The following is a 64,659-nucleotide window of genomic DNA, read 5'->3' on the forward strand; positions in this document are numbered from 1 at the left end:
TACCAAAGGAGCTGTGGGGAGCAGAGAAAGGTCTTACTGCCCGGTCTGTGAGGGCTAATAATCTACTTTGCTACTAATCGCCAAGCGTGCATATTCAGCTGGCTGTATCTGTTTCAGAAAAACAGCCCTCCTGGGCCAATTTTTAGTGAGGGTGGACTCCCACGTGCCTCACCAGATCAATACACATCAATGGGGACAAAGAGCACCTTTTAGAACACAAAAATTCAGAGTAGGGGGAATCCGAAGTGAAACAGGGTTACTGCCGTGTTTGTTTTGGCTGGAGTTTCACTGTTACACTGCTGCCTCTGCAGCTGAACCTGCTGGCGGTGAAGGTGGTTGGTTTTTAAGATGGTCGAGGCCTACAAACACAAACACGCACACTCAGAGAACCAACACATTCAAATGCATTTTCTCTCTTTCTTTCTCTCGCACACATACACACACCAACACAAAGGAAGGCTTTCTTCACTTTGGTCTTTTGCTTTTTTAACTCTCACTCTCATTAAAGCCACAGCTCCGGCTGCAGCCCGCATCGCTGGCACATGAAGGAATCAGTTGAGCAGTGAGACTGGGCTGTATGCAGTCAGGCATGTGTTTGGCCCCAGAAGACCCTACATTCTCAGAGCTGGACATGTCCTTCTAGGGAGTTTGGAAGCAAGGTCGGGGGTTTTGGATCACTTCAGTATTAAATTTTGACATTTTACAATAGGATTATGCAGGATTATATTATTCTTCACTTTGCTGACATCTCTGTAAAATGATCATCTCTGTAATGTCTTGACATAAACAATCATATATATATATATATATATATATATATATATATATTTGATCAGCAAACAACTATCAATACTCTGCCAAATTTTTCTGATTATCCCATATAGACCACTGTTGTTACTGCTGGAACAACAGTTGTTTCCTGTGAGGATTTTTCTCCAGGAAGACCTACTGACAACAGCTTTTGGAACAACATTGTAAATGTTTTCATGAACTGAATAAAAGTGGAATTACAGCTGCTGTATAAAAATCACTTAGTGAGTAGAGAGAGTAGACAATAGGAAATTCACAGGTTATTATTATAAATATGCCATTGGACACTATTCCAGGACAGGTTGACTGAGGACTGAGGAACAATCACTGCGTCCCTCTCTCACCCACCACTAAAGCATGAATGCAAAACTGGGAGACAAGGAGACGAGAAGGCTTATCTCTTTTTCTTGTTCAATACGCAAACTTTTGACTTTCCATGTCCATTTATCAGCACAACACACACAGCACAAAAGTAGAGGAGAATATAAATGTCAGAAGAGGCTGTTACTGCGCCAAAATAGCAGTTGGACTGCGCTCAGACTAATGTTTTCCCAGGAGTACCACCCTCGGAATGAAAGTTCAAACAGTGGGTTGCTGTACTGAAAATGCACCTAAATGGACAAAAACAAGCTCAGCCCAGATAACAAAGGCTACTTACTTTCAAACATGAATAAGGCTTAAGGTTTTTTTTCCCATGGGAGAGCAACTCAACGAGAAAGCAGCTGCCGCATGGTGTTTGCAATTGCTGCAGACACATGGTAGACATTATGGAGCAAGTGGAACGCTCATAAATGGTAAAAAAAAAAAAAAAGTGCAAATATGTTGTTTTGATTCACATATTTGCACTGTGTGTGTTATAGCGTTGGGCTTTCTGGTTTAGTTTCAAGTTTAAAACTTGGCAGATGGCTACCGGACTAATGGAATTTGTGACTGATCTAGTGTCTGTCTGTCTGTCTGTTTGTCTGTCTGTCTCATGTAAAACCTCCTCATCTGGCCTCCCCCACAGACAGTGTGAGAAAATGGCCTTTATAGCTCACTAACAAAGCACAGCAAAAGTTATTAAGGTTGTTGTGCTGAGTATAAAAGTGGTGCTGCTGAAGTTGAGCAGTGTTTTTTTTTTTTTTTTCTTTTACTGGGCTTCTGCAGGGTTTACAGACCTCAAGAAGGTCTAATCGGTACAGTGCATGTATATGTGTGATGTGAATGGCAATGGTCCCGGTGCTTAAACTCCTGCGGTTCCTAATTCATTCTACCTCACATCCTCATAAACATCCTCCTGCAACTCCCTCGTGGTTTGTTTATGAGCTCTGCCTCTTCAAACAAAATCCCACACAGGAGGCCGGTTTCATCTTGTATGACGACAGGGAGTTCGCAGCATAAGGCATCACATCATTCACACAGTGTGCCATCACTAGCAGCTATTAAGTAGATTACAAAGTGCTCTAAAATAAAAGGAATAAAAAGACAACACCAATTAACTAATATAAAAGAAAGAAATAAAAAGGAGGAGCCTTTTTTGTAAAAATTGTCCAATTATTGCTTTAATAGAGGAATGTGGCACTTAGATTAAAATGGTATAAATCCTGAATATATTTTCCATTTGCACTGCATGATTTCATCAATAATCCCCTGCCTTTGCTTACAATCAATATAAGACAATTTGCATGATTTACAGGGTGGTGTGCTGCACATTGAAGGGCTCCCTTCTACTAAAACACCAATGAATGAACATGTAGTTCAGCTTACAAATCTTCTGAGACTAAACATTTCAAGACATCACCATCATCATCATGAGGGATACCATCCTCAACCTCACAAGGACTGTACTAATACAAGATTCCTTAGACAAACATCCGTGATGATAAGGGCCAGGGGTAATGACTACAATGATAGGAAATTGTTTCCTCTGCACTCCACCCTGCATCCCCGTGTCCCAACAGTGTTGAACAGATAGAAAGGGCTAAAACCCAGGTCTGGGTATTTATTTCTAGATGTGATAGTGATGAGACATTATCTTGGGCAAATAAACTGAAGCGTGCCTGTGTTAGTGTTGGAGAGAATCATTTTGTAAGCTTTTAAAGTGAAAATACAATAGTGAATCTCCATCTGAATTTGTGGGTGCGTGTGCTGTAAAATGTATTCACAATTTATTTAAAAGCTGCTCTGATCAACATTTTTCTATGTGTAATGTGGCAGTCGTTTACAGGGTTTTTTTTGTGTCTTTCAGCTTATTGGGGCTCATACAAGAACCACTTACAAAGCCGAATGGTTCACGTATGAGTGACGTAAGATATCAAAGGTATCAATTTTCTCATGCTTTCCTCTTTGGAACCGTATTCATGGGATCCTGACATATCGTACAAGTCATGAATGTACCCTGTTGATGATTCAGCCATGTGAAGAGTCATAATGCCTTCATTTGAATGAATTTTATTGCCATATTTTGGCACAGCAGCTACTGCTTCAGCAGTTGTTAGGAAAATTATCTCCCCCAACAGCTGCCTCAAACTTCTCAACGTCTGCAGATCACTGTCCAGTAACAACAGCAGCCACTGAGCTGGTGAACATTTATTCCATGTTTAAACTCTCATTATGAGAGAGTGAATACTGTTAACATTGGTCTCCTAGTTGTAATTCAGTCAGATATCTTCTGACAGCTACGATGTCGGTTGAAATGAAGTTCTGAAATGTGTACAATCATGTAGCTAAATGGCTAAAAAGCCACCATTGCTGGGAATTAGTCTACATGTAACAAAATTCCAAAAGCAACACTGATACATTTTTTTCCCACTTCATTTTAAAGGAGCCATAGACTGTTTGTGTCTGGTTTCACTTTGCTCCAAATACACAACTTGCCAAAAGCATCTAAATTCTTAAAAGGGTATTTAAATGATGAGGCTCACAGTGGGGTTCAGCATTGCTTTAATGAGGAATTAGCAGCCGAAGAGCCACATTTCCCTCAGGTGTTGGTGAAAATCAAAACAGACCTAAAATAAGATTGGGTAGTGGACTTCAGCTCACCTAAAACATAATTCTATGTGGAAGATAATGCTGCTCTATCTGGTCTGTGTGTAAATACTGTAGTCAGTTGTTCTCTGGCAGATTCATCAAAACTGAAAACATGATCACACGTCCATGTTGTCCCAGTAGCCAAACAGGCCAATAAATTTTAACATTTTGCTTTCTCTTTCATTCTCCTCTTTTTCTAAAGTCTCAAAGTGCTAAAGTAAGTGGTAGTAGTACCAGGAAAACTCTGTTTGTTTTATTGCTAAGTGTTACCAGAAAATGTCTGACCCACTGCAGCTGAATTCAGCAGGATTAAAGAATGAAACACAGCCTTCATCATCCTAACAATTCAGTAACACTTTGATCATGGTCCAAGAACACAGCTCAGGTTACGGATTATTACTGTGGGATATAAGTCATGCTCCCATTTCCCTTCATGTTTCTGCATCATAAAGAATTCCTGTCACGACACAGAGGAGAATAAGTGAAGTTTCTAATAAGGAAGGTTAATGAACTGGTGTTCCATGAGGGAGGGTCACTACAAGATTGAATGTATTTACATTAGGGTTTTTGGAATGTGAACACACCATTCCTAATTATTTCCCAATTATTTCTAATGAAACTGCAGTTTTTGACTCATGATAGTGAACTCTGATGCCTTCTAAGTAAAAAAAAAAAGACTCACCATAGTCACATCTAACTTTCCTTTTTGTTTTTCTTTGTCTGACAATATCTTCAAATTAAGAACCTTTTTTGTTGGAGGACTATAAGACAATCAAGATATGTTTCAGAAACTGTGGCTCCTGTTGTGTGTATAAAGTCTGGAGAAATATGAATGTGCATTGTGTGTAAAGACCCTGGGTTTACATAGGACTACTGTAAGTTTGCTGCACACATACACACACACACACACTGCAGTGTGACTTATAAATGTAGGCTGTCTCATAAGTGGATGTGGCAAGGGCACCTGAAGCCTCAGAAGAATAAACTCAGTCAGTGAGTCTGGAGCTTGAGCGTAGCCTGACAGAACTGCACTCTAAAGACACCTCCCCCGGGGCTCGAGTCTCCTCTGTGTAGCAGAGCATACCACCGCAGCAGAGGCATTTTAAAGGTTCCTCCAAAGTGCGAAATAACAACGGGGGTCTCCCATAATAGTTAAGGCAAACAAAACACCCTGACCTGCACAAATGCGAAATGCAGGCCAAGCCTCAAAGAATGTCAACATGGCAGCCACAAGGCTTCAGAAACATGTGCCGGTCAAACACCACACACACACAAAGTCTAGATAACGGCTGGAGGAAGCAGTGGGAGTAGATAGAAAAGGAATGGGGTACAATGGGAACAATGGTAAGGCATGGAATTTGAGATTTTCAAAGTACACACAATTCAGGCTTGTGCACTAACTGTTTAGATGTATGGTGCCCTCATCAATACATATTGTATGTTGCTACAACAGAAAGCCTTGTTGTTTGTTTTGTTGCATGGCTTAATCTTGCCTATTTATGATGGCAGAGAAACAGTTGTCCCCCCCTCCCCTCCCCAGGAATGTTAATCTTCCCAAGGACTTTGGTCAAGAGTCCAGCGGCCCAGCCAACGAACGCCACACAGCTGACAGGGTCGATCCAAGTACATCCCAGTGCAAGTCGTCTCTTTACGGAAGATGCAATTAATCGAAAGCCACAGGAAAGGAAAGAAATGCTGTCCAGTCGCATTTTTTGAAAGCAGCCTCACAGTTCCTCACAACCGCATAAACCGATGAAAGTGCCAGAGATTCCAGCGAATTGAGGCTGTGAGGAAGGAAAGCAGAAGAAACTCATCAGCAAGTTTCACCCTGCAGCATCCGCAGGAGAAAATAAAAGTTAACAGCACATAAACTGAAAGGAGTAGCCTGTCACACTGACAAATGGTATAGCTCTCAGTGGACAGGGACATAACATGAATGATAACATGAATGTTATCATGGAGTGAACTTGGAGTCATGCCAACATGCAAATGCTAGCAGAATAAGCTTACTTTTAGACTTAGTTTTTTGTGTTGTTTTTATTAGCCATACTAGCATCACAGCTCTGTGAATGGTAATGTCTGTCTGTCAGTTGGTCAATCAGTCAATACACTTTGGTCCAACTAAAATATTTAAAAAGCTATTAGATGGATCGTATTGCATGGTCTGGACACAGACATATCCACAGAGGTAAAAGCTGATGACAGACTTTGGTGATCCACCGACTTTTGACATTAGAAGCTTTGACCAAAGTCTCTGTAACTACTGGAAGCCTCGCGTTTAAATTTGGTTCAGACATTTATGACTCCCTCTGGATGAACAGTAATAACTTGATCCATAAACTTTTCACCTTCACCACAATCAGGTCAAATTTTGAATCTGTCAGCTAATTCAGTTTATGACTAAATCTATATATCTTTTTAGCTTTAGCAGCACGGATAATGACGTGACATTTAGAGGATTCAGAGAATTTTGTGTTACTGTACATTTATTTAGTCCTTTCAAGACAAAAAGAAGTGAAAATTATTAAGTGGAAAAATATGTTGTGACCAGCACAGCAGGCAGAAGGTGAATGAAAGTCAGTTTGTTTGAAATGTGCAGTAGATAAGCAAGCGACACCTTTTGATTTCCAAGTCTAACTAACTCATCTGATTCTGGAAATGTTACAAATTAATCTTGGCATGTTTTTGGTTCAAAGAAGGAAATATTATAGAGAAAGAATATGGCTGAAATTTTAAAGGGTGTGATTGTGCCTTGGTCTAGTCTATCTGTTAAGATTTAGAATTAACAAAGGAAGAGTGATAGCCTAATGAGTGACAATGTTCTTACAAGATGAATGTCACCTTTCTTCACAGGATTCACCCCTTCTTTCATTTGACCCCATTAGACTCCTTCTTATATCTGGACTGTGTCACACATCATGTGGTTTGTGAGGCCTCTCGCTTATTCTGAGCCTTATCACTTACACTGCAGCTTTGCCAGCTTTTCACACCAGCCACAGTTTATTTGAAAGGTGCGAGTTGCAGTCTGTAGCTGGCAGTTAATGAGTCATAAGCCTTTTGGACAAAGTACAGTGGGCCTCCCATCACCAAACTGTGTCACCACTTCCCAATCTGCTTAATACGCCCCAACTTCAGTTTGGCAAGTATTTTAATGCTTTGTTCTGCATGGACCCAAAAGCTTCAGAGGTCTGAGTGCTGGGAATCCACTTTACAAGAATCCTCGGGGGCCATGGATAGCTTTATGTGTGGGCCAGATGCTTTGATCTGTCAGCTAGATTAATACTGATGGCAGGTAACCAGCTAGACTGCATAAAGACCACAGACAAACACAGCAGTCATGGAACAAATGTGCCACAGTTTGACTTCTGTATCTGACATCTGTGTATTCAGCCAGCATACAGTTTAACTGATTAACATTTTGAGTTGGTGTAACCGATGAATGCTAGAATTAGATATCAGCATGAACGGATAGTGGCTCAATGTATCTGCAGTCGCTCTTCAGTATTGCTGGCTTCACTCTTAGTGGGGAGTCGCTGAGTCTGTGACAGAACAGCTGGGAAAGCTGCTCTCATTAGTGGGCTGATGGGAGAATTGCTGAGCTGGGCATTCCACTGTGGCAGCAGTGGAAGAGATGCACAGCTTTCAGGGAGTAAAAATGGAGAAATGTATTGGGGGGACAAGGCAATTCTAGGAAAGGAAAATAACCCCAGACAAAAGTTTACACAAAGGTTGGTCATGAGGAACAGGTTCAGGGCTCTACGAACATGAATAACCAAACAGAAAAAAGCGCATGCTAACTCAGTTTGTCTTTTCGTTTCATTTTGACACAGAGATCTCCAAAAACTACTTTCTCATCGAATTACGGAAAATGTGTCCAAATGTGATTTAATACACCGCTTTACTGAAAGTGAACTGGAGTGATAAGGAATTGAAACTGACTTTGGGTAGGCTACTGTATCTCTGAACAGAGAACTGCTGAGATTGCAGAAAACTATTTTTAACTTTTTGGCAAGTATGCTAAATTTGGACACAGATAATGACAGGAGGTGGAAGGGGAAATGAAGTGCAATGTAAATTATAGCATGAGTCAAACTGTCTCTTGGCTGCAGGACTACAACAGCATCAATCACACGTCGAGAACAGCCTCCTTATCCAGTAGATAAGGAGTTGCTACTACGTGATGCGTGTGTGTGTGTGTGTGTCTGTCTCATGAGCTTGGGCTGTTAGATGCCTTCAACTTCTCAGATTGAATCTGTCATATGATCAAAAGGGAAAACAGGGCAGACAGGCTGATTGTGTTAAAATCAACTGTGATTATGAAGAGGGAGGGAAGGGCACTATCGCATCACAACACACACATAGACACACACACACACACTTCTTTATTTGCCAAACACAAATAAGCTGCTGCCCAGCTCTTGTACTTGAAAGGGATTTTAATGTTCTCCTTGTTGAATTATTAACCAAACCAATTCTGGCCAGTTAAATAAATAAATATATGAATGTTTAAAATCACGACTGAATTATTGAGCTTGATCTCACCACATGGTCTCCTTGGCTGCTGTTCTGGATCTTGTTCATATCACAAAATCTTTCCCCACCAGATGAAGGGAAAGTAAATGTTAAAATTTCCATAACTTGATGCACTTCTCATTCATGATGACTTAAAAGCTGAGACTTAATCTTAGACACAGCAGTTGACAATACAATCATATTTGGCCTTGGAAGTTTGAAAAGAAAAAAAGAAGAAAAGGGGTGAAAATTTGAATTCGTAAGCAGTGAAAATGCACTGCTGTTTAGTGCAGTACACTCGGGGTTTGGCCCTGCAGCTTTACTTTATCTGCTGTGACCAGTAGCATTTGTTTGCTGACGTTAACTAGCTTTAGATAGATATTGCCCTGGGAATGACTGTTCACTGACTTTATGGTTCCTTGCCTATCTCTGCTACTGCTGCATTTAAGGTCAGCCGGGTTACCTAGGTTGATGGCATATTTAAATCAAGAATGTTAGGAAATGAAAGAAAATTTGACGAGTGTAGTTGTGTTATGGCCACTTGTGGACATAATTGCCACTGTTTGGCTAAAGATACACAATTTTTAAGGTAATAAGGATGAGAAGACCCTGAAATGCTCAGAAAAATGGAAATTCTACTATTCTGTTCATCTACAATTCTATGAGAAGTGGGCATAATCCATCTACTCAGGAGGATCATGCAATACAGTCAAAAGCTCCAGAACAGCTATAGAACATGTTGTTCTGTTAACAACAATGACATGTTTTCAGTTGTGCTAAAAGCAAACATAAACCTGCCATAATTTTACCACTTCATTTGTGGAGTTACTGTTTTGAAGCCTCTAGTTTGACTTTAAGGCTGCACCATGTTGGTTTTTTTGAAGCCAGAAGAGACCATATGAAAGGGGTGGAGCTGAGGAGGACACTGATTGGTTCTGACTGAGGACTGAGCCTGAGGACACGCACTGTGATAGCAACTTCACAAACAATCACAAGGTAGCCACACTCTAAAGTGTACCCTGTTTTTTTTCCCTGCTGAAGACTGAAGACCAAATACTTCTTTTTGAAACCAGTGCAGTCGCCCCCTGCTGGCAACTAGAAAGAATGCAGGATTAAGGTACTTCCACACTGGCTACATTCTTCAGATCAGGGACCTCTGTCCATTTTATTATCATTATTACTATTACTATTACTATTACTTGAACATTGATTCCCTGCATTAATATTAAAACTACATATGATTATCAAATCCAAGTCTGTTATGTTATCAGAAGTCCTAAGATATGAGAACCGAATTCTTTCCCAAAGGAAAACATTTACAATGATTTGAGAAGTCATAATGAAATAAGATTGCCACTAAGAAAAAAGCAAAAACGCTTTGCTCTGGCAGCAAAATATAAAGGCGTATCATCCCACTGTACAGCGAGAGAAAAAGACGCCTAATCCCTTAAATATGGAATATGTAGAGTGATTCTATAGTGAAAACTATTAATTAGAAGTTCCACCTGTTTTCTAACTTCAATGTTGGGGGCTTTTGGAGTTTCTTTCTTTTGGAAGAAATTACTTTGGCACGGATAAACTGCCTTGCAATCAATGACAAGGAAGTAGTTTCAGTTGAATGGTACTGAAATGAGCCGAACTGAATTGAGTCTTAAAGTGAGAGAGAGAGAGAAGGAGAGAGAGGGAGGGAGAGAGAGAGAGAGAGAGAGAGAGAGAGGGAGGGAGGGAGGGAGAGAGAGAGAGAGAGAGAGAGGGAGGGAGAGAGAGAGAGAGAGAGAGAGAGAGAGAGGGAGGGGGGGAGGGAGAGAGAGGGGGGGAGAGAGAGGGAGAGAGGGAGGGAGGGAGAGAGAGAGAGAGAGAGAGGGAGGGAGAGAGAGACCCTGAGCGGGCATGACCGCTCTTGGAGCTCTGACAGGAAACTTTCCCGTTGTTGCCCCGCTCCTCAGCTGCAGTCAGACCTCACAGCTCCAGCCGCAGTCTACCTTCTGAAATGCACTTGACTGGACTCGGCGGAGTTTCTCAGCCTGTCACCCAGCCATGGCTCCTCATCATCATTCACCGACAGCACGCCACTGAGGATAACAAATAGCAACCCGGAGACTTTTCAAGGCTAAACTTCTTGGAATTAAATGACATTTATTTGCTTTTAACGCACATTGGACGTGAGGATGGAGGCGGCGTTTTACCTGCTTATCTTCATGTTGGCCCGGGTTAGTTGGGGTCTTGGGTATGCGGAGTCCAGTGTCCAGACTGGACAGAGAGCGGCCAGCAGACACAGGTAAGCTCACGTGTAGAACTGTTACCTTACCTGTGGCTCGTTCAGTTTTAGTTGTCTTTGAACGAGAAAAAGAGAAGAATTGCACTTCAAAACTTTCATTGGAAATGAATGTTTAAGTTTTAAAATTGGTGGTGACAGTCCCCTTGAATGCTCCTGTCATTTGGTTCCCAAAGTGAGGTCCGAGGACCCTCAGGAGTTTTTTCGAGGCTTCCAGTGGGTCGCTCTTAACAAGATATGAAATAATGGAGAGATGACACAACTGGGGATTGATTTATTAATTTGTTATTCCAGCTTCATAAATGGGAAGATTGGTTTTCTCGTTTTTTTTAAACATAATATTAAATGGAATATTTTTGAGTTTTAGACAGTTAGTCTGACAGAAAATGGTTTTTGAAGCCTTGTTGGTTTCCGGAAATCTGGTGTTTGAAAACGATTAATGAACTAATAACGGTAATTTTAGTTTTGGCTCTTATGCGTTTCACTATAACTTTAATAACAAGAAGTCCTGTTTAGATACTCTAGATAATTATCCAAGGAGTGACAAGATCAGCAGCAACAAAATTGCTCCCATATGACCCAGAAAGGGACAAAATCTTACCAGTAGCAGTATCATTTCCTCAACGGACATGGTGTCAGTATTGTGAAAATATCATCTGAGTAGCCCTTGCAGAGGTAATACATTTTGTAAAGTTATTGGTGATTACATCTCTTATTCACTTACTGCGGGTGGTGGTGATGGGTGAGCTGGGGCATGAGATGATTCAAGGGGCCTAGAGCTACACGGGGCTTATAAGGATTATAGATATTTACTGTTTCAGGGCTTCGAGTGAATTCTAGCAGCACCCCCAGCCTCAGCCTTGTCAGAGGGGAATTTATCATTCTCAGAAACAGCATCTTCCAGTCAAGTAAAGGTGAATGTGCTCTACAGGGGAGTGACAAGTTGCAGAGATACTGAACTTATATATAACTGGACATCATTAATCCAAAAGACTGATTATGGAACTTGGATCTTGGATCTTGGAATTTGAAATTGATTCAGATTGCCATCTTGCCCTCTTTTATGGGAGAGTAAGGAAATGATCTGAGAGACTGTTGATGAATAGTCACTCATAAATCAGTGATGGCTGTTGGAGTCTTTTCCCATAAAGCTGTTAATGCTGTCAGTGAGCCAACACGTGTATATTTTCATTGTGCTGTTGCAGCCTCATAGTGTGTTATTACCATGTAATTGAGCTTCTGCCTGAAAGCCCCATATGCGTATGACCCCCTCACCTCTGTGGACAGATGTGTGTGTGTGACTTGTTGTGTGCTTGTGAATGAATGAAGGAGGAAGTTTGGGCTGATAATGTGTTTGTGTGTGTGTGTACGCATGTGTATGAATAAAAGGGGTCACAATAGAATGAGTTCATAAATGACAGTCTCTCACATGTGGTATATGTCTGCCTGCACATGTTTATACTTAGCGTGTATCCAAAGCAGACCAGGCTTCTGGGAGTTGAGCTCCTGCAATATGAGACTCTTTCAGGTTTCTCTCCGCTTTGGAGCACAGTGCTGCTGCTTCTGCTTCTGCTTCTGCTGCTGCTGCTGCTGCTGCTGCTGTCTGAGTCATGAGACGTGGATGGGTGACCTCTTTGGGGTATGGTGAAGCTGAACTGTTGGCTAGAGGAAAAAAGATACTGTATCTGACTGAGAGAGGGAGAGATACATGAGGGGAAGACAAGACGGGAAAGCTGGCAAGACAATAAAAGAAGCAGAAGATCTGGAGAGAAGAGAGAGAGAGAACTCAAGCAGGCGTGTCAAGATAGGACGAATGAGTGAGAAATGGCGAGGAGGAGAACAAGGCAAGAGACCTGGGTCTCCGAAATGCCTTCCTCCTGCTAAAACCAGTAGTCTATGAAGGAGTCAGCATGGCTGGCCTGTGACGTACGAACGTATACACACACACACAAACACACACACACAGAGTGATGTATCAGGGCGAAGAATGCGCTGGCCCATGGCAATGCGGTTTGCCCCTCTGACATCTGTTTGAACTCAATTGATCTGTTTTGACAGATGTGTGAAGTATTCCATAAGTGGTAAAGGCTGTTCAATGAACTGAAGACATCCAACAGGAGTCTTACCGGGGTCTCAGGAGGACCCAGAGCCGTCCAACACATCTCCTGCCAAATTGTGAGAGCTGCACGTCATCCCGTCAGCTCCAGACAGGAAAAGGGAAGGACCATTGTGTTTAGGGCTGCATGCAGGTAGACTGCTGATGTGTTTAGGTTCAAGAACAGTTTGAAAAAATGATGTCAGGTCATCCCTCGGGGGAAGCAAGGAGCAGATACAGAGCATTGTTCTCCTATTACCCATACTTATTTTCCCTTCTAGTTTATGCTTTACATTCGCATTGCATGGCAATTGCACAGTCCAACTCTTATTCAGTCACTGGAGTTTTAGATGTTGGGTTGGTATGAATTTTTGTGAGTTGTTATTCTGTTTTTATGGCTTTCTGCTTTGTGGTTTGTAATTGCAAGAACAGGAAGGCCAAGCAGGCTGTTTTGGAAAGCCCTCGGCACTCTCACACATGTTCAGTGTGCTTCCAACTTTGTGGCAATAGTTTGGGAAAGTCCCTTTCATGTTTTTGTGTGACAAGGCAATAGTGCACAAAGCCAGGCCCATATAGAAATGCTTCGCCCCAAAGTTGACAGACCTGCATGGATCACTGACCTCATCCCCATCCAGCACCTGTAGAGCCCAAAGTTGGTGCCAGACTAGCCTTGAGCATACACTATACACCACTGACCTCCATGGATACATGATGGAAGCCATAAGACACTCACTGTTCTCTTCTGGTCTTTTTATTGACTGTTTCTCTGCTTTCACCCAGTATGACCAGAGACAACAATTTTTTTTTTCAACTTTTGTCCATTACATTGAAAATAGTCACATAAGACTATTAGCTTCAGAAGGAGGGCAGATATCATGTTTAGTATTGCCAGTTTTCAGCTTTGGATTTATACATTTTATCCATCAATTCGGGTTTAATTTTAAAATTATATGTTAAAAGAACTTGAACAGAACATTAAACTGATTCTCATTTCAATTTAATGTGTATTTGATTGGGACAGATGTTGATTGATTCTAACGTCAGCTTGATTTTTTTGGCTTTATGGCTTATGAGAACTGAGGTTTTGCCCAGGACCACTAAGAAGTGGTGTCGAAGTGTATGGTTTTGAATGAAATGTCTCAGCAACTATTGGATGAATTGCCATTAAATGGCAATGGCGTCACAGGACGCTATAGCATGGCTGTAAGCTCTTGTTTCTTAGCTTCAGGAGCATTATATATTTTTCTCAATGCGCTTTAAGATGGTGCAAAAGCCTGCTCACTACAAATGTGATCACGCACCAAACTGCACTAGTATGTTGCCAGGCAATTAGACAGTAACAGGATTGTCCTCTTTTTGACCGTGCCTTGGAAAATATCCAAACTTGCTTCATCTGTGTGATTTTCTGCTTTCTGTTAATTAAGCCAGTAAACAAATCTCATTATTTATGGTAATGCAAATGTGGGAAAAGGAGTCCTTTCCACTCACAGCCATTGTAACCTAATCACCATGGTTCCCAGCATGTATTTAATTTGAGAAAGCTTTATTTACCTTGTTTGGATAAACTTAGAGGACGGTTTTAGAGATTTGGATCCCTTCCCAATATTCATCCTGTCTCGTCACATATGAACAACTGAACTATAAACCTCCCCTCAACTTGAAGACTAAATAGAACAACATGACAAGACATTTAACTACTGAACTTACTGCTTTGTACTTCAGAGCAGCTGATAAAGTTTTACCTTCATAAAGAGTCTTTACTATTTTTGGAGAGCAGTAAGGCTTGGGGGAGACTAATGTCTCAAATGCCTCCATAAATGGTTAAAAGTTCAAGTGATCCACAAAAACCCTGCAGGCCTCCAAACGCTGACACATCTGAGCAATAATGCTAAAGCAAACGTCAGTATCATGGACATTCTCTGTTTATCTTCGTGACCGCCAGGCTAAACAATCAGAGAGAGGTTTACACAGTTACCGTGTCACTTGATGTTGGATCGAGTCCAAAGGGAAAATGGTGTGTGTGCGAGTAAAACTGCATTTTAAGACAGCGCAGACAGGCTGGAAGAATGTGCATGTCTGCCTTTATGTGGGTTTTGTCTGTCGTCGTGCGACCACTCAAGCATGAGTGAGTGCACTCGAGTGTGTATGTTGTCGTCTGTGACAGTCTGTGTGCTTTTCAGTGTGTGTACAGCGGTATACCTTTACAAGGACATTGGAGGGGTGCTTGACCTTTGGGTCACAGTTCAAACAGTGAGACACGCCCCCTTCCATCCGCTCATTCAGGTTGCTGTCGAAACCTTTCCTTGAAGCTAAATGAAAGATCTCTCAACAATAGGTGCGCCGAGTGATTTCTTTGTTTAAGTATTAAACCTCAGCTCCTTTTTTTCTTCCTTTCAGTCCACCTTCCTCCCACTTACTCACCATGTCACTTTTGTCACCGACTATTCCAGTTTTACCCCTTTGTGGGGCTCATGCAGAGATGCTTTTGAATAAAATGAGCCTGTTATGTGTGGGTTGAGATGTCAGACCACAACTTCCTGCTTGTCTATGAAGTGTCTGCTGTTTTATAAGGAGGTGAAATTTATTGGGAAATAAAATGATGCTCAGACAGGTGCAAGAGTTCCACTCACGCTGAGTTATGACCCAATAAATAAAAATAAGACACGTACAATGGAAGTTGGGCTGTTTGATGCCTCACAGAGAAGTAATGAAAACGTTTGTATGTATGTGTTTCTAGGTGATTAATTAACATGTCAGTATGGCTGTTTAAGCTTGTTTCCTGTGCTTGTTTGTGTATCCATTTGCCTTAACAATAGTGTAAAATCAAACAGCTCCTGATGTGCTGATCGCACTTTGCCAACATTTTCACTTGATCTTATGACAATGTTTCCATCACATTCAGCTCACGCTTTTCAGTTGTGTCTGTATCCTTTAATCATATGTGCTCATGTTAGCACAGTTTTCTGATTCCTTCCCACTGTTATAGCCGCGGATCGCACGACCATGTGTAAGAGAAAGTGGTCTCTCATGGTGACGAATGCACAGAGCCTTCATAGTTTTCTTTAGCCATAAAGAGCTTTATAGCATTTTTTAGTTCACTGTTTTGGTTTTACAGTCTGCATCTTTACTGTTTTGGTTCACTTTCATTGCTGTCATAATTTTTTTCCCCCCAAACATCCACTACCCTATACACTGTCAGCTCAGGACCAAACAGCAGACAGATGAAGATCGACCAGCTGGTGAACATAGAGGAGCATTTAGCAGCTCCAGAGCTAGGTGTTCTCCTGAGGAATTAGTGGATTACGAAGGAGAGTTAATGTTGGATTTATAATCGCCACGTGGTTACAAACAAGTGCCAATGAATAATTATGTTTCTCCATATCTGTTGGGGGCGTAAATTAGTTTTCTACCAAGTTTATTGTATTAACTTGAAAGGTAGTGAAACGTTAATGTTGGTTTACAGCTGGTTTTTCTGCTCCCCCCAGAAGTGGCAGAAAAAACCTGTAGCTTTAAAGGTACATTTGTTTAAAACTAGCACTTTGTAGCTGCAGGTTTTCACCTACAAAACAAATACAAATTTGCACATTCATATGTACAAGCAATACATTATCACTTACTTTTTTATTTACTTTCTTTAAACTTTTTTTACTGATCGAATTTTGTTGAATGATACACACCAAGAAATGTCAGCACAGGGAGGGAAGAAGGAGGCCTGCAAGTAACAGTTAACTCCATATACACGAAATTATTGGGACAAACTTTATTATTTAATTCTGGTTTGCTATGGGGCTGCTTTTTCAGGGCTTGGGCTCAGCCCCTTACTTCCAGTCAAGGTAAATCTTAATGCTTCAGCACACCAAGACATTTTGGACAATGCTTCCAGCTTTGTGGCAGCAGTTTGGGGGAGGTCCTTTCCTTTTTCAGCATGACTGTGTCCCAGTGCACAAAGCAACGTACATAAAGACATGGCTGGATGAGTTTGGTGTGGAAGAACTTGACTGGCCCACACAGAGCCCTGACCTCAACCCCATCCAACACCTTTGGGATGACCTCGAAGGGTCGGACCTTTTTGATGAACATCAGTGCCTGACCTCAAAAATGCTCTACTGCATGATTGGGCAAAAATTCCCATAGAAACACATCAGAATCCTGTGGAAAGCCTTCTCATAAGAGTGGAAGCTGTTAAAGCTGCAAAGGGGGACCAACTCCATATAGAATGTGATCTCATTAAAGTCCCTGATAGTGTAATGGTAAGGTGTTTCAATACTTTTGTCTATATAGTGTATTTCCATTTCAATGAAATATCAAAAATTCTTAAAAACTGCTCATTACAATATCCCAGAGCCCAAAGTGAAATGTACCAATTGCTTTTTTTTTGCCCAACCAACAATCCAGACATTTTTGCAGACTAAGTGATTCATTTGCCAATCTACATCTGGTTAACTTTCTCTCCTTTGACAGGGAGCACCAAAGCAATTCTATATGTTTTTCTTAATGAACGTATGAAATGGTTCCAAATGGGGGTGAACATTATCCCAAAGTTCCTCTGGATGTACTTGGTACTTTGGAAACTTTGGGAGTTTCAAGTAAAGTCTCTAATGACTGGTCCACTAGCGGGTCATTGAGAAACAACTTAGCTTTAAATTTAAAGAAAGCAATGTAAATTGTTATTTTGCATTTCTGTCTTTATCTGCTGCTGTTTGATAAATACAGTACAAATACATATTGTACTTCTAAACCTTCAATAATACAGTGCAGGAAATGGACTGTTTTTGTCCAGTGTTTTCCTGAGGTGCTGATTTAGTAAAGGAAACAGGGAGATTAGCTGCTGACTATACGCTGACACCCAGTTCACACACACACACATGCACACGCACACACAATTTTCCATTAAACACCATGTTAGGTTGTAAACTATAATCCTCATGTTTAATTTGCATCAGTTTTTATAAAGGTATATTTTATGTGTAAGTGTAGTTGAGTGGAAGGAAAACTAGGCTAACCTCATGCTCTTATTAGTTTTGTGTGTACGTGTGCATCTGCACGTCTTAGTGAGTGCCTCTGTCTGATTGTGTAAGTCTCTTGTGATTGCATGAATGCGTATGCAGTGTGTCTGTCAGTTGGATATGTGCGTGTGTGCGCTTGTAATTCTATTTTACACTTATTTAAAAGATGCCAAGTCGAGTTAGCGGACTTTCATCCGGGCGATTTCTCTGCAGCCATTTGGATTAATGGAACTTTATTGGATTACTGTTTGGAATGCTTAACTTCACGCTGGTTAAGAGAGAGAAAAGACAGAGAGAAGGAAAGGCCAAGGAGTCTGGAGCTGAAATGTTGCCTTGAAGGTGTCAACTATGCAACAGAAAACTTGAAAGCATCCACAAATAAACAAATTCACTGCACTTTCTTTTTTTTTTTTTTAGAGGACATACGCCCAGACGCAAGCACACACACACAGACTCTCTTTCAGAGCAAAACTAACACTTAGTCATCCTCCTAACCAATATAAAGACCCCTCTTATGTATTTCACTGGAGTGAGAAGCTCATGATGGAAAGATGGAAAATGAAGGGAGAGTACGTATGGTAAGAGTGGGTGTTTGGAGGCTGCACAGATGGAGTAAGTTGTGTGTTTGTGTGTGTGTGTATATGTGCGTTTATGCCTCCACATCTGTCTGTTCAACAGTGAAAAAAGAGAGCTGGTTAGGTTTATTTATATGAGACACTGTGCCTGTTCTCCATCAGTGAAGATAGGGTGCGAACGTTGTCAACTTTATGCTTTAACTGCTGCGTCTGCGACCCTGAGAGTAAGTGAGTCAGGATAATAGATTGGCAGAGCTGGCCCACTGAATCACTGGGACGAAAAAACAACAACATACTGTTACTACACGGGGAAGAGACAGAGCTGCTTTGATTTATCGCTGCCGTCTTATTTTACATGTTCCCCATCCCTTCTGTATTGGTCCAACTCCTGATGGAAATGTTAGACAACGTTGAGTCCAACATACACAGTACGATATAACAAACCTCAGAACAAGATAACCCAGCGAACCCTCACACGGCATAATGCAATAAGGATCACTGCGATGAACCCTGAGGATCTGGAATGAGGGGGAGAGACAGTTGTGTTTGAAAGCACTGATGTTGGCTGGGTTCAGATGTATGGTGGCAGAGCTTCACTCAGAGCTCCTCCAAGCTCTGATAGAAACATTAAGTACAATGTAACAAACCACAGAATAGCAAAGTAAAATGTAGTACAGTTTGATGCATAACTAGAGGCGGCTGTGTACATCACTGTGAGGAACCGCAAAGTTTTGGAAAGGGAGTTAGTGAACCCTCTAGATACATGAACACTGGCTGATTTCTGCCAAATGCTTGCTTTGGTGCTGACTCCAGGCTCAGCTCCCTCTGCCTCCAAAATGAAGAATTATTTCAAATCAGCTCAAAGCAACATGATATACTGTGAATATATCAAATAAACAACATGCACAGTGTGAAAAGTATTCATCTGCAATCCATACTCCTGTGTTGGGACAAGAGTACATTATGTTTAAGTTTGCAGAAACACATACATTACTGACCAGAAGGCTATAAGGTTACAGTGTAACGATCACCAGGTATAAAATATAATGTGAATTACACTGAGAGATGTGCAAGGAATCTTTTGTTCTTTGGACCTCACTAAGGCCCTTGAATCTGCTCCTGTTTGTCATATTCATGGACAGGATCTCAAGCTAAATCAACAAATTGTCATTATTATTATTATTACCGGTTCTAGTATCACAACATAGTGCAGTTCAGCATCTGTTTTGTTGTTGTTCCCATACCCCAGCAGGATCTGTCGCTCGACTGCTGTGTGTAGGTATCTTCATTTTTCATTCATTACATTACTTTAAATGGTATTGAAAAGTGTAAACCTAGACTCTATGAGTGTTACTTGGTCATCACTGCCAGTTGACTTTTTGAAAAGTATTATGAGACTGTTAATTTTGCATGTGGTGCTCACGGTATTTGAAAATGGCACTTATGTCCGCAAAAGTGTTCTCATTTCTCTGATAATCCACCAACAACAACTAACGCAAGTTTAATTGTTTACACCATTAGACAGCACTAACACCACAAGAGGAAAGCAAGAAAATATAGGTCAACCAACCCTTTTCCTCTTGATTCTTGAGGATACCCTTTACACTAAATCTGACAGTTAATTATCCTGTTCACTTTCACATGTACAGTAGCAACAGGAACGAAAGGATATAAAGAGCAAGGGAGGATTGATAAACGCCTTCTGTTAGACAAGCTCTGGAATGAAGGGGAGGACTGCAGCTTTGGGGCAACGGGGGAGAGGTGTAGCCACACAGAGGGAAGGGAAAATGAAAGGATGAGAAGGGAGGAGGAGATAGTAAACAGGAATGCACAGCGAGAGAAGCAGGCTGAAGACGGTGAAGTGAAGTGAAAGAGACAGCAAAGGTGACAAAAATAGTGTGATATGAAGAAATTGATCCACACAGGCAGGGAGAGCCTACGAAGGAAAAGCCTGAGGCATGTAGGCTAGGCAGAGTGTCAGACAGAGACAGACAGAGACAGACTGACAGACATGAAGACACAGAAAGGAAAGCTGCTGATTGACTTTCCAGCATGAAGGAACTCCTTGTGCCCTCCAACTTTTATCTGTAAACCCTTTCTGCTCAGTTCTACTCAGATGAATCCGAGAGCGACACTAATAAGCCCTAATAACCGCTGGAGAAATAGCAGTGGATGGGGATTGTGGGTAATATGAAAATGATGATAGAAAGGGACTGAAGGGCATCTTAAATCTCTCTGCAGTTGTTATCAACAGAGATATCTGAGGGTCAAAGGATGTCGGATGGATGAGGACAAACTGAGTCACATGCAGACTGGGGGAGTATGTGGGAGTATGTGTGTTTCTGACATGTTTATGAGGACAGCTTTGTGATGTGGACTGATTTTGAACAGCTTTCACTTTGCATGAGTTGTTTCAGAATGAGTTAGGTTTAAGAATAGGATGAAGGTTAAATCTGCTTTAATTTTAAAGCAGCAATAATCACTATTTTTTAATTAACAAAGGACCTAAAGTGATTAGGAAGATTTGCTTTTAGTGACAACACTATTTCTAGCACAGCAGACAGCTGTTTTGATTTGAAAAGCCCTACAAGCCCACAATGCACTGCCCGCCCGGCATGAACGGGGACAGACAAAGTGAGCGACTAGCTGGTGAGTATAGTGGAACATCCAGCAGCTATGGGCCAGATATTTCCCAAAGGGGCTGGTGGATTGTGAAAAGGTATTTATGGGACCTTATAAGTACTTAAGGGGAGTGAATATTCTACTTATATTTTCCAATTGGTCAGAATCACTTCTTCAAACAAATGCTGATGGTGCTCTGCAGTTCAGAGTCAGTGAGTATGAGTATCCTGCATTAAAGGAGGTTTAACCTTAATCGTTCAAGCATAGGCTTTCCCTTTAAGTCAAATGATTTATTATCATTTTAAAAGGAAAGCTTTACAAAGCTGGTTTTCCAGAGCCATAAACAACTGACTAGTTAGGACTGAACTTGCAAGCTAAAGGCTTATGTTTTCTCAGCTGGCCAACCAACCAGAGATAAACAAAGCAATGAAACACTTTTGTATATTCACCAGGTGTATAGAAACAGGACTAAAATGGGATCCTCTGTGTCCAGTGGATGTAAGCTTAAAGTAGTCATGCATGTCAGAGCTTCTTCACTCTGGACAGAAGCAGGGTAGTGTTTGCTCCCTGCTTCCGGTCTTTGTGGTAAGCCAGGCTAAACAAGTCATCCTGACCCCACTTCTTCTTACTGTTGCTGCTGTTGTTGTTGCCATCACTACACCATAGGGTAGTACTGTTGTGGGAAACATAACTGAAACTTTGTATTAGTTTTTTAATCTTCTGGTCTCACTTTTAAAAGGAAAGCAAATAAGCTTATACCCCAGAACAGGTAAGTATTCCTCTAACCCAGTGGCCAGTTCCATATAAACTCTTTCATTTCCTGTCAAATATCTAAAATATTTGAAGATTAGCATGGAATTATACACATCTGAAAGTTGAGAAATTTAATTCTCCCTGTCATTTAGTTTGTGGAATGAATGTAGTAAATAGTTTTTCACATGGATATGCTGTATAAAGCCTACACGAATATGTGTGTGTGTGTGTGTGTGTCTTTGTGTGGGTTGCTTGGACTGGAGTAGGGCAAGGATACAATGGCAGCCATTGTTGCAATCATGCACTTATCCTGAACTGATCTGACATTTCTCTTGAATGTTGAACAAAATAATAATCAGTCAGGGGTTTGAGATATTTATCTAGAGACTCACAATGAAGCCTCATAGTATACAAGTGACCAGATTTTTTATTATTATTTTTCCAAAATCTTTCCTCTGTATGCCTAGAGACAAAGAGCAGCAGCAGAGTGTATACTGCTTGTGTCAGCGCCTGACTAAACTTACTTTCAGTAAATTGCCGGTCATCACACAGTTATTCATTTATCATTTCCTTTTTCTTGCTTGTTTGTGCATGATTACATGGAACAGGAACTGGTGTGCCTATGTGGTGACACGAACTGTTAGCTGTGTAATGGAGGATGGGGTGGAGACGTACATCAAACCAGACTATCAGCGCTGCACCTGGGGCCAGTGTCCGAGAGTTGCGTGAGTATTTGTTGCTCTCTACTTATTGTATTTCATATCTCTCTCATACCTCTGCTTCTTCTTCTTCTCTGTTTTTGGAATCAAACTGATCCGTATTCAGTATTGCTCCTCCAGCTTCCTGTCTTCAGTTGCACCGAAGTCTGTAACCTCTATCCATCCGTAGTCTCCCCCTGTTTCCTGTCTGTGAATACTGAATTCATTCAGTTCTTTTCATTTTCTGTCTGTTTTCTCTCAGGAGAGTCTGGTCAGGAAGGTGTCTGGACTTGTGTGTAGCCAGAACATCACCACAGATATAATTACATCTCAGTATTTGGCTGATTAATACCAATAACGATGTGCTGGTCTCAAACTTACATATTTTACTGTGGCGGGGATCCAGTAAGTCTGACACTAAGCCTGTTGCAGACCTGGGGATATCCAATATCACAAATATTGCAGCAAATTTACTATACATGCGATTTATTGAATTTTTTTTTTTCCAAATGAAGATGTTATGCATCTGAGACAACATTAATCAAGCACTCCTGATGTTTTTGCTCTTTTGAAGTTTTTACCATGTTGTTTGACCTTGGCCTGGCTGCTTGATCCCCACGCTTGCCAGGGGCCTCGCCCTAAACCTGGGCTATGCTAAGAATGAAGCCGTGGTTCCAGGTACCACAGCCTGGTCTGCTGTCCTGTGAAAACAATCTCTTCTCCTTAGTCTGTCTTTTTACTTTTTATGACACTCCTCTTTTCTTACTCTGTTTCTAACTCGACCAGCTCTTCCTCTTGCCGTCCCTCAAAGCCCTGTTTTTGTTTTTCCTCTGAGAGTATGTTGGATTCCTTTTTCTCACGCTCTCAGAGCAGGGAGCTGGAAGATGGAGTCTTTGCTATGGCACAGAAAAGGCTCTGCGATACCTACAGTGATGCTTGTGGGTTGGCATAAAGGAGAGCAACTTGCTGAACTTTTACAGTCAGGGCTTCTTAATGAGTAATATTGCCATAAATCTTTATTGAGACTTCCAGCCAATTCTGGTCTATTTATTGTATCATTACTGTAAGAGGGAGTGTCTTTGGTTGTAGAGCTAAATGATATATTAATGATATAACTACAGAGGAGCTATCCAAATGAAACATTCATGTTCTTTTTTTTTTTCAAAAGAATAGTCTGTGAGCATAAATTTAAGATTTATTACTGGCTTGATTTCTTTTGGAAAATGGGACAAGAATAACTAACAACAAAGCATTCTGCATCTATCATCAGTAGACGACTTGCAGCTATTTCCAGTTATCCTCTCAGTGTATATTCATATCTACAGTGCACAGCTCTGGTATTCAACACAGGGTTCTGGGACCATTATGAGTATGGCTTGACTTGGTTATCAGGATGACACAAATTTTAAATCTCAATGTGGTGATCTGGCACAGATCACAAATCAGCTTTGCTCATGTCCCAGGTTTGAAGTCTTAAAGGTCCCATATGTAGGATTTAGTGTATAATGACTTGAATGTAAGAATTGTTTTTTGAGTTTGCCATGTTGCACCACCATGTTTTGATAGTAGCCCAGAACTGAGGCAAGGGGTGTTCAGTTGGTTGCAATATGCAGCTCCACCACTAAGGGGCACTACATCCTACAAACTGGACCTTTACGACCCACATCATCAGTACTGTACATTAGTACTTACTAAGAGTCTACAGCTATGATATGTTGTGAGGCTGTACTTAATATAGGCAAATTAACATCAACATCAGCTACAAGCAGAGTTTAGGTCATACATGAACATTTTCTATCAAAATTTGAACAGCTAGTATTTAGCCTTGAGCTTCAGCATGCTAACATGCTCAAAATGACAATGCTAACTTGCTGGTGTTTAGCTATCTACCATGTTCACCACCTTGGTGTGCAAGTATGCTTACACTAGCTAATAAGCACTAAACACAAACTACAGCTGAAGATGATGCAAAATGTCAAGTGTTTTGCAAGAATTTGTTTATAAATCAAATGATGTATTGGACAATGTTATAATTTCGACCCCAGTATTAGTCAGGGGATCACTACATAGCAATCGAATCTAAGAGCTGTTACCATCATGGCTAAAATATCGTAATCACTTATGACTTGATTCTAAATGTAGCCAGTTACCAATACCAGTTTAAATCTTAGTCATGAATTCATGTGATTGGTGTCAAGTCAAGTCTGTAGTGTATGAAATCAGGTCTTGTCAAGTCAGAATGAAAGTCCAGATATCTGACATATCTGCTTCATCCTCAGATACCGGACATACAGGAGGCCGAGGTATAAGGTAGCTTATAAGATGGTGACAGAAATGGAGTGGAGGTGTTGCCATGGCTACTCTGGGGAAGACTGCCACGATGGACCCAGGGTAACCACTGAGACTCAGGTCAATGGAGGGCGACCACGTGTCACACAGACGGGCTACAACACAGGTGGTGAACAGAGAGGAGAAGGTAGAGGTGGAGAAATGGCTGCAGGATGTCCAACTTACAGCTACTGAAAATGTTTTTTTTTTTTGTTAATTAATTTTGTTAAATAGTATCAAATCTGCAAACTCCTGTTAAAGATGTGCATATGTAATGTTGTCATTCTATACCTTATTAACTCGTGCATATAATGTTTTATGCATATAATGCATCAGTCAGGAACAGACTGTTTTGAAACAGTGAATTAAACTCCACGTTTCCTTCTTTTTTTCTTTGTCTCCAGGTGACTCTGAGAAGATCAAACAGCTGGAAGAAACGATCCGTGGACTGACCAGAGACCTCCACAATATGCAGACCACCATTCACGGCATGAACCAGAGGCTGTACGTGAATATTGTTTTCATTACATCCTGTACATGTTTTATTTCATTAAGTGCATTCACCTGCTGACCAAAATCCTGTTTACATTCAGGAAATTGAGATCTCCCAGTTTTGTTGTACTGACATAGCCCAATGCACTGGGTAATGTGTATCACACTGTACATCATCTCATGTTTATTGTAGTTTATTTCAACAAGTCAGTTTATTGAGAGAGAGGATACGTTTGTTTATTAACACACAGTATACACACTGATTTGGGAAAATAGTTTGTCCTCGACTTAATAGGATGCTACATATATAAACTGAATTTTGCGTTTGATTTAAACTGTGCACAAGCAGCTAAATCAGCTAAATTTGAATCTTTAGGCAGTTAAGCAACGTGATAATAATTATTTAGTCCTTCACTTTGATGTAATAGATAATTTAACATTTGTCACACTTCACCACAAATGTGCCATCTGTGTAGGCCTGGTCTGAATGGGGCCCTTGTCCCTGCTGATTCAGCCCAACCACACATGAAGGAGACCATCAACAACATTCAGACAAAGCTGGACCATCTCTACAACAGGACACAGGTAAATACCATATGTTTCTTTTTGCAGTTTTTTATGTTTAGTATTTGAATGCAAGGGTAGACCATTTTACTTTTATGTGGACATTTGCTTGCTCAGGTCCATGACCAGACCCTTCTCACCATCAACAACCACCTCGTGAACGGAGGGGGCAATGAACTGGATGGAGTGGCCAGGGGAGGAGAAACTGGGGGAAACCAGCTCAACTCTCTGAAGGAGGAGATACTGACAGAGCTGGAGAGGAGGGTATCTCTGTCTTGCTCTGCCTGCCAGGTGAAGCGCAATATGTAAAAATCAACATGTGCCAGCCTCAGACACAAACATTACTCTCACATTGTTATAGACAATTTTGGATGTCACCCCGTGTGATCCAATAATTTTAATTCTTCTCTAAGTAATTTCTGCTGAAGCAGTAAAAAAATATTTGCCACATGCATTCAGTAATAGATCAAAATAGAATTTTCATGGAATACACACATCATTAACACTAACTGAAAATTAAGCAACACTGCAAAGAAAGGTTAGAAAAACAAGTGGATGGTTTGGATTTAGTATAAAACAAGTACGGTATTATTTGTTCAAATTGAGTTTTATTTGCCTTGTGTTCAAGTACAGTCAGGGCTCCAGGACACGGACACATAAAACGACTACCACTATAACCGTCACCATCTGTTACTTACAGTTATTTTTCACCTTTATTAATTCTGTTGGTGTTTTTGCTTTGAAAACTGCACATTCGTGCAGTCAAGCATTTGTGAGATCAGGCACAAGAAACAAAAAAGCCTGGCTCACATCTCTGTTACAGTTCATCTCAAAGCTGTTGGATGGGGTTGAGATCAGGTTTCTGTGTGGGCCAGTCAAGTTCTTCCACACCAAACCCATCCAGCCGTGTCTTTATGGACTTTGCTTTGTGCACTGGGGCACAGTAATGCTGGAATACAAAAGGGCCTTCCCCAAACTGCTGCCACAGAGTTGGAAGCATTGCATTGCCCAAAATGTCGTAATGAAATATTGAGATTTCCCTTTACTGGAAGTAAGGGGCCAAGCACAAGCCACTGAAAAACAACCCCATCCCAGTACTTTTGTCTATGTAGTATAGTCCAAGTAAGAAATGAGGAGAGGATATATAAACCCTTTCCAGATCTTCATGCCATATCGGAACCACACTAACACCACTCTCCTCAAATGTTGTACAAAATACTTTAGCATACTGAAAAAGTATTATAGAAAAGCATCAAAGGAAAACCTGTGGATCAAGTTCTGTTTTCACAAACATATTTATATTTACTTCATTTTATTGGCTTTAATTCCACTGTAGCTTTATTGTAGCCTCAGTATGCACAAATAAAATAAAAATAAATCTCTTAGAGATTTGACAAGGAACAAATCTAAAAACAACAGTGAAGAAGGAAAAAGCCTTGCAGTTCAGATTAAAATAGCCTCTGATTTAGAACTGCCCAATAGCTGGTACATACTGGAGGTGCACACCATGTTACACGTGGCACTTTGGAATTGCAACATACAGATTACATTCAAGTTAAACAGTTTGAAATGCAGAAACATTGGTAAGAAACCTGACAAAACAAAATGGAGTACATACAAAAGCTATACAACTAGAAAAGATAATCACACTCCATATGATCCATGTCTATTTTAGGCTGGTGTGGAGGATCTGAGGCGCCAACAGCAACAGGACAGGGAGCGAATCCAAGCCCTGGAGAAGCTGATTGGCTCCATGGACCAGCACCTGAGACAGAGCTTGGACATCTCCCGCACTGAGACTGAACGATTCCAGACCTGTTGCAACACAGTCACTGAGCTGGAGAAGAGGTTGTCTGATGTAGAAGTCCGTGTAACCTCCACCGCTAACAAGTGTGACACTGTTAAAGGGCGACTAGACAAGGAGCTAGCTGGGACAGGTGGAGGAAAGGGAAGAGTGACAGAGGACAGGTTGAATGGCAAATTGAGAGAACTGGAGAAGAGGGTGAATAACACAGTGAGAAAGGTGGAGCAGAGGTGTACTAACACTGGGAACAACATGAAGGACACCGTCCAGAGAGATGTCACACAGCTGCGCAATATGGTCCTGAGTCGGCTGGATGACCACAGCTTCAAGATTGGCAAGATAGAGTTGGACGTGGCTGTTCTTGGAGATACGGTCACTGACCACAGCCGACGTTTAAGTCAGGTGGAGAACATCACAACCTTCCTCGACCGAAGGTTAACATCTATCACAAAACTGTGCAATGAGACCTGTGGGCCTAATGGAAAAGGCCCTAAGACTGATGAGACTGTGAAAACATTAGAGTGGAGAGTTGTGTCCAACCAAGAGGAGATCCAGAAGTTTGATACCAGGTTAAAAGATTTGTCTGTGTCAGGGGACTCGCTATTTGACAGAGTGATCAACCTGACGAAGAGTGTCAAAAAGATAATAGATGTGACAGGGGAGAACGGCGAGCATTTTAACCGGGTTGTCACAGAAGTTGAAACATTGGGTCGTGATTTTGAAGACTGTTCTATTTGCAGCAGTGTAGAGGAAGACTTACGCTCGCTCACAAACTCCACCATGAGTGGCCTCAGCAAATGCCAGGCAGAACTGACAGATCTGCGGAGAAAGGTTGACTCGGGAGAATCAGTCTGCTCTCAGGTGTGCTCCAACCTTCAGGAGGAGGTCGGACAACTCAGAGAGGAAGTGGAGGAGTGTACTGGGCAGTGTAAAACCAACATGGATGACCTAAAGAAACGCCTGGATGGTCATAGTATCCACAGTGGAAGATTAGGAGGGGATCTGAAGTCCATCCAAGGAGAGCTGGCTGGGGTCATGATCACATTTAGTTCCATCAACAATACGCTGAAGAACTTGGGGAGGACTGTACAGACACATGGGACCACGCTGGTTGATCTGTCCAACAGCAAGGACAACATCATCTCTGTGGTAAGACGATGTGATGACAGTGAATATAATATGACTGTATAACACTTTGTGTTTTATATTTGGTACTTAAACTTAGCAGGTATAAACTCAGTACAACTAACAAAATTCTAATAACTATCTCAGAACATTATCTCTGTTTTCTTAAAGTCAGTACCAAACTGCATTGTTCTTAACAGGAAATGTCCAAGAAGGCATTGAAGGCATTACGGACTTGTTTATTTTAATAATAACAATCATTTAATTCTGACGTAAAAACAACAGAATCAGACTTTTGGCTGTAGAATAGAGTCTGATATGCTGGCTGTCCCTCTAGTAAAAGCCCCTAAACTCCTGGACAAAATATTGAAGACACGACCTCAGGATCCTCAGTGGTAGCTACTCCCCTGCTGAGGACGTGAAACTATTCAGTATTTCACAATAATAACACCAACAGTCCAGAGCCATTTTAGCAGCTCTGTGTTCTGAGCTAAATGCTCCAGACTGAGCTACTAAACACAATGCATGGCTGAGTGACTGACTGATGGCAATGTCATAAGTTTTGCGCTTATTTGGTAATAAATCTAAGGGTCTAACAAACTGAAATAATGATCTGATGGTGGTGCTAAAAGTGTAAACTTAACAGATCACCAAAGCTTTTACAGATCGTCTTGTAGATGATATGAATATCTGTGCCAAATTTCACAGGAATCCATCCAATAATTGTTCCTGTTCCTGTTCCTGAATATCTGTAGCAAATTTCTTGACGATCCATTCAGTAGTTGTTGCTATGTAGAGTGAACCAAAGTGGTGGATCAGCTGACTACAGTCCACAGAGCCATGCTGCCAGTGTGGATAAAAACTCAAAAAGTGAAGAAATAATCATTACTTGTCAGACATAATATGACTTCTTCCCCCTTGGTGTTGACCCCTCAGACATAATATGACTTCTTCCCCCTTGGTGTTGACCCCTCAGCAGTAATGGATGAAGTACTTCCTTTCCCTAAATAAAAATACTACAACCACGCTGTGGAAATACTCTATCAGAAGGTCTGGTTGCATTGAAAATGATACTTAAATGAAAGTATCTAAGTATAATCAAAGGAACATATGTAAAGTATTAAAAGTACTCATGCAATATTTCTATATATAATGGAGTTGATTAAAAAATGGCACGAGAAGAAAATGCTCAAGTAAAGTACCTCAAATTTGTACTTCAGCACAATACTTGAGTAATTGTACTTAGTTACATTGCACCACTGCCTGTGGTTTATCTTGTGACCTTTTTGGGTGTCTCAAACCTCAGGTGAGGAAGCACTATGCAACACTGCGTAGAACATGCCCCTCAGAACTCAACAGAAAAGACTGAGCTTCTGTTATGATAATGATGATGTTTGTCCTAATCGTTTATATGTTGTTTTATTAATGTGTCCAGATTGAAATGAAACTTTTCTTTATGGACTTTTAAAACAATATCATCTCCATCAAACCTGCCTCATGCTTATCTTGGCAATTGTGTTTTCACATAATATTTTTATAGTTAAGTCTTCTTGTCAGACATGGCTTCAATAATATGCTTACATTTTTGTGTGTATAAGACATCATAGAAAAATAAATTGGAGCAAAGGTGGAAAAAAATGTAAATATAAAAATATATATACAGTTGTAAAGAATTTTGTCAATAGAAACTCAGCCAAAATACACAAGTTAACATGTATCTACATTCTCTACAAGGTGGACAACTTGCAGAAGGAGCTGACAGAGCACACTGACGATTCAAGGATTCAATTCGGCAGTCTGGGCAAGGAGATCCAAATCATAAGGAGCAACTATGTGACCGAAGTGGGGGAGTGCCGGCGGTCCAGCGATGGCCTGAACCGAAGACTATCCAAGCTGGAGGAAGTGTGTGGCCGCTTCAACTCTTTTTCAGACAACCTGGAGAGGATCAAGGAGGGCTTGAACCGACATGTGTCTGGACTGTGGAGCTGCGTTAATGGACTCAACGTCACAGTAACGTCTCAACGAGATGTTCTTGACAATATCCAGAACGTCCAGCTGGAGAACATCCACTCCAACATACACACACTCAACTCCTCACTGGTGGACTTGGTCAAAGAGTTCCATGGTTTCAAAAAGCAGGATTTCATGGGTGAGTCGCAGAGGACGGAGTGCATGGGATTTGACTTTTGGACAAGAGATATCACTCAGTGGAAGGGAGTCAAGGTCAGGGTGAGGGAAAAATAGACCAAGGACAGAATCCAGACTGCACTCACATAAAAAGCCTATAAAGTCTGCAATCTGTCTAAAAGAGTATTTTTAGTAAACATCAGGGTGAAAGACGCATCCTGAGTCACACCAGGTTAAATGTCAAGGCTTTCTTGGCTTACTGTGCATGTTTTCAGAATTCTTTTAAGAGAAACTATAAATGGTAAAGACGACTTTCAGGAAGGTGTTTCACTAAATATTCTTCTCCTCCAGGTCCACATGGTCCCCAGGGGCCCCCTGGAGAGAGAGGCGAGCGTGGTCCTCAGGGTCCTGTAGGACCCCCAGGCCAGGTAGGACTTCCAGGCAGAGAGGGCAAGGTTGGACCAGCTGGACCCCCAGGTAAAGAAAACAAACCTATTAATAATAATATTAACTGATTTACAAACTATGTCTTAGATCTTTCATATTTTTCGTCACAGTCACTGTAGAGATGAGAGTAAAAAATAAACAGCAAGAATGACATTGGATGACTAACTCACTGTTTCTATCTTTCATCTTCTCAGGTCTCAGGGGTGAACAGGGTATGTGTTGTTCTTGGTAAAACAGCAAACCACAGCACTCTTTACTCTTTGATCTTACTTAGTGCTGATTTCTGTCTCTCCTCCACGATCAGGTCTTGCAGGGTCTGATGCCCACGTGCCTCGTCTCTCTTTCTCTGCTGCACTGACTCGCCCGATGAGAAGTGCAGGAACCATAGTGTTCAATGAGGTCTTTGCCAATGAAGATAATGTCTATGATCCCAAAACAGGTGAGCTCTAGATTGGCTTGAATTTAAACAGATGGCAGCTAAGATCTGTATTGTCTTGTTCACCTCTCCTAGTTTAAGATTGCTTCAATGAAGCGTTGGAAACCCCTGAGTGTTCCTGAGTCCCTGTAATATCCTTTATAGAATCATGTATTTGACGTAGTGTTGAACCATCCCCGTGAATGACAGAATGCCTTTTTCATTACCAGTCTTGACACTGTCGCCTGTCACCAGTGGTCTTGTTTATGTGCGGACTGTTCCAAGTTGTCCCATGACACTTTCCAATTAGGGCAGGTCTAGACCAAACTCTTTCTTTTAATTTTTGCTACAGAGAGACCCAACAGTCTCCATTGTTATTCCCACATCTGATTGATCAACGGTATCTTCATCTTGAAAAAACAGCCAATAATGTGCACAACACTCATTTGTTTTGAGCCAGGCTGTTTCAGTTATATGGGCACCACAGTCCCATTTCCATTCAGCTTTGTTGTCTTGTAGTGGCAGCAGAAATCTAAAAAAAAATGGGTCTCTCAAACCAAATCTTTGTGCATGGAATTCCCTGAACCTTTAAAGTAGTGTAGTTTCCATGCACTGACTTTTTAATATGGTCTGTAGGTATTATTTAATTGACCTACAAAGTTCATGAAAGTTACTTATCAAACAAGAATCCAAGCAAACTTTGGTCCATCGTGAAATAAGGAGCTATTGTGACACATTAAATACACTGTATACACTGAGTCTTCCTTGTTACCTGCTCCCATCCTCCAGGTTATTTCACAGCCCCAGTGAGTGGGAATTACTTCTTCAGCGGCATCCTTACGGGCCATAAGAACATGAAGATCGAGGCCGTGTTGTCCAAGTCCAACACAGGTGTGGCCCGGGTGGATTCAGCTGGGTATCAGCCTGAAGGCCTGGAGAAGCCCATGTCAGAGGCCAAACACATCCCTGGAGCTCTGGCTGTCTTCAACATCATTCTGCCCATGGAGGCAGGAGACACAGTCTGCATTGATCTCGTCACTGGCCAACTGGCCTATTCCTCTGAACCCTTGACCATCTTCAGTGGGATGCTGCTGTATGAGACCATCTGATTGGATGTAGTCTCATTAGTCTGTCTGGGTGAAACTTTCAGAATGAAAGCATGTAATTTGTCTGCTGGACTCTAAGAGACAGAGCCACTGGCTGAACAGTCAGAGAAACTGAAATAACTGGACTGGATTTATTCAGCAAGGAGAAAAATATTTTATATTTTACTTTATGTACTAAAACAGAAGGAACAGAAATCCTTTTGAACCACAGTCATATTTTGTGTGTTTCACAGCTTTAAAGAAAACAATTTGAGCAAAGAGCCAGTATGTTCTTTATTCTATGATGTTGTCCTCAGAAAAAAAAAAAAAGCCACTGCAGGGTCAACTTATAATTCCACATGCTATGCTATAAACTTGAATTCTTAAATGATTACACTAGCGTTCAGGTCCCACTTGTGTTCATGAAAGGAAATTCTGTAAGATGGTAATGTAATGTAATTCACCCACAGCAAATCAAATGTTTAGAGTTTATTAGTTGCTTTTTTCATGCTCACAGTTTAAATTTGACCACAAGCAAATTCCCAGAAACATGACGCTGACCACCAATTGTCTTGGATGTAGGTAGTGTATGTAGTGATGTAGGCTGGGGGAACACAATCCAAACCACTATTCTTTACAAGGAAATGGAGTCACTGACAGTTCGGTCAAGAAACCACAGGATTTTATAAATCATACAACAGCAAAACAATGAGACCATTTTTGGGCATTAGCTATGCCCAAAAACATGAAGGGAGGTGGAGGAGGACCTAGGGGAAGAAAGGGGATTATTTTTTTTTCTTTGTCCTAAAAAAAGGTCATCTAAACTTGGTGGAGGATTAAGTATTTAAAGTTAAGATGCTGTTACTATCAGAATATCTCACGATGGAGTTTTTTGGGTAGCGCTAAGAATAAAAAACAATGAAGATACGCATACCCTTGTCTCTATTCCACCTCTTTCATGAATACACACACTTCCTGCCCTTAGAAGTGTAATTAAAATGTCTTCAGAAGAACATATGTCCATGATATCAAGTTTGTAGATATTCCCAAATGGATATAAAAAGAATCATTGTACATTTTGTGCCACATGTTATTTACATTATATTTACATTATGGAAGTAATACATGAATTAATATCAGCATATCAGGGTTTGCTCACAATGCATATATTTTCACTTTTTTTCCCTCAGTGTTCAGTGTAGGAATGTAATTTTATATGTTTCTATGCATTATGTTACCTTGGAAGAATGTAAATATTTTGGAGCAGTTTTGCCCTTGTAAGATTTTTATGAGTTACCACTTCACCTTGCCAGGTACTGTATATGTTTTGTATGTTTTACCACATGTGTGCCTGAAATACAGATACAAATTTCGCACAGCTGGATTGTGTTACTTTATTAAACGAGTATGTGCCAGTTTTACACACTCTTTAGCCTGCTTGGGACTTGACTTATTAAATTTGGCACTTTTTTGGCTTTCACAAATATACACAGCTGGGCTGACTTTTGTTTTTGGCTCCTGCTTAAACCTCTCATATGTCTTATTCTTGACTTCAGTAGGTTCATTTTAGCTTCAAGGAAACAGCTGAAAAGTCACTTCTTGTGCTGTACTTCAGTGACATCTTGTGTTCAGTAACATTACCCTCATGGCTGTGATGTTGCTTCTGAAGAACCTTGAGACCTTTCAGAAGTCCCAGAAGGAACGAGTATCACTTGTCTTCCATTCTTTACGCATTCATTACTTTACAAGTCCCTCTGCACTCAATAGCTGTCATTCCACTGTCACTCACACGAACAAAACTATGTAAGTTGATCTATGCGCTGGCGGTCAAGGGCTAAGAATCTGTAATTCTACCTGGGCTACTTAAGAATGTAAGGATGCATGATAAGATGGGATGTATGTAGACAGCGCTTAGGCTTGTAATTTTGTGTGGAGCCCAGGAAGTCCACCTAAAGACATGAAGAATCGAGTGTTGTCTGACGTATCAGATTGTAGATAGGATTCTACAACACATCTGGGACAAGTGAAGGTTGCTAAAATGTTAACTTTACTGAACAAAGCGTGACTGGGGTTGAGTCATTATTTTTCTCCTTCATTATTTTATTCATACTCAGTTTATTTTTTTTCAGTGTATTTTGTCGTGTAATTGACTTTAGATTTTACAATTATGATATATTTTGAAACAATATACATGTTTTCTTGCTGCAGTCTTATTTGGGGTCGGAAAATGCGTTTTACCGAGCTTATCACCAGCAACTGAAGGCAGCATCAGGCACCACCGAAGCACAAAACGGGATTTTCACGCTCTCCGTTGCCATGGAGCGAGTTTGTTTTCTTCTTCGGTACAAAATGAGAGATTGTGCTTTAAAATGTGGGGATGAATTTAACTGTCCTCGTTGTCCAAAGACAGTGGGGTTTTGACCAACAGAGTGTAAGGACTTCGATAGCGTTTTAAGGACTTTTGCTAGTTACGGTAAGTAAAGAAGCGAGTTCCAGACGAAGAAGGACAGACGTGGCTAGTTGACGTTCTTCCCTTAAGCTCAGTGTGTGATGTGATGATAGTAGGGCCGTCGGTCTACAATGCTTCTTGATTTGTTGTTTATGCGGTCAAATGTTTTATTTTAAGCAGTTTTGAGTCTCATTATGTTTTGTTTTCTTTTAAATAAAAACATTTAGCAACGGGTCAGAACGACTCAAAGTACCAGCAGCAGTGAAAAAGTTAAAGGTTTTATACGCAATTAACAGCAGGTTAGATTGTCACTATCTGATTTAGGCTGATATAAAATTGTGTCTGTTGGAGTTAAAGTAACTTTAAGAGGTAACCTAGCTGGCCTAAAACTTGCTGTACTAATTCCTAGAGATGAAAACGTCCCTGAATGTTACCTCCGTTCGGGTGAAACTCAGGTCAAACTTGTTTTCAGGTGGTTCAGGGTTTTTTAAGGTGAAAAACGTGGACATAAAAAAAACAAGCAAGGAAGCAAACAAGAAACAACGACAACAGCAACAAAAAGCCACTAGTATAAACAATACCATTGTGGCTCCGTGGATATGACATAGTTATTTAACAACATTTGTGCTCTATGATGACTCTATTGAGTAAGTAGGCAGGCAACTACACTTAAGTGACACAAGTGATACAATTGCTTCTGAGCTTGTTCATTTGCATATAGACCTGCATATTTGTAAGGACATATTTTCCTTTTTTTTTCTGCCAGACCCTGACTGACCCCACAATGAGCAGCAGAGTAGCAGAAGGCCGTCTGCAGGTCCTTCAGATCTACCGCTTGCTGCAGTGCGTCCACGAAGGGGATAAGGTGCAGATAGAGAAGATGGTGAACCTCGGGGTTGAAAACCTCATCAATCTCACTGAGCCACAAGACGGCACAGGGGTGCTTCATGTGGCAGTTTCAGCCAACTCTCAGGGTGAGGGGCCTTTCTTTACTCTTTTGGATTATGCTTTATTTTAGAGAACAAGGTGCTTCAGTGTCAATGTAAGTACTACAAATATCTGGTGGCCTGTCACTAACACTGACCCTTATCTCGTTTAAGTGTTTACAGCTTCCCTATTTTACATAAATTGTGCCCTGGATTTTTTTTTTTTAAATTTTAACTCATCTTAATCCAGGGCTTTATTGCTATACAATGCACAATATCAATAACCCAGAACGATAACCCAATCAGTATTCAGTATTCATATTATTCTGTGCTAAGAGTTTCAGCTCTAAAAGAAATCAAACTGCACATACTTTGTACTGCAAACCAAAAAGTATTTTGTCAAAGTCGAACTTTATTCTCCTGACCGGTTTTCTGCTTTCACTGACTCCTTACAGACCTGGTCAGCTTCCTTCTCTCCCAGGGAGCTCACCCTGACACCCAGGACCTGAAGGGCCGCACCCCAGTCATGCTGGCAGCTGAACTGGGCAATGATGCCATAGTGACACTGCTAGCCCAGAAACATGCTAACCTTAGGCTCCAGGACACTGAGGGCAAAGGTGAGCAGTAGTAAGCATGTGCAGATATGCATACATTCATATTTTTAATTATCAGAAAACATTTTTAATCCATACATGAAATTATTATTTGCACAGGCATGTACCTATAATGTCAATAATTTATATGGCCTCAATCATGAGCAGTAATGGAACAGTTTCTCTTCCACTAATGTATTCTCATCTGAGCTTGAAGTGTCCATTTCTCAAATAGAGGTGTTTTCCATCTCAGGTTAAACCAGTAGGTTCGTTTTGAATGCATCGCCTTGTCGTACTACTCATGAAAATGCATGGTGCTTCTGCTTAGATATTGATGAGGAGGCAGTGCCCCAGACAAATCCAGTCAGCAAGCACAAAGATCTTCTTCGGGACCTTTTAAACCGATTGTGATAATGACCCCAATTACACTGTGTCTGGGACATCACTAACTTCAGTGGCACTCTTTTCAGACTGAGCAAACAAGAGAGAAGGAAGAAGAGAGAGCGAAAAAGCTTGAGTTGGCCAGAAAAGTATTTACATGCGTGCTTGTGTGCATAAATGCTGTCTTTTTTTATATATATATAATGTATGGCTTATGTAATGTGCATGATTGGTTGCATGTGTGTGTCAGGCCACATGGGTACATCTAATTACAGATCAGCCACTAATGGTGATCCTCTCCTGTGAGACATGCTGAGTAACCTGATATCATCCTGCACTCCCCAACGACTGCTTCAGCCCAGTCTCATCACTCCCAGCAAAGCCGTTTCCTCAGTAGGCTGAGTGTCAATAGTCACATGTCTGCCTGCATTATCCACAGTATTATTAAGGCTGGTTTTGTGGGGAAAGAGCGGTACTTGCCCCTCCCTCATTACTGTGATTTAACTACCATTGTTCTAAGCAATCAAGCCCCTGATACTCCACTCAGATCAGGCAGTAGTGGTTGTAGATAAGCATTTGTTGATTCTCAGAATGGACATTCACACTATGTCAAATGAGGTGTCTAAGCTGATTGGTGTAGAAAAGTTGCTGTCAGAAGTGGGATTCAAACCCACACCTGCAGAGACTGCAAGCTGAACACAGCACCTTAGACTCCTCAGCCACCCTGACATCACACTAGTCACTGCAAGTAATTTTAGTGCCAAACCCAATTGTTTTATTCCATTAAGCTAACAAGCAATAACATTTCCTGCTTCCTTCATCTCTCACTTTAGGTGTGTTATTCTACTGTATTTACCCTACCAAGTGCCACACCCGCTGCCTGCAGGTGGCGCTGCAGTGCCGAGCAGATGTCAACAATGTGTCAGCACAGGGGACACATGTCTTCCAGTTGATGTGTGAAAAAGCCCAGGAGTGCACCCCAATGTGTCTCATCATGCTGGATGGAGGAGCAGACCCCAACGCAACAAATCAGGTTAAAAATTAGGTGGAGGAACTAACACAGAGGCATTATGGGAACTGAGGCAGCATCACAGAGTATGAGGGAACTGATCGGGAGCTTATTGTTTACGAAACTTAATGTGACACTGACACATTTGCAGCTGAGATGCTCCTCATGCTGTTTTTTTTTAACCTCAGGCTGATTCCTCTCATCCCTTTCTTCAGAAAAGTGGCGTTACAGCGCTGATGGAGGCAGCTAAGGCTGGCTCCCTGCAGCTCGTGAGAACCATTCTCAAGAGAGGTGGTAACCCCAACGCCCTGGACAGAAAACGCCTCACAGCAGTACACTATGCAGCCATGGGGGGCTTTCTTGAGGTGTAGTATCTACTCACCCAATGTCCCTTTTTACGATAATAAAATTAACTCGATAATATGAAGTTGTTGTAAAAATGAAAGTGGAGATCGCAGCATTGTGATTGTTTCCCTACATTAGCTGTTTCTCTTCTACGTTCTGTACTTTTCTATTTCAGGTAAAATAACTCAAATTACAGTAGTTGCCATTGGTAACAGTGGGATTGAGGATTTTGTAATGCGTTGCTCTGTGGTGTTTTGTGTCTTGCAGGTGATTCAGGTACTGTCTGCATACTCAGCAGACATGAGTGTGATCAACACAGAGGACTGCACACCTCTTCATTACGCTGCTGCTACCGGCAATGCTAACTGCTGCAAGTTCCTCGCACAGAGAGGTGCTGTGAGAGAGTCTAACTTCCTAATTCTTATGCAGTTAATTCCAGCTTTTGTGGGTTCAAAGACTGCTGTGGTAACTGCTCCTAATGTCTTGAAGAAAGCCGTTACAGACTTAAGAGAGGCCTATCTACTGGTCTCTATTTGTACTTGCAATCTTATATCTGTGTTGTGATACAGCCAGGAAATTACATTTTCTTCATGGTCAAGTATTTAACAAAAAAGTAAGAAAGTAGAGGAATATGCAGCTGCAAACACAGTCCCAAAGGAAGTTAGGTAATTCAACCTTGTGTTTATATTTTCTAAACTGTGCTCTGTTGTGTCAGGTTGTAACCCCAAACTGAAGAACCAGGAAGGCTTGCTTCCACGTCAGATTGCCAAAGACGCTGGTCACAAAGCAGCAGCCAAAGAGCTGAGGAAAGCAGAGAGGCAACAGGGAAAAGGCAAAAATTCCAGTGGTGTCAACCTCATGTCAGATCTTTGGGTCCTGACCCTCCATGATTGGTCTCACGAATTCGAGACTGAATTACGTGAAGCCGTTGGGAACAAATCAGACACAGTTACCAGCGACATGTTTATTTCAGTGTTGGAAGAACTACAGGCTCCAGTCAACGTAGACCAGCTGCATGTAGTCATCTCAGCCCATGACAAAGGAAGAGAGGGCCGTATCAATATTAATGATTTCATCAGAGGTATCAAATACGTCAAGAAACCTTTCCTCCTCTCTTCTTTTCTCCCTAAAAAGAAAAAGGGAGGAAAGGGAGGAAAAGGAGGGAAGAAAAAGAAGGGTAAATTTGTTCTCCCAATGCCCATTTGCACCCTCCCAGTGGAGCTTATGTCCCGGCGACCAGATGGAGGTCCACCCCACTTCATGATTGAGACATACTACAACTGCTCAGACATCAACAGATTTGACCAAGATCACCCACCAGAACATCCTATAATGAATGACTCGGGATGGTACATAGACAAGCCAGAGAAGATCTACGTCAATATCAACTACTGTGTGAAAAGTGGAGACTTGGAGTCTCTGGACCTCGCTCTTAGTCAGGGGGTTCCTGTGGATGCTAAAGATCCGTTTTACAAGACACCGCTGATGGTGGCCTGTTCCAGTGGCAACTACGAGGTGACTCAGTACCTTCTCAGTCGTGGGTGAGAATTATCATGTTTTCTTTTTGCTTTTACACTCTGGAAGTTAAGATTTTACCAACTTAGGCAATATGCAAATATTCTAATTTGTGAAGGTTATTTAGATCACAATTAGGTGAAAGATATGTAATGTATAATTAATATTTAATAATGTATCAAATGACAGTGTGAAAACAATGTGACAATGTGGATTCACGGTGTGAATTGGGGAGGACTCATCACGTGAAGCTGTAGCTCTCCCTGAAGTTACTTAGTGTTATTGACATCTGTAAGCTCACTGTTTATCTGTTTGACCCTCAGCCTTACTCACTGGGTTCACTGTTACTGCTCTCGTAGTGTTGTTTTCAGTCATGGTGGGCAGCTCTTGCCCACTTTAAATACACAGCTCTCTTTAAATACACCATGATGATATGTGTTCCTGATAGGGCAGATGTGAATATGTGTGACCAGTTCTTCTGGACGCCTCTCCACCATGCAGCTCATGCTGGACAAGTAGAACTTATTAAACTTCTGCTTGAGGCTGGAGCCACCCTAGAAGCCCGGGCCCTTGGTGGAGGCACACCCCTCATGAGGGCCATTGAGAGCTCTCGACCCTCCTGTGTGGACTTCCTTATCAAGGCGGGTGCCAGTGTAAATGCAGAGAACAAGAAAGGTTTGACTGTACATTTGAAATCTATCAAAGTTGAAATGAAATGTTGAAATGAATTCACTTTGGAATAGATGTATGTATACTAAGAACAGATCAATATCAACATATGGAAATACATAAATGAATTGAATCTTGAGGAAGCAACAGACTAGATTTGTTTTTGAGTTCATAATAAGTATTCAAATTTCAGGTATTTTGTTGTGTTTCCTGAACTTATTGTTGTTACAGCAAACACACCAAATTCCTTGGGGTAGACCAGGCATCTCAAACTGGTCCACAGGAGGGCCAGTGTGGCTGCAGGTTTTTGTGCCAACCAACCAAGAGCACACCGTTTGACCAATCAACTGTCAGAGATCAGTTGATTAAATGAGTCAAGTCTGGTGTGCTGCTACTTGGTTGGAAAGAAAACCTGCAGCCACACCGGCCCTCCTGTGGACCAGTTTGACATGCCAGGGGTAGACTGTCCCTGTTGACCCTTTTTAATTTTCCTTCAGGACAAAACTGCCTTGACATTGCCAGGGCCTTTGCAGACTGTAGGATTACTGACTTGATCCAAGACAAAATGGATTCTCTGCCTAAACCGAAGGAGACAGCAAAGGGAAAGGGAAGCAAAGTTCAAAAGCCTAAACCTGCTAAAGCAAAGGTACCCAAGTAACTCCATTAAAATCTTTTTACCAGCCAACTACAAACATTAAAATCTTGTGTCTTCAAACTCTTCCTGTTTCCTCTGTGTATGCTCCTGTTCTTTGTTTACTGTTCACTTTCCACAAAACCCGCTTTAGCTCATTCAGAAAAAATCTTTGGAATCACTATGGAAGTAAGCTTTTTATCTGATGTCATAAAGAAAAGGTCATTTTCTGCAGATACAGCAGAATTTAGGACTGACACCAACCCTGTACATACTGTAGTATGTGTCCTTGAGGTGGCTTTGCAGTTGTGATGCTGCTGAAGCAGCCACTCAGTATAATATCATTGCTAACTGAATGTGGTGTGTTGTATCTACAGGCAATTGTTAGCAACAGATTAATATAGCATTTTTTGTTAACCAACATAAATGTTGTATATTGTCCTAGAAAGAATAGTTATACTTTGAAGCTGATTTTGCTCAGATATTATTTGTCTTCACTGAGCTCTGAATAGCTGTGTATTAACCAAAGCAGGAATTAAAAATTCACTCCAGTTCCTGGCTGTCTGAACACACCTTAAATGTTAAAACTACACTTCAAATGAAAAAATTTCAGTGTTAAATTAAAATTAATATTTGACTGGAGGTAATGCCATACTGTGTATTTCTGCTACTTCCTTCAGCATAGGAAACTTAAACCTGTAAAGAGATCTGATAACTGTAAGGCAATAACTTGTAAGCAAAATAGAGCAGATGTGTTGTGTTACAAACAGAACACGCTGCAACTTTTCATGCTTCCTATGATCAGGCCAAAATCTAACAAATTGTATTGATTCTCTTAATAGTGATGACAGTAGCATGTGGCGCTGAAGCACAAATTCATCGGGAAAATTAATTGTTTAGTATAGTTGCAAACAGCAAAAGAAAAGTCTGTCAAAGAGTACAGTTTGCACACATATGTAATACGGAGCTATGTGCCCACTGTTTTCACCATCAGGGCTATAGCCCACTTCGCCTGTCTGCTCCACCCAAACTGCTCTGCGGTAAATGACAGAAGTGAAGAAATTCATTTGAAAATATATGAAAGTGATGAGCTTATTCAGCCTCCACTCACTGTGACTTCTTAGCGAGTCAGTCACTGTGAATAATGCATGCACCCTCAAGTCAAAGTATGTGTAACGTAATGCTCACTTATGGCTTTGAACACTCTAACTTGTGATAATAAATCATTCATTGTGAGGTCTGCTTATCACACCTATGATCATATGCAAGTTTTAAATGGTCCAAACTGTAACTGCAAGTGAGAAACTTATAATTCCTATATTTTTAACCAGCTAAAAATGTCACTCTTTATGCCTGTAAAGGTAACTGTGTTACTATCTTTAAACCAGTTGGTTTAACTGAACCAGCAGCAGATTAAACATACAGAGGAAAACATCTGGACATTACTTTTCTACTATTAAGAAAAGTAATAGCTATTGCCACAACTGCAATTTTTTATATGTGTGTGTGTATGTGTTTCTGAGACAGCCACCGTTTCAGGCTAAAGACCATTTATTGGCAGACGCTTATCCAATTGTGTACAAAAGTTGTGTCCTCAATGGTGAAAAGTCAGTGGTGAAAGTTAGCTTTAAGCCAACTGTGGTTCAGGTTAGAATAGGTCTCCAGGAAAGGAATGCACATCTGTGTTATGTATCCAGATGTGACCTTAGCAAACATGAGTGTGTGTTTGCTAAAGGGTTTTACATTTTAAAGGTTCATTTATTTAGCATTCTATATCACAGTACAATGAAATTCAAGCCATCTTTATGCTACGCTCCAGTGGCAAGCGGTCTGTCAATGTAAGATCATGATCGATCTCGAAGGCTTCCACTATGTGCTTTTCAGGCAAATTGTAGAGATGGCAGCATTTAAAGTCCTCTTGCTTCTGTTCTGAAAAAGCTTAGTAATTTATCCTTCCCATCAATGATTGTCTTTATCCCTATCACCCAAACTTTTTTCATTCAAGTGTTATCTCAGTTTTATTCTGCAAACCACAATCACCATTTGGTTTATGCTTGACACTGATAACTTACATTGCTGTAGAGGGGGTTGTGTGTCCACTGTATAACAGATGTGTTGCTGTCTCTATACTCCACCTCTATCAAGTTTTAGTGAAAAGTCAGAGAGGTTATGATTTCAATCCTCAAACCGACAAATCTTACACTTACAATTTGTGACCTAAATGTCAGTATTATTTATGATGTCTTTGGTTATCTTGATGAATCTAACGCTGACATCATCGACTAAGGAAAAACTCCCAGAAAAACCTTTAACGATGGAGGCAGTTCCTGGTGGGCAGGCTGGGCCAGAGAAAGCAGGAGCAGCAGGTTGGTTGATGTGTAGGGACGGCAGGCAGGGTAGAAGCAGAGGGAAGGAGGTGATGCAGGTGGAGGTTGGTGCCGGTGGATGGAGCTCTGGAGAAATCTGTGAAGACACAGAAAGAGTGTGAGACACCAAGGCCAGACTACACAGTATAACAGATAAAGACGGAGCAGCGAATGTGTAGAAGGAGAGGAGAGTAGATGGATCCTTGTATCCTGGTGAGTCTATGGCAGCATAGCTATAAAATGGTTCAGTTACCTGAGCCAGCCCTAACTATAAGCTCTATCGTAGAGGAACGTTTTTACCCTCGCTGCAGCGTTCTGGACCAACTGGAGACTCTACAGAGAGTTCTTAGAACATCTTGACAAAAGAGAATTACAGTAGTCCAGCCTAGAAGTGATGAATGTATGGACCAATTTCTCAGCATCACTCTGAGAAGGTATGTTCCTTATATCGACTATGCTACAGGTGAAAGAAGGCAGTCCTAGTGATATGTTTTATATGGGAATTGAAGGACAGGTCCTGGTCGAAAATAACTCCGAGGTTCCTCACCGCTGTAATAGAGTTAAAGGTGATGCCATCCAGGTTGGCGGCCTGGCTAGGAACAGAGTGGCTGAGATGTTTAGGTCCAAATACAATAACTTCTGTTTTTTTTTTTACTGGATTAAGTAATAAGAAGTTAGAGGACATCCATGACTTAATGTCTTTCAGACAGTTTTCCAAATTGGTAGGCTGGAACACCTTTGATTTGCAACAACTGCACAAAGAAAAATAAAATGAGTCAAATCTAAAATTCCTGCTCTCCCTTACAGGATGTTGCTGCAGAAGATTCAGTGCGTGCAGAGACATCAACTGCAACAGCGGGGAAGACGTCCCCTCAGAAGGATTCAAGGAGCATCATCCTGCAAAATAGCAAAATCACCACGGGGAAAACCAACACTGTGGATATCACATTTGTGCCAAAAACTGTAGGTTTACTGTAGCATTCACTTGCTTAGTTATTACTTGTTTTTGTCTTAATGTGCCATTGAAACGATCCCATAAACTGCCTGTGAAGTACATTTTAACCTTTTCATTTGTAGATATTTTGCTGCTGCAAATGGTCACAGTGCGCAAAAAGTCAGATTTATGTTGGATTTGTTATTTACATCTATTACACACAAAAGTCATTCTCTTTTTGCTTCTTATTGTTGCAAAAGATCAATAAATTCACATTTCCGAGGATAAACATGTTTCCTATACAGAAAGACTTCACCATTTCAGTTATGTTTTGAGCTCAGGGTAATGTGATGAATATTGTGTATATATATATAATAATATATATAATATATATATATATATAGAATATATGTGTCTTTGTGACTTCTGTCTGTGTCAGGTTTGGGGGAAGCCGCCCACCACAAGCCAGCTGATGTCAAAGATTGAGAGGCGCAAAGAGCAGTTATCCCTCGAATTGGACTTTGATGACTTCATGATGCCCTTCAGCCAGAACATCCAGAGGGAAACGCTAGAGCTGGCAAAAAACACAGACTAGACTGAAAAAGAGGTGAGCCACAGAGAGAGAGAGACACACACACTGAGACATTACAGTCTGTTACCTGAGCTGGCTGGCCACCTCAGTTATGGATATTGGATTTACTCTGGAATGATCTATTTTTATTACAGCTACTTTAATAAAACCATAAATTTTTTTTTACCCTTGTCATTATTCACAATTTCCAATGTCAATGCATAGTTAGAAATTAGTTGGGTTGCATGTATAATTCTATCTCGGGTATCTCGAGTCTGCTTTTGTAAATATTATATAATGAACAGTTCTTCAGCATGGCAGTGGTTAGCACACTAACCACCAGGTCTGGGCCCTCCTATGTGGAGTTTGCGTGGGTTTTCTGCGGGTACTCCGGCTCCCTCCCACAATCCCAACTAAATGTACATTAGGTTAATTGGCTACTCTGCATTGTGTGTGAGAGTGTGTGCATGTGTGGTTGTCTGTGTGTCAGCACTATGACTGACTGATGACCAGTCCAGGGTGAACCCCGCCTTTCATATGTTGTCAACTGGGAGAGAGGCTGATGGGTTTGAAGTGCATGTGAAGTGGACAGAATCTGTAGTTAAGATAAGATAAGATAAGACAAGATAATCTTTTATTTGTCCATAACTGGGAAATTGCAGTGTTCCAGCAGCCAACAGAATATAGAGGGTGCAAAGCTGTGAAAGATACGAAGGATGTGCATTCAAAAAGAATAAATACACGGGAAACAAGCTGTACACTAAGACTATTCACACTAGAGTCCCTCAGGCTATGATTAGTGGCTGAGATAGAGATAGAGTTCTTGTTCTGTGCAAAATGTACTGCAAAGTTCATCTGAACCTCACATGAAGCTGCAGCAGCCTGATAGGGATATCTTCCAAACTTTCTTCCTTAGTTCACAATTTATTTACTTTTAATGGCTACCAGGAGGAATGATGACAGTGTGAAAAGCCTGTTTCTTGTTCATGTGGACACCTAACTATTGTTTTAAGAGAGATTTAAAATTTAAAATGGTGCTGGGCTGAAAGCAGAATAAGTACAGTACCCACCAATTCTGTATTTATGCACAAAATCATCATATTCAGAAGTGTGTATTGACGTATATCTGTCTGTTTGGTTTTGTTTGGTTTTCTTTGACAGTCAGAAAGAGACACAGATGGTCCATGCTGAGCCCTGTGGGTGTAAAGCAAGGGTTGTAAGGCCTGTTTCATATTGTTTAAACATTTCCAAGAACCACCTTCCCAAATAGCTGATATGATTCCATCACATTCAAAATATCGCTTTCAGCTCAGCATCACTGCCTAACATAATGAATCCAAATTTCTTGTATTCAAGGTCAGGTTTCCTCACCCTGTACTTTGGTACTTTTACTGGCACGTGCTTCTGCATCTGAGGAAATGTAGTTAGCCAACAGTTGCAAAACACATTTATCTCCACTCGTTGTGCTGCGATTTGCACAGTGATATTCAAAAGTAACTGGTCACTGATCGCTGGTCACATTTTTTATTTAAATGGCTAGGAGGAACAATTACAGCAAGTAAAACCTGTTACAATGTTCATGTGGACACTTGTTTCAAGACACCCTTGAAAAATTATGAACCTAACCTTTAAATATCCTGATAGGGCAACTGAAGTAGGGCATTAATCACATTGTACTTGCTCAGCATAAATTAGTCAAATGATCCAAGCAGTTAATTGTCCTAGTTAGGGGACAAAACAGGGACAAAACTCTACTGTCGGTACAAGTACACACTGCAGTGAGGAAGTTGGTTAACATCCTCCCCTGACTCTGCAGTGGCTGGAGCTGCAGTGAGAGATATGAAGAGTCTGTTAGACGTGACAGGAGGAAGCTCCTGAGGCTTTGCTGCTTTGTATCAATTTCTTTCTTCCTTTCTTTCTTTCTTTCTTGCTTGCTTGCTTTCCTTCTTGCTTTCTTGCTTTCTGCATATTCACTCATTAATTAGAGAGGATAACTTGTGTGGCTAGTGTGTATATGAGCTTTCTTTCTTTGTTTCTGTCTCTCTTGTTTTCTTTCTTTCCTTTCTTACTAGAACACTCGTTATAGTGTGTAGTGTAAAACATGTACTTAGATATGTACTGCAGTCACACAAAGGAAATCCATTTACTCACCAAGTAATAATACTCTTATTTACTCTTGTTTATGCAGTCAAAGTCAAAGAGTGTGGCTGTCACTATGCCTCTTTAATACTGATGTATTTGATTTCACTACTGGCGGCCCATCATGTCACTGGAACTGACTGCAAAACATCAAGCTTCTGGCATAAAGTAACTGCTCTGCAGCCAGTTGCAGTTCCATGTTGAAACCAGCACATGGCGCTGTTTGGCAAATTTAGCAAAGCAGGGGTTTGGTTGTTTATTAAGCTGGGAAAACAGGAAACTTGATGGGACCGCTTGTGTTTCTAGCACAGTAAGACATCAAAATGGCAGCCGTGTGTTTACTGTTCTCATGTTAGCCACTCAGATTGTCTTTAAGTATTAATGAAAAGACGATGTTATTACTAGGGGGTTAACAATTCACCCTAGTCCTCCATGTTTTGTCTGTGATGAACTGATTTCATGAATTGCTCCAGGCGTTTGGGTCATTTTTTAGCTGTTGATGTCAAAGCCAGAAATCATCTGAAAAAAATACACATCCTTTTGTGTTAAAATGTCACTGATGCACACTCCTATCATCACCACCACCATCACCAGATAAAATTAGATTGCAGTGTCCTCAAGGTCCATGGGGATGCAGTTATATAATGAAATATACAAGGGGGGGCGGGGGTGGCTTTGAGGTTCTTAATACAGGGCCTGGATTGTTTAAATATACACAGTCACAATACCATTGATGACAACGATGTGACGAGAGAGGCAATAGATGAGAGAGGCAGAGGAGGAAAGAGAAATATAAGCAGAGAGAGGAGACAGATAGAGGCATGCGCATGTGTAATGATATTCAGAAAGAGAAATGGAGACACTGAAAAGATGAGTGAAAAACATCCCTAAAAGCCCAACAGAGTCATTCATAATGAGGTGAGAGAGGTGAGGGAAGGAGAAGACTGACAGAGAAGGGAGGGAAGGCGAAAGGACATGAGGAGAGGAGAGGGGGTGAGGTGGTGTGGGTGTGGGGGTGGAGCAGCAGAGGGTGACTCAGAGGATGGGGAGGGGAGCACGGCGGAGAGGGGAGCAGAGGAGTGGGTGGAGGAGAAGATGAGGGCTTTTCTAGCACAATAAGTGGCACACAGGTTAGAGGGAGTAAACAAGGCTGCTGGCTCTGATTGCTGGCCGTGACGCAGTGTGTCTGTCAGTGCGTGGGCTTTGGCTTATATGGTCCTGCAGTATCTTTGCTTGTGTGTGTGTGGTTGGGTGTATTCCTGTCGTAGGAGCATGTGTCTGAGAGCATATCAAGATATATGTGGCTGATTTTACACGTAGGAATGCTAATTTGATTTGTGATGTGTCAGTTAAGGCTCTTTAATAGACAGAAATTGTGAATACAGTACATTTATGTACATGTGTGTAACATTATATGTGTATGTTTGTGTTGTACCTCTGTGCTTGTGTAGCCTTTACATGTTTGTATATAAAGAAGTACTGCCTCAGACACAGTATCTGTTGTATTTGTTTGTGTGAATGGAATTACATGTGTGGTGGGCTAAAATACATAAGGTATCAGAGAAAATAGTCTACATCCAATGATTCTTTTTGTTTTGTTTTGTTTCTTTCTGGAAGTTTATAGCCTTTTCCTCCTCTCCTCTCCTCTCCTCCCCCCTCTGCTGAGTATCAGTCTGAGCTTAGATCAGTTAGTGTGTGTTGCTGCCAGCAGCACTGCAGTCTCCCAGCTCTGCTCCTGCACCGCTTACTCAGCACTCTAACCCTTCACTTCCCAAAACAGCCCACTGGGACACACACACATACACACACACACACACACACACACACACACACACACACACACACACACATACACATTCATGCACACATACTGGGTATATTGCCATTGTTTATCACATTATCGTACGTTATCCTTATGATCTAGTATAGTACAATATGAAGTATGCATACATGTATATAATCCAGTAATTAGATACTGTATGCAAGCAAATGCCAACATTATATATACAGTATATGTACATGCAAACACTAAAATACACAGATGCACTGTCATTACTGAAGTTTTGCCCCATGTTTGACTTCTCTGAACTATTATAATGTTTTTGGTAAAATTTTCTGAAAAGTGTTCAACATATTATTTATACTTACACCGATCAGCCACAACATTAACACCACTGACAGGTGAAGTGAATAACACTGATCATCTGTTTACATTGCAGTGTTCTGTGGGGAAACCTCAGGTTCTGTCAAGCATGTGGATGTTCTTTGACACACACCATCCACATAAACATTGCAAATTGCTGCAGGAATACTCTGGTATGGAGTTTTCTTCAGGGACTGTCATTGGTTTCACTGAGACTTGGCTAAATTCTGGAATATGAGACAGTGAGATTCAACCAAGTGACCCTTTTTCTGTATAACAATGTGACAGAGCGAAGAACTCTGACAAATGACTTATTTTCTCACCTAATCTGGAGTTATTATGAATAAAATGCAAGCCGTACTTTCCACCAAAAGAATTTGCATCAGTCATCATCACAGTGGTCTGCATCCCACCCCAGGCAAATACAGAAGTTGCCCTATCAGGTCTTTGCAAAGACTACAGCTCACACAATAACGCTGATCCTGATTCATTGTTGCTGAAGACTTCAGTCAGGCAGACCTTAAGGAGTTTATGCCTGATTTCAATCAACTTATTGATTGCACCACAAGGGTAATACACACTCTGGATCACTGTTAGACACCATTCACAAATGGCTACAGAGCAGAATCGCTACCCATGTTCTGGAAGCATGACCATGCAGCCATCTTGCTGAGGTCAAACTCCAACAGGTCAGGACATGGTCACTCCAATCAGTGGCCGCCTTACAGTCCGCTCTAAGTGATGCAGTGTGGCGCACAATCCGGGATGCCACTGTTGACTTCATCATTGACATCAATGGATTCATTGAGTTTATGAAACAACAGAAGCAACTGCACTCAGTTAGTGTTACTGTTAGTGCTGCAGTATGGGACCACAGACGATTAGAAAGCAACAGCTCAATGCATGTGTGGGTACACCCTTCACAACTTTTCTGAGCATGATGTCAGGAGGAAAAGAAACACCAAGAAAGCAACAGGAGCAGACAGCATGAGTGCACCAGTGTTCACAGTGATAACACTCAGACTCATGTGTTTCAAGAAGGAAGTCCACCATCATTGCTGTGCCCAGGAAAGCAAAACCATCCTGTACTGAATGACTTCCGCCCAGGGGTACCAACCTCTGGTGATGAAGTGCTTTTGATGGCTGGTCAGGTTTACATCGGCTCCTGGCTGCCCAGCACACTGGACCCACTACTTTTCCCATTTTCCCAACCGATCTACAAAGACGTCATAACACGCAGCCTCCACTCCACCCTGTCTTCTGTAGACAAAAAAGAACACTATGTAAGGTTGCTGTTCATTGACGATAGTTCAGCGCTGAACACCACAATCCCCTCCAGGCATGTTGCAAAGTTAAAGGACCTGGGATTAAAGACCTTCCTGTGCATGTGGATCTATGACTTCCTGACGGGCATGCCGTGTGGTGAAGGTGGGCAGAAGCATCTCGTCCAGCCTCATCCTTAACAATGGAGCTCCCGATGGACTGCGTTTTGAGCTTCACATCACAGAGGGCCTGACCTGGGCAGTGCAAAGTAAATAAGAGAGAAGACCTCTGATGCTTGAGAAATTTCTGGATATCCTCTCAAATGCTGAGGAATCAGCACCAAACAGGACTGTGAGGCCATGCAATGAGAAAATCATTCGGATGAACAGATCAATTAATTATAACTAGCTGTTTCAACTTTACAGTGCAGGCAGACATACTGTCCATATATTACACTGAACATGCTCTTGTAAATAAGAATAAGTAAGTTAAAATTCCTAAATTACTTTATGTTTCTCAAGTAGCTTAAGTATCATAACTACAAACATGAATTTGGTCCTGGTCAGCCTCTCTAATTTAAATTCACCAAACTGAATTCATCGTATTGAATGCAGCACATCTGCACCTGTATTCGTTGCTTAAAATGTGACATGATAAAATATATTCACAGTTTCAGATTTAAAGAAAATCTATTTAGTGTAATTTCATGCTAAGATGGATTCAGTTCTCAAGGTGTCTCTGCTTCCCAAAAGAGCCGATGACTGTAAACACAGCACCAGGGGTATGGAAATGCTGTGTCTAGTGAAACAATGGCGGGATTGTACAGATCCTGGTTTACTATCCATTATTGATGAGGGAGTCATGTTTCACACAAGCCTGACTGACTACATTTGTGTGTACTGCATGTGTGTAAGTGGGTTCCCCCCCCCCCCTTTGTGGGTTTGTCTGTGGATGTTTGATACCTGTGCAGGCTTACTGAGCAAATGTATTTATTTGTGTGCATGCGTGTGTGTGTGTGTGTTGCAGTGATTCATCATTCGTTAGTGCAGCCTTGGCAGTCCCATAGATCTCTTTAGCTTCCCAGGCTATAGATTCCAATTTGCTGCAGGCCTGGGACTTTTATTATGAGGGTATTGATTTGAATTTCATAGTGAGACCAATAATGCTGGGTGGCAAACAGAGAACTGGGTCTTGGCTCAGATAAACAGACTAATTCCTGGGAAAGAGACCAAAAACTGATTCAATAAATATCTCACAGGACAGACTACAGCTGCAGGCATTTTACTGTCTATACTTCCTTCGTAAAACCAGGATTTGATGAGGCATTAATTATAAATATCAGAAAATACATTTCATTTTCTCTCTGTCTTTTTTTCTATAGACTCACTATAAAAAATGTTGTGTAACAGAATTGAAATCAAACCCGGGCTACATTGTTGTAGACTGATTTTAAACAGAACAGTCTCAGGAAAATACTTTAGATACTGAACCCTTTCATGTTGTTACTGTTTTGTTGTTATTGTGCTGTTTAGGTAAGCAACTGCCTGCCTTCTTTAAATTGTAGCAACACAAGTTTCCTCTTGTGTTGCTGTCAGTGATCATGAAAACCAGTGGGGTGCCGTTAGGCTAAAACAGTAGCTTCTTGCTCATTGTACTTCGGCTTTCGCTGTAGAATTTTGAAATTGTTTTTAGTTTGTAATATCTCTACACCACAGCGAGACCTTAAAACAAATTTGGAAGTACTGTAGCTGTGTTACCAAATTTAACACAAGAGCTGTAAATGTGTATGTGTTATATCTTTTTAGCACTTGATATTCTGGTATTAAAATAAAAGACCGTAAAACCACGAGTCCTTATACATGGCAGTAAAGTGTAATAATAGTTCTTCCTTTAATTGTTGACCAAGTGATACTAAATAATATCTAAAGTTTTTTATCCTTAACATATTTATATCATCCATCAAGCAAATGCATTTCCATTGCATGTTAAATTTCACACTTTAAGCAAACATAGTTTAGAATATTGAGGATATTTTTAGATTACACTTCATTTGATAGTCACTAATCCAGCTAACCTCTTTGATTTATCATCATTTCGAAACAAACCTTGGGTAAAAGTCAAGCTAACATGAAAAGCATTTAATGGATGAAAACACCAGAAATATATCTTCTTATCATTTCATTACACTGTATAATTGACATGAAAGAAACAGCCACTGTCATTTACTATTAATATGTTTCCTATTAGGGTTAATAAAGCCTTTCACAGGGCAGAGACACAATAGTATGCTATATCTGGTTACAGGGAATTTACAACATTTGCAAAGCACTCTTTGATCTCCTAAATTTTATAATAATTCGATATTATTGACAAACACTGCGATGAGATGCTCCTACAGGCTGCAACATGTCGACTGTGGTAGAAAAGTTTCAGCTGCTGTTATGTCTTTGGCTCCGTTTCTTACTGCAGTATCATCTGCACCCTCCCCGAACTGCCACCTTCAATCCTTTGGAAAAAAATAAATAAATAAAGGAAAAGGGAGATGAGCAGCAGTCTCTTTTTCTCTGTCTTTCTCTCCCTCTCTCTCTCTCTCTCTCTCTCTCTCACACACACACACACACACACACACACGCTCCCTGTTGATTAAGGCCTCCTTAGAGGCCAATCGCTCAGCAGTAGTTGGATTCCTGAGCAAGAAGGATATCTTAATCAAACCGGGGAACACAGTCATAAAATATGAATGTTATATAAGCAATTGTCAGCAGGGTTTTCTGATAAGCATATAAATATTACAGATGAATGTTATGTAAAAGAGGAGGGTGACAAGGAGAACTTTTAGAAATCCTCCTGCCACTCATGCATCAACACGACTGATAGCAACTTATATCTTTCAGGATAAGTAATATTTCCGATAATCATATTCAAATCTCTGCGCTCTGTTAGTTTCATGTCAGCATCCATTTTATTTGATAGGAAGCAAAATTTTCTGATTATGGATGTATTATTTTTGAGTAAAACCCTCTTCCTTTTGTGATGCATTCATCTTGTGAAATGTCTTGGGGCCTAATGAGGAGTCTGAAGAATTTTTGTCACTTGTGATTAAGTTTCTCATTAACATTATTTCCCTTAAAGCTCTGCACATCACATTCATCATTCTCACTGTCTTTTCCCACTGCATGGTAACTATGTCACATCCACAGCTGCGGTTTGCCACATCCGGAAAGGGAAAGATTATCATGTTATCGTGTCATATGCTATTGTGTATGCCTGTAGAGATAGAAATGTGCTGCTGGGTGGAAGAGAGCTGCAATGCTCGCTGACATCCTGTGGAGGATAACAAGGAGTTAAACTGAGCAACAGAGGGGAGGTGGGGTCACTAAAAAAGACCTGCATGGGGGTTACAGTAGGTCAAGAGAGAGGAATAATTGTTTTTCAAACCACACACAGTGGAAAGTGAGGTAAGATCCAGCTGAATTTCTCAGTGTGATTGTGTATTACTGTGTGTGTGTGTGTGTGTGTGTGTGAGCGACAGAGGGATCAAACAGTGTACAGGTAAAAGGGAGAAGTGCTGAAGGGGTGTATACAGAAAAATGGCCTGTCATTGTTGCGTTGGAAGAGTCAGGCGGTGGGTTGTAGTTGTGGTGGAGGCCTGAGGAGTGGAAGCAGCAGTGAAAGGAGAATAAAGAGGGGTGTTTCCCAAAGCTGGGCAGCCACTGCAGAGCCTGAAAAGGAGGAGATTTTTTTTTTTTTTTTTTCCAGAGATTTGTTATGCTGCTGCTGCTGCTGCACCACTGAATCGATGAGGAGGTGAGGGGAATGGATATGAGAAAGGAGAGGAGGGTCAGCCTGGCTGGAGTTGTTTCACTGCAGCAACCCTCCACGCTGATGAACCTCCATCTCTCTCTCTTTTCTGCTGTCACTCTCACAGTAGTCTCATCTGTTTGTCTTTGTTTGACTCTCTGTGCCTTTGTGTCCTTATCTTCATTTCCCTCCGGGCAGGATTCTGCTTACTGATACCTGGCGCCCTGCTGTCCAAAACTAATCTGGCAACCTCTGGTGAAGTTGTCTGAGAGTCTAGCTGTGCATAGGTCTTGCACAGCTAGCCAAGGCCTACACTTTTCCTTATTAGCTGCATCAGTGACTGCCAAATAGTAACTTAGCACAATTGCACAAAATGTCTTGAGTTTGTCTTTGTTCAAATACCAAAGCCCTCTAGTGACCGTATTTACTATAATGGGAGTGCAGGGGAACGTCAAGAGACATTGTTTTAGTGCATCATTGTCGATGCATAGGGAGGAGGTTGGGTACACAATACATGACACTTCCCCACTGGAGGCCACTTTGCTTCCAATTTCTGTCAACAATTTTTTTTTCTTTGTTCAGACATGGTCACAAGTGTTTATTATTGTAATCAACATGATGCGCGGTGAAGCTCCCCTAACCTTAATGAGGCAGTCATTTTAATCCAAACCACAAACTTTCCCTAAACCCAACTAAACCTTAAGCATAGCATTTGTCTGATCATAAAACAGATTTATTTTTGAACAGTAATTTATAAAAACACTGATCCGATTGTGTCATTTTAGAAGGAATGGACAAATGATATATTTTGTTGTGTAATTTGGAGGGCTTGTCGTACTGTTGATACAACACCAACTCCTGCATGTGCTGTATAATTAAAGAAATTAATTGACATGGATTCTGGTTGATACATTGTTTTCATTTGCTGCTTGCTGTACAATTTCTTACCCAGGAGCAGTGACTTCCTTTACCATGAGGTTGCCAGCTGAGACACCAGGAAGTCACTGACAAAGAAACAATCCATTATATAACCACCCTGTGCCACCACATCACACCTACTGCCCATGAGGGTCACTATTCACAACCCCATTGATGATGAATAATCACTAGCCAATGTTTGGTCTGAGCCACACTGTTTCCTGTTGCTGATTCATCATGAACAACACATCTGTTTGTACCATAAATAACAGTTAATTAAAGCTTAGCTAATTCTGTTTAAGAACATTACATAGTAACATTATGTTTATTGTTTAATTTCTCTATGATCTTCATGTTTCCAGTACATTTAATCATTTGTCTTGTGAATTTCCTCACTGTGGGACTAACAAAGGATTATCTTATCTTATCTTAGTTTGATTGTGTGCTGTTTTTGTGGTTGTGTTTGTGTGTGGACTGCATGAATTGTGTTTTTGTGTAGGCTACTGTTTATGTAAATACTCTTATTAATTCATTTGGTTAACAGAAGACTTTAAGGACTGCGGTTTGTGTCCAGTACTTTGTCTCTCTCCCTTTTTCTTTTGCTGTTTGTGTGTGTTTCTGCTTCAGCAAGCGTGGTTTGTACTACAGAGACAGGGAGAGACACAGACAGTAAATTAGAACAAGAGAGAGAGAGAGAGAGAGAGAGAGAGAGAGAGAAGGAAGCTGATAGAAAGGAGCAGGAAACCAGACCAAACATGGGCACAGGTGACGCACAGAGGATACCCAGTTTCCATAGCAACAACCAGGTGCAAGACACTGGGCGCTAATCTAGCTTTCGATCTGCTGAGGCAAAACATTTGCATGCACATCGCAGTGTGAGTAGCCCTGTATAGTACACACATACACACACACACACACACACTAACGCAAGAACAGAGCTATATATGTGCACACAGCAGAGTATGTGATTCTTAGAGGAAAGTGCACAATACACACAGCATGTGAAGACCCACACTGAACAGCATGCTGAGCACCTACACACCTACATGTGAACATGATAACAGTAATAGTGTGAATGTGATTGGTCAACAAGAATTCAGACCTTACCAACTTAACACACACACACACGCTGGGAAACGCCTGACACATCGAAGTTACAGAGAGATGGGAGAGAGGATGAAAGGGAGGTGACAAGAATGGGAAAGGGCGTGGAGGTTGAGGTGAGATTAAAGGGGAAGTGGAGATAGTTGGTAGGAATGTTGATCTCTACCCTGCGGGGTGAAATACATAATGTAGAGCAGGCAAAAGACAGAAAAAAGGCTAGCAGGTGGAGGAGGGGGGTTGAGAAGGAGGAACAGGAGAGAAGGACCTGAGCAGAGGAAGGAGGAGGAAGAGCTGAGGAAGAGGAGCTAATAGTGTATAATTCAGGGCCCAGAAGTTTTGCCGTCTTCTGGGGCACGGACACATTTTGAATACCAGTCAAGCTGATGTCAGCATGCTAATAGGATCACAATGACAGTGCTTGCTAGTTTGGCAGCTAATGTCTACCAAGTTCGCCTTTTGCTAATGATTCATTCCTGGAAAAAGTTTTGGAATCGGCCCAGCAGGTCACCTCAACTGGCAGCCACAACACAGAGATCCTTGCAGCTTTTTTTGCTGCTCATTGGCGGAGATTATCACTCAATGTGTCTGACAGCATCACAGAAAGGGTTCCTACAGATAGTCTTTTTGTCACACCACGGTGAGGTCTTGTCTTGTTTTGGGTTTATGTCTTGTCATTTCCTGTTTTATTTTGAAAAGTAACTCTCCTCTCGTTTCAGGTCACTTGCCCTTTCTCGTGTCTCCAGTCTGATTGTCTCCCCGATTTCCCGATTGTATCCACCTGTTCCCCATTGCCTCCATGTGTTTAAATAGTCTGCGTATCTCTTGCCTTGTGCCATTGTGTTTTGTCTGAGTACGTTCACCCCGGCCTTGCCTTTGCCACAGTCACAGCCTCGACTTTTGCTTTGAGCATCTTTCCTTTTTTGCCTCTGCATCAGAGAGATTTTATGTTGTAAGTTTCTTAGCTCAGGATTTAGCCTTAGAATAGCATTGGGATTTCTCTTTTGTTTTTTCCTCTGTAGGAGTGATCTTTTGTTATCTCTTAGATTCTTTTAGTAGATAGTTTATCCTCTGTTTTCAGAGTGATTTTTCATTCCTTGTAGGTTTTCCCTGTATTTAATTTTTTGCCTCCTGTTGGAGTGATCCTTAGTTTTAGAGAAAGTTGTTTATTTCATTTGTAATTTTCTTAGCTCTTTTGTTTCTTCTCTTCGGAGATTATTCATTTTCATAACCGCGTGTCTTTGAGTCGAAGATGAGCTTCAGGTATTTTCAGAGCCATTTGTTTTTGTCTCTCTGTATGAGGTATTACCCGGCTGCCTTAAAATAATAAAGTCAGCTTAAATATCTACCTGCTCTGCGTCTGAGTCCTGCCTGAGCCCAATCCTGACACTTCTCTGAAGTATGTAAATATAGGCCACAGGTGTAAAAATACTAGTCTTAAATACTGAGAGGTAAATGAATGTCTGTACCAAATTTCATTGCGACTCAAATAGTTGTTGAGACATTTCATTCAAAACCACAACTGCTGACTCATGCTGACTTTAGATAAAAAGTCAGGGAATTACTCAAATCATTAGGATTCATCCTGTGGGGACCATGAATTTCTGTACAAGATTTATATACTGTATTTCTTTATATGTGAAAACTGTGACCTACTTAAGGTGCTAGATTTAAAGTCAGGGTTCTACCAGAGTTAGTAGGATTGATTCTCTACAGGCTATGGATGTCTGCACAGACATTTATGGCAATATCCCATATTATCAGATAGTTGTTAAAATATTTCTATCTGGGACATAGTGGTGGACTAACAATCCAGCATCAGTATCCTCAGGGTGGGATGTGCTATTGAAAATTGCTGTATAGCTCTCTGCCATGATCTTTTTTTCGTCCTGACTTAAGCACTGGGGGTCGCTTAAGTCAGGAAATAAAAATTCTGCATGTGGCTTTATTGTATTTGATGCTAGTTGCCAGAAGAAAACACAGAAATGTCTTGTTTTCCCTATCTCTATACAGAGCTCATTGCATTTTCTCTGCTCAGTGGGCATTTCAGCCCTGGTCATGCAGCAAGGCAATCTCAGCTGTTCAAACATTCACACACACATGCATTTATATGCAATTTTATATATACCCATATGCACATATGGGAGTACGCGCATTTTGAGTTCTGTTGGCAGTGATGTGCTACTTCCTGTGAGTTAGCCAGGAGGGACGTTAGATTCTGGGCCAGTGCACCCTCGCAACTTCTGTTCCGTTTGTTTTCATTTTCTCCTCTGCTTGCTGTTATATTAATACTTTACCTTGTGTTACATTATGTTGCATTACCTCATCTTGTGTTATTTTATGTGACAGGGTTTTTATGTATTTTGTTGTATTACATTAGGATACTAGATGACTTACATAACCTTATGTTGCATCATGAGGTGCTCTCTCTGGCTGCTTCGGTCTGCTCTGTCCTGTCCTGTTATTCTCTGCTCTGTTGTACTCAGCTGTTTATACCCAAGGCTTCTGACTTCAGTCTGTGCTCTTTTTTTGTTGTTGTTGTTGATTCATAAATACCTCATACCATCCAAAGTCTGTTATATGTACTGAGCTAACAAGAAAAGACAAAAGGAGGAGAAGGGAGGAGAGGTGCAAATTGAACCAGAAAGTAGATGAAAAAGATACTAAGGGAAGTAAGGAAGCAGAAAAAAGAAAATAGAAAAGGCCAAGGATAGAAAAGAGGCCACTGAGGTGTAGAGCTGCGGATCGATGTGGATCGATTCTCCCTCTGACAGCCATCCTCACCGGCAGATACAAGACCTTCAGTCCCACACTTATCAATGTCGCCACTCACTCCCATCTATCAATACCTCAATTATCAGATTGAATATCACCCTCCCCAGTGGGCCGGATGAGACTGAAAGCCATTCTTCATGCACATCTTTGTTGATTCGACCACAGTTCAGCACCTCTGCAGAGACACCACAACGGGCTTACAGGTAACCGCATTTAGAAATGATACACAGGAGGAAAGGAGGAAATGTGGTGATAGTCTGCAGTTAGGCTACAAAACAAAAATATACACCCATAAGCAGTGGTGCAAATTATATTTACTTCTGTACTTAAATGAATTTCATGTGATTTTAAATGTCTACTCCACTGCAGTTCGCAATCAGAATCAAAATTCCTTTATTCATCCCCGAGGGGAAATTCTCTGGGATAATATTGTGATTTTTTTAATTGTTCTGTATTTATTGAGTTTTTGTTAAATTTCAGATTAAGATTCCAAAACGCTACAGTAAATCTGTAAATATAATGCATCATCATACAGTAAATGAAATTGTCTAACAGCACGGATCGACTGAAAGACTTGGCATTGGAGATGATCTTATCAGGCCTCCAAGACTTCACGAGTTTACATTTAAGTTTAATCAGATATTGTAACAGAACAGAACATTTCAACACAGCTGCCAAATCACATGAGATGCACTGTCGTGACAAACTCTCCAGACGCTGATGAGAAAGAGCTCTAACAGTGTGTTCGGTACAATGACTAAGGGCTGATATGTGAGGGAGAGAGAGTGAAAGAGAGCGAGAGGCAGATTTTAGTGCTGAGTCACAGCAAGGCTACTGCTGCTGCAGCACCCTCCCCCACACTGAGCCACACAGCCAGGCTGACTGGCTTCACCCTGCTCTCTTTCTTTTCATACACACACACACACACACACTGTGCATGTCACAGAGTGTGTTACATCTCTGCCTCTCCTCATCTTTAATGTTATGCTTAAGTCTCACACGACTTTGTCCTTTACAGATCTTTCAGACCTCTCTTTCTGTTTTTAGCCTGTGCCTATTTTTTTTCTGCCAAGTCACTCTTTTGCAACTCATCCCCCATCCTCATCTCCTCCCGCCAGCCCCCCTCCTTCCCCATGAAGTTTAATTAAGAATGAAATCAGTGAGAGAGGGAGAGGGAGATCAGAGTGTGTGAGCTTGTCTGCTACAGGGCTGATAATGCTGCTGCTAATCTTCTCCTCCACTTGCTGTGTTTTGCTCTTTGACCGTGAGAGGAGGTAACGCTAAAGCCAAGCTCTCCATCCCCTGAATTCAATAGACACTTCACACACACGAACGCACACACATCACACTGCAAATACCACTCTGACTTCAAAGGACTCTTCTGAAAAGTTAGTCATTCTCTTTAAACTCTGCAAAAAGAAAGAATACAGCAAGCCTTAATGGATGAACAGGAAGGAAAAAGAAAAGTGAAGGAAGGATGAGTTGGTGAAGACTTAATTCTCTCAATGACAGCATTAAGGCATCATATTATGCTCAAATGCTAAATGACAGAGACCTAAAACACACAAATCCACGAGCCAGAGAAGTATGAGCGTGCAGTTTGAAGACTTCATCAACATGTTTCATCTGGAGCTGCTCAGTGGAGAATAAAATGTTAATCTGACAATGCCTGGTTCAGAGTGCTGATAACCCCGTTAGACAAAAGATAACATTCACCTAAAATTCTCACATTATTATTAGAGCAGCATTTAAAATGAGATTAACCTGAATCAAACCTGAGTAATATTCTCCCACAAATCGGGTACTTTGGAAGTTACGAAAGGTAGGCTTGTACGTTATGCTGAGTCACTGGAAGACTATGTAAAAAGTGAGCAAAAAAAACAATAATTGAATAAATCATTCAAATACTGGATGTTTTATTTGGTCAGGAACATGATTTAACGTCTTATTGACATATTTGTTTGTGAATACTGTAAGAGTGACATCAATAGGTTCTGACTGAAATTTTAATATGAAAGGGGTCTGAAAAACCTGCAACAAAAACGGATTTACTGGACAATTAAATTCTTTGTTCGCTTACCGATATGTTTTTATCAATGAGGTCATTTTTTTATGTACTGCAGAATTAATTATACTTTCTCACTGAACAACCGTGCATGGTCATCTTGACATAAAGAGCTGTTAAGTGTAAAATGATTTAAGTTTTCTGGGTTTCAGTGAAGAGTTTGAGTGTCCTTTAGTAATCACAGGACCTCTTTATAATAACAGAACTCTACAAAATCACTGGTTACTTGTGATTTTGTGGCATAAAAATAGGCAAATGCATACTGAATAAAACCTTTAAAACAAACAAAGAAAAAAGGTTGATGTATCTATGCTAGTCAGTGCAGCACTTTGGTCTAGATGATGAAACTCAACAACAATTTGATGCATGAAATTCAGCATAAACATTTGTGGCCCACAAAGGATGAATACAAATGACTTTGGTGATTCCCTGACCTTTCCTCCAGCACTATATGGTTAACAGTTGTGGTTTGGGGTCAAATATCTCATGGATTGCCTTGAAATTGACCATAAATTCATATTCTCCTCAGGATATATTGCGACTTCCCTTAAACTTTGATTTAGCACCATCATCGGGTCAAGATTGGTATTACTCCAATGCTATAGTTTAAGACAGTCTGGGCTCATTCCCATTGTGTCAGATACCTTTTAAGTGCCATCTCACATCAACCACATGTGGCAGTGAGGTTTCGCGTCCCACAGAAAGATACCGAAGGGTAGCTTGTGGGTCTGAATGAGACAGAGCAGCATCATCAGCAGCAGGATTCAGATACAGACATTCCCACCAGCTGTAGTTTTTGTTTTGCACTAATTAGCAAATGTTAGCATGCTAATACACATGCATGCATAACATCATAGGTTTTACCTGCCATATTAGCATTTTTGCATTGTCTCATGAGAATGTTAGCATGTTAGCTGCTAACATTGATGTAAGCTTCCCCAAATTTGTGGACTAGATCCTCACCATTAATCAAACTTCAGTCAATTTTTTTTTTCTCCTCTGGTTGCCATTTTTCCCTCATCAAGCACATGAAAAGTTTGTGAGATAATAAACCTGATCTGGTTATATTTTTGCTCTTAGCCATTCAATATCAACACCAATCACAACAGTCACTATGTGATATTGATTTCTCCTAACTGGGACCTTTATCCTTCTTATGAGATAATAGTGAAATGAATGTATTATTGCTCTGGGATCCCTGGACCTGCCTCAATGTCCCTCAGAAGCCTGTGAACCTCTGTATGAAAACACCTGCTACTCTAAACTGATCCTACAGGGGTTCTCTTGCCTTCAAACAAAACCACAATTCTTCACTGCCATCCGTTCCTAATGTGTTTCATTATAGTCCTTTAATTTTGTTTTAGAGGACGGTGAATGAATGAGGGACCTGTAGAGTCATTCTCCTCACTTTCTCCACACACACATCAGAGCACACTTAGAACACAACACACACATGTACCTTCCTCGCAGACATGCATCAAGTCAATACACACACTCACACACTCCCTCCTCTCCTTTCTTCTCCTCTGGCTCTCCTCTCCAAATGGATTTTTCATGGAGAGTTATCATTATCATTAATTTAGGAGACAGGTTCGCTTCAGAGCAATTGAAGACACATTTGTTACAGTGCCAAGCGGAAGCAGCGGCTGAAGGAGAAGAGCGGGGGGACATTCCCATGCTGCTGAGTCCTCACACAATTCAGTGAGGACGTAGTGAGAAAACATCAATCGGCCTCGTTCTGTTAGTTTGTCTCAGTAATCGATCTGAACTACACACCTCCGGTTGTAACCCATGTGCTTAGGTTTTAACATCTTTCATGAAGTGAAGAAGTGATTCTTTGAGACAGTGAGAAAGAATTAACACATATAAACTGATATGTGGATCTGTAAAACCCATTCAGAGAGGCTAAACAACAAGTAAAGCCTTAAAGGATAATGTTGGTGATGTCCTATATTTTTGTTATTGTCAACAAACCCCGTAGAAAGACCAAAAGCATGTTAGGCCATCTCTCAGTTCGTTCTGACTTGTATATCTGTTGCTCTCAGTCCCAAACACATTTGTTCCTTCTGGAAACCTGAGAGGTTGTTAAAAAGAGGCTTCAAATATATATGTTTACTTTAAAATAAAGCCCAGTTATTTTGTAAAACAGTTGGGCACTGTACTTTTTAGCTAACATTTGTCAAATAAGAGTTGCCTTTGTTGAGGATTATTTCCAGCGGCAGATTAATCCGCATTATATGCTTTTTACAGCAGCAAACCATTGGCTGTGGGACTGACTCAGCACCAACTGCAGGGCCCATGTTCACTGTCATAAGGCAACATGACACCCAGTATAACAGTGTGTCTCACTAATGCGTATATCATTAATAGTTTTTGGACAACAATGGAGTGTCAATATCACCATTTAGCTAATGGGGGTAATGAAGCATCTAGCCATGACAGAATCCACTTCGCAACATTTAAACATTTTTATTATCTTAATATCTTATCTTTAATAACTGAAACTGAAAAAAGAACAAGGATGTTTTTCGCTGTGGTGTGATGTCACAGAAGATACAGTGATGGCATACATCCGGACAACTACAAGCCTAAAAGTAATGTCCTCAAGGTCATTAGGACTGGAATATAATTGCTTCCATTCTTCATGCTGTCTAATTTTCTTCAAGTAATGTGCTTGCTTGAGAAAGTAAGATATAACAAACTAGATCCATGATTACCATAACAGACAGACTAATCTTCTAGTGGGCCCCAGAGCAAAAATGAGCCACTGGACCTCTTTTTACCTCCCACTCTGAATGTCTGTAGCTTTTCTCTCTTTCCAAAAATCCTGACCTCGTTAGTTCAAATAATCCACATGCTGTCAGCAGTTTGATGCAGCAGCTGTTTTTGATGGCATCCTAATCGGCTCAGCTGTGACATTAGCTAGTCTAGCTGGTTTAGTTAACTAGCTTCTCATCCATGAGTAGATGCATATTTAAATCTGCATGGTATTATGGAGAGAAAAAAAAGGTTCTTCATGAATTTGCACTTTTGCTTAAGAATACCACAAGCGGACATCAGCGGAGGCGGAGGTCTCCTCAGTCAATATCTCCAGAACTCTGCAACTCACACCAAAACAATTTAAGTGGATAAATAGCACTTACAGGTAAGGAGGAAAATATGTACATTTGATTTTTGGGTGAACTGTCCCCATTAATATCACTTACAATAAGACACCTACTTCATGAACAGTGACAGTGCAAAGCTAGTTTTACTGGAGTTAAAAGCCTGGTTTTACTCTGGTACCACAGTGAAATAAGAACTACAAGGCTGCAACATTTTCC

General features: G+C 41.0%; 2 protein-coding genes across 3 annotated transcripts; both read left to right on the forward strand.

Annotated features, from left to right (window-relative positions):
- The first annotated feature begins 10,215 nt into the window (after positions 1-10,215).
- Positions 10,216-34,123, forward strand: emilin1a (elastin microfibril interfacer 1a). 2 transcript variants are annotated; one of them, XM_046372684.1, is made up of 12 exons: positions 10,216-10,609; positions 22,266-22,382; positions 24,635-24,810; positions 25,088-25,187; positions 25,652-25,760; positions 25,857-26,030; positions 27,415-28,692; positions 30,403-30,817; positions 31,147-31,272; positions 31,437-31,454; positions 31,547-31,681; positions 32,447-34,123. In XM_046372684.1, the coding sequence occupies exons 1-12, from the start codon at positions 10,500-10,502 to the stop codon at positions 32,764-32,766; spliced, it is 3,078 nt and encodes a 1,025-aa protein (XP_046228640.1). In that variant the 5' UTR covers positions 10,216-10,499; the 3' UTR covers positions 32,767-34,123. The 2 variants fall into 2 exon arrangements, with proteins under 2 accessions (XP_046228640.1, XP_046228639.1); XM_046372683.1 differs by having other exon boundaries at positions 10,217-10,609; positions 24,635-24,831.
- Positions 34,124-34,902: 779 nt separating this feature from the next.
- On the forward strand, positions 34,903-45,373 carry ankef1a (ankyrin repeat and EF-hand domain containing 1a). Its single transcript, XM_046372685.1, has 11 exons — positions 34,903-35,215; positions 35,958-36,165; positions 36,573-36,734; positions 37,925-38,124; positions 38,316-38,465; positions 38,713-38,836; positions 39,161-39,986; positions 40,409-40,635; positions 41,127-41,275; positions 44,434-44,589; positions 45,000-45,373. The coding sequence occupies exons 2-11, from the start codon at positions 35,976-35,978 to the stop codon at positions 45,153-45,155; spliced, it is 2,340 nt and encodes a 779-aa protein (XP_046228641.1). The 5' UTR covers positions 34,903-35,215; positions 35,958-35,975; the 3' UTR covers positions 45,156-45,373.
- The last annotated feature ends 19,286 nt before the right edge of the window (positions 45,374-64,659 follow it).

This window comes from Scatophagus argus, chromosome 19 (genome assembly GCF_020382885.2).
Source record: "Scatophagus argus isolate fScaArg1 chromosome 19, fScaArg1.pri, whole genome shotgun sequence".
Lineage (NCBI taxonomy): Eukaryota > Metazoa > Chordata > Actinopteri > Scatophagidae > Scatophagus > Scatophagus argus.

Coding starts and splice junctions, on each gene's coding strand:
- emilin1a (XM_046372683.1), top strand. CDS start 10,500: ATGGAGGCGGCGTTTTACCTGCTTATCTTCATGTTGGCCCGGGTTAGT. Junction 10,610..22,265: donor AGAGCGGCCAGCAGACACAG/GTAAGCTCACGT, acceptor TACATGGAACAG/GAACTGGTGTGCCTATGTGG. Junction 30,818..31,146: donor CAAAAAGCAGGATTTCATGG/GTGAGTCGCAGA, acceptor CTTCTCCTCCAG/GTCCACATGGTCCCCAGGGG.
- ankef1a (XM_046372685.1), top strand. CDS start 35,976: ATGAGCAGCAGAGTAGCAGAAGGCCGTCTGCAGGTCCTTCAGATCTAC. Junction 36,735..37,924: donor CCAGGACACTGAGGGCAAAG/GTGAGCAGTAGT, acceptor CTCTCACTTTAG/GTGTGTTATTCTACTGTATT. Junction 38,466..38,712: donor CCATGGGGGGCTTTCTTGAG/GTGTAGTATCTA, acceptor TGTGTCTTGCAG/GTGATTCAGGTACTGTCTGC.